General features: G+C 47.3%; 26 non-coding genes and 2 pseudogenes across 26 annotated transcripts; all 28 read right to left on the bottom strand.

The window, feature by feature from the left end:
* Nucleotides 1–13,436: 13,436 nt before the first annotated feature.
* Nucleotides 13,437–13,599, bottom strand: LOC135028093 (U1 spliceosomal RNA). The gene has a single exon (XR_010224447.1). It is a non-coding gene; the product is annotated as a U1 spliceosomal RNA (small nuclear RNA).
* Nucleotides 13,600–13,751: 152 nt separating this feature from the next.
* On the bottom strand, nt 13,752–13,915 carry LOC135028135 (U1 spliceosomal RNA). The gene has a single exon (XR_010224489.1). It is a non-coding gene; the product is annotated as a U1 spliceosomal RNA (small nuclear RNA).
* A 671-nt stretch (nt 13,916–14,586) lies between these two features.
* LOC135028081 (U1 spliceosomal RNA) lies at nt 14,587–14,749 on the bottom strand. The gene has a single exon (XR_010224436.1). It is a non-coding gene; the product is annotated as a U1 spliceosomal RNA (small nuclear RNA).
* Nucleotides 14,750–14,901: 152 nt separating this feature from the next.
* LOC135028131 (U1 spliceosomal RNA) lies at nt 14,902–15,065 on the bottom strand. The gene has a single exon (XR_010224484.1). It is a non-coding gene; the product is annotated as a U1 spliceosomal RNA (small nuclear RNA).
* Nucleotides 15,066–15,759: 694 nt separating this feature from the next.
* Nucleotides 15,760–15,901, bottom strand: LOC135028082 (U1 spliceosomal RNA; annotated as a pseudogene).
* Nucleotides 15,902–16,052: 151 nt separating this feature from the next.
* LOC135028118 (U1 spliceosomal RNA) lies at nt 16,053–16,216 on the bottom strand. Its single transcript, XR_010224471.1, has one exon. It is a non-coding gene; the product is annotated as a U1 spliceosomal RNA (small nuclear RNA).
* A 2,622-nt stretch (nt 16,217–18,838) lies between these two features.
* LOC135028091 (U1 spliceosomal RNA) lies at nt 18,839–19,001 on the bottom strand. Its single transcript, XR_010224445.1, has one exon. It is a non-coding gene; the product is annotated as a U1 spliceosomal RNA (small nuclear RNA).
* A 152-nt stretch (nt 19,002–19,153) lies between these two features.
* LOC135028125 (U1 spliceosomal RNA) lies at nt 19,154–19,317 on the bottom strand. The gene has a single exon (XR_010224477.1). It is a non-coding gene; the product is annotated as a U1 spliceosomal RNA (small nuclear RNA).
* A 674-nt stretch (nt 19,318–19,991) lies between these two features.
* On the bottom strand, nt 19,992–20,154 carry LOC135028064 (U1 spliceosomal RNA). The gene has a single exon (XR_010224420.1). It is a non-coding gene; the product is annotated as a U1 spliceosomal RNA (small nuclear RNA).
* Nucleotides 20,155–20,306: 152 nt separating this feature from the next.
* Nucleotides 20,307–20,470, bottom strand: LOC135028101 (U1 spliceosomal RNA). The gene has a single exon (XR_010224455.1). It is a non-coding gene; the product is annotated as a U1 spliceosomal RNA (small nuclear RNA).
* Nucleotides 20,471–21,426: 956 nt separating this feature from the next.
* On the bottom strand, nt 21,427–21,590 carry LOC135028115 (U1 spliceosomal RNA). The gene has a single exon (XR_010224468.1). It is a non-coding gene; the product is annotated as a U1 spliceosomal RNA (small nuclear RNA).
* Nucleotides 21,591–22,546: 956 nt separating this feature from the next.
* Nucleotides 22,547–22,710, bottom strand: LOC135028114 (U1 spliceosomal RNA). The gene has a single exon (XR_010224467.1). It is a non-coding gene; the product is annotated as a U1 spliceosomal RNA (small nuclear RNA).
* Nucleotides 22,711–23,381: 671 nt separating this feature from the next.
* LOC135028075 (U1 spliceosomal RNA) lies at nt 23,382–23,544 on the bottom strand. Its single transcript, XR_010224431.1, has one exon. It is a non-coding gene; the product is annotated as a U1 spliceosomal RNA (small nuclear RNA).
* A 153-nt stretch (nt 23,545–23,697) lies between these two features.
* On the bottom strand, nt 23,698–23,861 carry LOC135028094 (U1 spliceosomal RNA). The gene has a single exon (XR_010224448.1). It is a non-coding gene; the product is annotated as a U1 spliceosomal RNA (small nuclear RNA).
* A 672-nt stretch (nt 23,862–24,533) lies between these two features.
* LOC135028062 (U1 spliceosomal RNA) lies at nt 24,534–24,696 on the bottom strand. The gene has a single exon (XR_010224418.1). It is a non-coding gene; the product is annotated as a U1 spliceosomal RNA (small nuclear RNA).
* A 152-nt stretch (nt 24,697–24,848) lies between these two features.
* Nucleotides 24,849–25,012, bottom strand: LOC135028113 (U1 spliceosomal RNA). The gene has a single exon (XR_010224466.1). It is a non-coding gene; the product is annotated as a U1 spliceosomal RNA (small nuclear RNA).
* Nucleotides 25,013–25,683: 671 nt separating this feature from the next.
* LOC135028073 (U1 spliceosomal RNA) lies at nt 25,684–25,846 on the bottom strand. The gene has a single exon (XR_010224428.1). It is a non-coding gene; the product is annotated as a U1 spliceosomal RNA (small nuclear RNA).
* A 153-nt stretch (nt 25,847–25,999) lies between these two features.
* Nucleotides 26,000–26,163, bottom strand: LOC135028109 (U1 spliceosomal RNA). The gene has a single exon (XR_010224462.1). It is a non-coding gene; the product is annotated as a U1 spliceosomal RNA (small nuclear RNA).
* A 671-nt stretch (nt 26,164–26,834) lies between these two features.
* On the bottom strand, nt 26,835–26,997 carry LOC135028077 (U1 spliceosomal RNA). Its single transcript, XR_010224433.1, has one exon. It is a non-coding gene; the product is annotated as a U1 spliceosomal RNA (small nuclear RNA).
* Nucleotides 26,998–27,149: 152 nt separating this feature from the next.
* On the bottom strand, nt 27,150–27,313 carry LOC135028096 (U1 spliceosomal RNA). Its single transcript, XR_010224450.1, has one exon. It is a non-coding gene; the product is annotated as a U1 spliceosomal RNA (small nuclear RNA).
* Nucleotides 27,314–27,987: 674 nt separating this feature from the next.
* LOC135028061 (U1 spliceosomal RNA) lies at nt 27,988–28,150 on the bottom strand. Its single transcript, XR_010224417.1, has one exon. It is a non-coding gene; the product is annotated as a U1 spliceosomal RNA (small nuclear RNA).
* Nucleotides 28,151–28,302: 152 nt separating this feature from the next.
* Nucleotides 28,303–28,466, bottom strand: LOC135028122 (U1 spliceosomal RNA). The gene has a single exon (XR_010224474.1). It is a non-coding gene; the product is annotated as a U1 spliceosomal RNA (small nuclear RNA).
* Nucleotides 28,467–29,141: 675 nt separating this feature from the next.
* On the bottom strand, nt 29,142–29,304 carry LOC135028071 (U1 spliceosomal RNA). Its single transcript, XR_010224426.1, has one exon. It is a non-coding gene; the product is annotated as a U1 spliceosomal RNA (small nuclear RNA).
* Nucleotides 29,305–29,456: 152 nt separating this feature from the next.
* On the bottom strand, nt 29,457–29,620 carry LOC135028099 (U1 spliceosomal RNA). Its single transcript, XR_010224453.1, has one exon. It is a non-coding gene; the product is annotated as a U1 spliceosomal RNA (small nuclear RNA).
* Nucleotides 29,621–30,291: 671 nt separating this feature from the next.
* LOC135028059 (U1 spliceosomal RNA) lies at nt 30,292–30,454 on the bottom strand. Its single transcript, XR_010224415.1, has one exon. It is a non-coding gene; the product is annotated as a U1 spliceosomal RNA (small nuclear RNA).
* Nucleotides 30,455–30,606: 152 nt separating this feature from the next.
* On the bottom strand, nt 30,607–30,770 carry LOC135028103 (U1 spliceosomal RNA). The gene has a single exon (XR_010224457.1). It is a non-coding gene; the product is annotated as a U1 spliceosomal RNA (small nuclear RNA).
* Nucleotides 30,771–31,452: 682 nt separating this feature from the next.
* Nucleotides 31,453–31,604, bottom strand: LOC135028057 (U1 spliceosomal RNA; annotated as a pseudogene).
* Nucleotides 31,605–31,756: 152 nt separating this feature from the next.
* LOC135028111 (U1 spliceosomal RNA) lies at nt 31,757–31,920 on the bottom strand. Its single transcript, XR_010224464.1, has one exon. It is a non-coding gene; the product is annotated as a U1 spliceosomal RNA (small nuclear RNA).
* Nucleotides 31,921–63,348: the final 31,428 nt, after the last annotated feature.

The following is a 63,348-nucleotide window of genomic DNA, read 5'->3' as shown; positions in this document are numbered from 1 at the left end:
TGTGGATGCAGCCCTTAATTCGCTTAACAAGGATTCACGGGTGGTCAATCTGTTGAAATCAGAGCACTACATTTTGGCCACCGTGCTCGATCCTAGATTTAAAGCCTACCTTGGATCTCTCTTTCCGGCAGACACAGGTCTGCTAGGGTTGAAAGACCTGCTGGTGACAAAATTGTCAAGTCAAGCGGAACGCGACCTGTCAACATCTCCTCCTTCACATTCTCCCGCAACTGGGGGTGCGAGGAAAAGGCTCAGAATTCCGAGCCCACCCGCTGGCGGTGATGCAGGGCAGTCTGGAGTGACTGCTGATGCTGACATCTGGTCCGGACTGAAGGACCTGACAACGATTACGGACATGTCGTCTACTGTCACTGCATATGATTCTCTCAACATTGATAGAATGGTGGAGGATTATATGAGTGACCGCATCCAAGTAGGCACGTCACACAGTCCGTACTTATACTGGCAGGAAAAAGAGGCAATTTGGAGGCCCTTGCACAAACTGGCTTTATTCTACCTAAGTTGCCCTCCCACAAGTGTGTACTCCGAAAGAGTGTTTAGTGCCGCCGCTCACCTTGTCAGCAATCGGCGTACGAGGTTACATCCAGAAAATGTGGAGAAGATGATGTTCATTAAAATGAATTATAATCAATTCCTCCGCGGAGACATTGACCAGCAGCAATTGCCTCCACAAAGTACACAGGGAGCTGAGATGGTGGATTCCAGTGGGGACGAATTGATAATCTGTGAGGAGGGGGATGTACACGGTGATATATCGGAGGGTGAAGATGAGGTGGACATCTTGCCTCTGTAGAGCCAGTTTGTGCAAGGAGAGATTAATTGCTTCTTTTTTGGGGGGGGTCCAAACCAACCCGTCATATCAGTCACAGTCGTGTGGCAGACCCTGTCACTGAAATGATGGGTTGGTTAAAGTGTGCATGTCCTGTTTTGTTTATACAACATAAGGGTGGGTGGGAGGGCCCAAGGACAATTCCATCTTGCACCTCTTTTTTCTTTTCTTTTTCTTTGCATCATGTGCTGATTGGGGAGGTTTTTTTTGGAAGGGACATCCTGCGTGACACTGCAGTGCCACTCCTAGATGGGCCCGGTGTTTGTGTCGGCCACTAGGGTCGCTAATCTTACTCACACAGTCAGCTACCTCATTGCGCCTCTTTTTTTCTTTGCGTCATGTGCTGTTTGGGGAGGGTTTTTTGGAAGGGACATCCTGCGTGACACTGCAGTGCCACTCCTAGATGGGCCCGGTGTTTGTGTCGGCCACTAGGGTCGCTAATCTTACTCACACAGCTACCTCATTGCGCCTCTTTTTTTCTTTGCGTCATGTGCTGTTTGGGGAGGGTTTTTTGGAAGGGACATCCTGCGTGACACTGCAGTGCCACTCCTAGATGGGCCCGGTGTTTGTGTCGGCCACTAGGGTCGCTAATCTTACTCACACAGCTACCTCATTGCGCCTCTTTTTTTCTTTGCGTCATGTGCTGTTTGGGGAGGGTTTTTTGGAAGGGACATCCTGCGTGACACTGCAGTGCCACTCCTAGATGGGCCCGGTGTTTGTGTTGGCCACTAGGGTCGCTAATCTTACTCACACAGCTACCTCATTGCGCCTCTTTTTTTCTTTGCGTCATGTGCTGTTTGGGGAGGGTTTTTTGGAAGGGCCATCCTGCGTGACACTGCAGTGCCACTCCTAGATGGGCCCGGTGTTTGTATCGGCCACTAGGGTCGCTAATCTTACTCACACAGCTACCTCATTGCGCCTCTTTTTTTCTTTGCGTCATGTGCTGTTTGGGGAGGGTTTTTTGGAAGGGCCATCCTGCGTGACACTGCAGTGCCACTCCTAGATGGGCCCGGTGTTTGTGTCGGCCACTAGGGTCGCTAATCTTACTCACACAGCTACCTCATTGCGCCTCTTTTTTTCTTTGCGTCATGTGCTGTTTGGGGAGGGTTTTTTGGAAGGGACATCCTGCGTGACACTGCAGTGCCACTCCTAGATGGGCCCGGTGTTTGTGTCGGCCACTAGGGTCGCTTATCTTACTCACACAGCGACCTCGGTGCAAATTTTAGGACTAAAAATAATATTGTGAGGTATTCAGAATAGACTGAAAATGAGTGTAAATTATGGTTTTTGAGGTTAATAATACTTTGGGATCAAAATGACCCCCAAATTCTATGATTTAAGCTGTTTTTTAGTGTTTTTTGAAAAAAACACCCGAATCCAAAACACACCCGAATCCGACAAAAAAAATTCGGTGAGGTTTTGCCAAAACGCGTTCGAACCCAAAACACGGCCGCGGAACCGAACCCAAAACCAAAACACAAAACCCGAAAAATTTCAGGCGCTCATCTCTAGTGTATACACTACTATAATAAGAATTTACTCACCGGTAATTCTATTTCTCGTAGTCCGTAGTGGATGCTGGGAACTCCGTAAGGACCATGGGGAATAGCGGGCTCCGAAGGAGGCTGGGCACTCTAGAAAGATCTTAGACTACCTGGTGTGCACTGGCTCCTCCCACTATGACCCTCCTCCAAGCCTCAGTTAGGTACTGTGCCCGGACGAGCGTACACAATAAGGAAGGATTTTGAATCCCGGGTAAGACTCATACCAGCCACACCAATCACACCGTACAACTCGTGATATGAAACACAGTTAACAGTATGAAACAATAGAGCCTCTCAACAGATGGCTCAACAATAACCCGATTTAGTTAACAATAACTATGTACAAGTATTGCAGATAAACCGCACTTGGGATGGGCGCCCAGCATCCACTACGGACTACGAGAAATAGAATTACCGGTGAGTAAATTCTTATTTTCTCTAACGTCCTAGTGGATGCTGGGAACTCCGTAAGGACCATGGGGATTATACCAAAGCTCCCAAACGGGCGGGAGAGTGCGGATGACTCTGCAGCACTGAATGAGAGAACTCCAGGTCCTCCTCAGCCAGGGTATCAAATTTGTAGAATTTTGCAAACGTGTTTGCCCCTGACCAAGTAGCTGCTCGGCAAAGTTGTAAAGCCGAGACCCCTCGGGCAGCCGCCCAAGATGAGCCCACCTTCCTTGTGGAATGGGCATTGACAGATTTTGGCTGTGGCAGGCCTGCCACAGTATGTGCAAGCTGAATTGTACTACAAATCCAACGAGCAATAGTCTGCTTAGAAGCAGGAGCACCCAGCTTGTTAGGTGCATATAGGATAAACAGCGAGTCAGATTTTCTGACTCTAGCCATTCTGGAAACATATATTTTCAGTGCCCTGACAACGTCTAGCAACTTGGAGTCCTCCAAGTCCCTAGTAGCCTAGGCACCACAATAGGCTGGTTCAGGTGAAACGCTGACACCACCTTTGGGAGAAACTGGGGACGAGTCCTCAATTCTGCCCTATCCATATGGAAAATCAAATAAGGGCTATTACAAGACAAAGCCGCCAACTTTGATACTCGCCTGGCAGAAGCCAAGGCCAATAACATAACCACCTTCCACGTGAGATATTTCAGATCCACGGTTTTTAGTGGTTCAAACCAATGTGATTTTAAGAAACTCAACACCACGTTGAGATCCCAAGGTGCCACAGGAGGCACAAACGGGGGCTGACTCTGCAGCACTCCTTTTATAAATGTCTGAACTTCAGGTACTGAAGCTAGTTCTTTTTGAAAGAAAATCGACAGAGCCGAGATCTGTACCTTAATGGAACCCAATTTAAGGCCCATAGTCACTCCTGCTTGCAGGAAATGCAGAAATCGACCTAGTTGAAATTCCTCTGTTGGGGCCCTTTCGGCCTCACACCATGCAACATATTTTCGCCATATGCGGTGATAATGAGTTGCTGTAACCTCTTTCCTGGCTTTAGTAAGCGTAGGAATGACTTCCTCCGGAATGCCCTTTTCCTTCAGGATCCGGCGTTCAACCGCCATGCCGACAAACGCAGCCGCGGTAAGTCTTGGAACAGACAGGGCCCCTGCTGCCGCAGGTCCTGTCTGAGTGGCAGAGGCCATGGGTCCTCCGATATAAATTCTTGAAGTTCTGGGTACCAAGCTCTTCTTGGCCATCCACGAGAGAAGGCTGGTTACTGATAGTCTGGTGTGATGTGATGTCCTGACGTATGGAGTCAATTTTGGATGTGAAGTAAGTGGCAAAGTCAAGAGCAGAGAGTGAGGAAGGGAGACGAGGTGGAGGTGGGCAGAGGAGTGAGTTGAGAGTGGCAAAGAGGCGCCGGGGGTTGGAAGACTGGGAGGAGATGAGGTTCTTGAAGTATGACTGTTTAGCAAGAGAAAGGGCAGCACTGAAGGATAAGAGCATAAGTTTGAAATGGAGGAAGTCTGCCTTAGAGCGTGATTTCCTCCAGTGTCGCTCAGCCGTACGTGAGCATTTTTGCAGATATCTGGTGCATTTGGTGTGCCAGGGTTGAGGTGTTAATTTGTGAGGGTGAATAGTGGTTGGTGGAGCAACAGAGTCAAGAGCAGAAGTAAGGGAAGCATTGTATGTGGAAGTGGCTTGTTCACGGCATGAGAGAGAGAGAATAGGAGAGAGAAGTGAGTCAAACAGGGAGGAAAGGAATGTGGTGTCAATAGCTTCAATGTTACGCTTAGTGATGGTAGCCTTAGGAGGTAGAGATGGGGAAGTCGAGAGAGATAGGTTGAAGGAGAGCAGGTGGTGGTCAGAGAGGGGAAATGGGGAGTTGGAAAAATCAGAAATATCACAGCGGTGAGTGAAGACCAGATCCAGTGAGCTCCCATTCACATGGGAGGGTGAGGAGGTCCACTGGGAGAGACCAAGTGAAGAGGTGAGGTTAAGGAGTTTAGAGGCAGGGGATTGTGTGGGGATGTCAATAGGGATGTTGAAATCGCCTAGGATAATGGTGGGAATGTCAGAAGAGAGGAAGTGAGGAAGCCAGGAAGCAAAGTTGTCGATTAATTTGGAAGCAGTGCCAGGGGGGCGGTAAATGACAGCTACTCTAAGATGGACTGGTTGGAAGAGGCATATGGCGTGGACCTCAAATGTAGAGAATATAAGGGATGGTTCTGGTGGTATGAGTTGGTAGGAGTAACTAGAAGGTAAAAGGACCCCAACACCACCCCCATGGCGACCCCCAGGTCGGGGTGTGTGTGTGAATGTAAGGCCCCCAGCAGAGAGAGCAGCAGCAGAAGTAGTGTCAGAGGGCGTAATCCAAGTTTCAGTAATGGCTAGTAGGTGTAGGGAGTGGGAAATGAAAAGGTCATGAGTAGGGACCAGTTTGTTATAAACAGATCTGGCATTCCAGAGGGCACAGGATAGGGGGTATGAGTTTGTGGGAGAGATGTGAATTAGATTTTCAGGGTTGCTGTAGCGATGAGGTGGGATTAAGTTTGAGGGCAGGGATGATGAGAGAGTAGTGATGGTACGGGTGCCGGAGCTAGGAGGGGAAACTGCAGGAGGTGGGCAGGGAGGGAGGTCAGTGTGATGTGGATGGGGGTGTGGGGAGGTGACAGGGAAGGGAGAGAGGGAGCAGGGCTGAGTTGTGGGGTAGCAGGACCATGGGGCTGAGGTGAATGAAAGTGGGGTAACAGGAAAGGTGGGGGAAGGAAACAGAGGGATGGAGGGGAGACAGAGGAGGGGAGAGAGGAGGAGGTGGAGGAGACTAGGGGGGAAGGCTAAAGATACATTATTAGGTAGACACTGAGTGATGTGGGGAGTATAAGAAAACCTTGACATAGTGTTAAGTAGGTAAATAGGTTGAGGGAAAGTGGAAGTAGGAGAGGAGACTGTAAGGCAATCCGAGCAGAAGAATTGCAGAAATGCAGGTGAGAAAAGCAGTGTAGGCTCAAGGGGTGTAGATTTAGTATGAAATGAGTCAAAAGCGTAGATAAAGTGGGTGCAGAAAAGTATTTGGAGTGTAAGAAATGAAAGGATTGTGAGAGGTTTAAGAAGCAATGGTAATTATGTTAGATGTTTTAAGTGTTTGCAGGTAAAATTGCATTGGTGCAGCTGTGCTTAAAAAACAAAATTACAATAATACAGATACAGGCATTTGTAGGTGAAATGGATGGTTTATGAAATGTCCAAGTAAGGTAGTTCTGTGCTATGTAATCAGATGCAACAATCAGGAGGTGAGTGATCTGAGGAGTAAGTGACTCACATTTGTTATTAGTTCTTCAGTTTTCTTTGTTTTGTTAGATTGGTGTGCTTCTGTTTTCCTTCTTTTTCACTTCGATTGAACGCTGATTGAACACTGCTGTTATGTGTCAATTTTATCACGCTTTGATAAAAATGCACGCTTAGATCAATAAATGCACAGCCAAATGGCTTTGCACAGCCTACACCATTGGACTTAAGTAGAAGACTATTACAAGTGAAACCAATAATTGAAATCTGTAACCACACCCCACCCCCTCAAATGCCAGGCAATAAATTACCTTAAAAACAACAACCAGGCATTCCACAAAGATTAAACTGGGTCTATATCATTCAAAACTTTAAAAAAGTACTTCAAAATCACATACTATGCAATAATGTTTCAATTTGCATTACCCAGCAGAATTAGCTTCGCATATATAGATATAGTGCAGCAGAATATATTGGTGGTTGTAGTCAATTGTAATTACTCAGCAGAATTAGCTTTGCATATATAGATATAGTGCAGCAGAATATATTGGTGGTTGTAGTCAATTGTAATTACCCAGCAGAATTAGCTTTGCAAATATATAGTGCAGCAGAATATATTGGTGGTTGTAGTCAGTTGTAATTACCCAGCAGAATTAGCTTTGCATATATATAGTGCAGCAGAATATATTGGTGGTTGTAGTCAATTGTAATTACCCAGCAGCAGCTCTACTGCACTCAACATCACCAGTGCTCACAATATATATAATGCTATATACTATGCCATAGTGGTGCTTACTATATAACACCTCCTACTGCGTTCCCCCTGGCAATGAGCATGACACCCAGAGAGTGAAACCCCTGGCAATGAGCATGACACCCAGCACGTGAAACTCTTGGCATTGAGCAGTTTTTGTAAAAGTAATTAGAAGCTTTACTGTAGGGCATAGTGTATCACAGATATTGTGGTGAGTGACATAATATGTTCCAAAGGGCATTAATGTGTGGGGCTTAACATGGTGGAAATTACTGTACTTTTTTCCCTGTGGTGGCCGAGGTCAGTTGGTGCAGGGTCAAGAACTGGGGTGTAAGGTAGTCTTTGCCTGCAAGGCTACGCCCATTTTATGGAGACCATACCCATTTTTGCGAGGTCACGCCCCCCCCATCCCGTCCGGAGCGCTCACGCAAATATAGTTTTTTTATATATATATATATATATATATATATGGGGGAGGGGCACAATTTTTAATGCCAATGGTGGCGGGGGGCACGCATTTGAAGCCAAATTGTTTAGAAACACCCCTGCAAGAAAATATCTGTAAATCCAATGTTACCATAAGTGTGGCATATACCTGCGCTTGCTCGCGGGGTGAGAACATCTCCCTAATTGAATTCAGCGATATGAATAGAGGTTGTGCAGCAGCCACAGAAAGGGTTAATCTCTGCAGCTTGTCACTAAATTACATTGTTGCAATTTTAGCTGGGAGCTGCAATAATTACTCTAATATATAACACAGCCAACACTTCTATATTCACACAATATACTGCATGGTGAATATAGAAGTGGTGCTTACTAAACAGCACCTCCTACTGCATTCCACATCACCGCTGGTCACACTCATATCAGGCCCATAATGCTGTATACTATGCCATAGTGGTGCTTACTATATAACACCAGGTGCTGTGCAGTGGTCAAAACACACTAACTGGTCCCATGCTGTTGTTGAACTAAAGGCCTATACACACGATGAGATTCGGTCTATGCTAATAGGTTTAAAAAGGTTACATAAAAGCTACTTTATGTATTTATTCATTAAAGTTTTTAAGTTGTATTTTACAACCATACAATGATATGATATATAATGTATCGTATAATCATTACATAATGTTGATGGCATTGAATTGTCTCTGCCTTGACTAGTGGCAGCAGCTTCAGCACTAGGTGGAAGTGGATCTTGATCTTTCCCTATTTTACCCTCCACCTTTTTGTTCTCCATTTTTTAATGTGTGGAATTATATGCCAGTAATATATCTGGAATTAGACGGTGGTAATGTCTGGAATTAGATACCACTAGATAGATACCAGATATCACTGCATACCCTCCAACATTTTACACACAAAAATTGGTACAAATTAGAAAAAGGGGCGTGGTCATGGGTAAAGGGGGCGTGGTCACGCCCCTTTTCCTATACTTTCAATGGAAGTTTGGAGAGCCAAAAATAGGTACAGACCATGAAAAAAAGGTACTGTACCTATTAAAAAGGTACAGTTGGAGGGTATGTCACTGTGACTGGAATGATGACATATGCACAGTGACAGGACACTACCACAGCACCCTACAGCAGCCATATGCGGCACAAGACACTGGAGTATTAGTAATGTACTGTAGTATACTGAGCACCACAAGACAATGAGCAGTGATACGGAGCACTGATGAGATTACTAGAACTGACACTGAGCAGCCAGATGCAGCACTGGACTATTAGTAATGTTCTGTAGTATACTGAGCACCACAATGCAGCACAAAACAATGAGCAGTGATACTGAGCACTGATGAGGATACTAGAACTGACACTGAGCAGCAAGATGCAGCACTGGACTATTAGTAATGTACTCTAGTATACTGAGCACCACAATGCAGCACAAGACAATGAGCAGTGATACTGAGCACTGATGAGGATACTACTGAGAACTGACACTGAGCAGGAGAGACACACTACAATTTCATCTTGCGCCTCTTTTTTTATTTATCTTTGCATCATGTGCTGTTTGGGGCTATTTTTTTAAGTGCCATCCTGTCTGACACTGCAGTGCCACTCCTAGATGGGCCAGGTGTTTGTGCTGCCCACTTGGGTCGCTTAGCTTAGTCATCCAGGGACCTTGGTGCAAATTTTAGGACTAAAAATAATATTGAGAGGTGTGAGGTGTTCAGAATAGACTGGAAAGGAGTAGAAATTATGGTTATTGAGCTTAATACTATAGGATCAAAATTACCCCGAAATTCTATGATTTTAGCTGTTTGAGGTTTTAAAAAAAAATCACCCGAATCCAAAACCCAAAAGGGTGGTTTTGCCAAAACGCGTCCGTATCCAAAACACAACTGTGGATCCGAAACCAAAACCAAAACATGAAACACGAAAAATGCCCGCTGCACATCTCTAGTTAGGGGAGAAGCATGTAGCCTTGTAGACTATGCACAGCTATATCTAGAAAAATATACGATCTAATCTTTAACCAACCAATGCAAGAAAGTATTTAATGTGAAAATACGAAACACTAGACTAATTGGAGGTGCGCCCTAAAGCAAATTACAATGTTAGGATTAGGGGGTTCGGAAAGACCTCTAGTGTATACACTACTATAATAAGAATTTACTCACCGGTAATTCTATTTCTCGTAGTCCGTAGTGGATGCTGGGAACTCCGTAAGGACCATGGGGAATAGCGGGCTCCGAAGGAGGCTGGGCACTCTAGAAAGATCTTAGACTACCTGGTGTGCACTGGCTCCTCCCACTATGACCCTCCTCCAAGCCTCAGTTAGGTACTGTGCCCGGACGAGCGTACACAATAAGGAAGGATTTTGAATCCCGGGTAAGACTCATACCAGCCACACCAATCACACCGTACAACTCGTGATATGAAACACAGTTAACAGTATGAAACAATAGAGCCTCTCAACAGATGGCTCAACAATAACCCGATTTAGTTAACAATAACTATGTACAAGTATTGCAGATAAACCGCACTTGGGATGGGCGCCCAGCATCCACTACGGACTACGAGAAATAGAATTACCGGTGAGTAAATTCTTATTTTCTCTAACGTCCTAGTGGATGCTGGGAACTCCGTAAGGACCATGGGGATTATACCAAAGCTCCCAAACGGGCGGGAGAGTGCGGATGACTCTGCAGCACTGAATGAGAGAACTCCAGGTCCTCCTCAGCCAGGGTATCAAATTTGTAGAATTTTGCAAACGTGTTTGCCCCTGACCAAGTAGCTGCTTGGCAAAGTTGTAAAGCCGAGACCCCTCGGGCAGCCGCCCAAGATGAGCCCACCTTCCTTGTGGAATGGGCATTGACAGATTTTGGCTGTGGCAGGCCTGCCACAGTATGTGCAAGCTGAATTGTACTACAAATCCAACGAGCAATAGTCTGCTTAGAAGCAGGAGCACCCAGCTTGTTAGGTGCATATAGGATAAACAGCGAGTCAGATTTTCTGACTCTAGCCATTCTGGAAACATATATTTTCAGTGCCCTGACAACGTCTAGCAACTTGGAGTCCTCCAAGTCCCTAGTAGCCTAGGCACCACAATAGGCTGGTTCAGGTGAAACGCTGACACCACCTTTGGGAGAAACTGGGGACGAGTCCTCAATTCTGCCCTATCCATATGGAAAATCAAATAAGGGCTTTTACAAGACAAAGCCGCCAACTTTGATACTCGCCTGGCAGAAGCCAAGGCCAATAACATAACCACCTTCCACGTGAGATATTTCAGATCCACGGTTTTTAGTGGTTTAAACCAATGTGATTTTAAGAAACTCAACACCACGTTGAGATCCCAAGGTGCCACAGGAGGCACAAACGGGGGCTGACTCTGCAGCACTCCTTTTATAAATGTCTGAACTTCAGGTACTGAAGCTAGTTCTTTTTGAAAGAAAATCGACAGAGCCGAGATCTGTACCTTAATGGAACCCAATTTAAGGCCCATAGTCACTCCTGCTTGCAGGAAATGCAGAAATCGACCTAGTTGAAATTCCTCTGTTGGGGCCCTTTCGGCCTCACACCATGCAACATATTTTCGCCATATGCGGTGATAATGAGTTGCTGTAACCTCTTTCCTGGCTTTAGTAAGCGTAGGAATGACTTCCTCCGGAATGCCCTTTTCCTTCAGGATCCGGCGTTCAACCGCCATGCCGACAAACGCAGCCGCGGTAAGTCTTGGAACAGACAGGGCCCCTGCTGCCGCAGGTCCTGTCTGAGTGGCAGAGGCCATGGGTCCTCCGATATAAATTCTTGAAGTTCTGGGTACCAAGCTCTTCTTGGCCATCCACGAGTATCGTTCTTACTCCTCGCCTTCTTATTATTCTCAGTACCTTTGGTATGAGAGGCAGAGGGGAGAACACATAAACCGACTGGTACACCCACGGTGTTACCAGAGCGTCCATAGCTATCGCCTGAGGGTCCCTTGACCCGGTGCAATATCTTTTATAGCTTTTTGTTGAGGCGGGACGCCATCATGTCCACCTGTGGCCTTTCCCAATGGTGTACAATCCTATTGGAAGACTTCTGGAGGAAGTCCCCATTCTCCCGGGTGGAGGTCGTGTCTGTTGAGAAGATCTGCTTCCCAGTTGTCCACTCCGGGAATGAACACTGCTGACAGTGCTAACACATGATTTTCCGCCTATCGGAGAATCCTTGTGGCTTCTGCCATCGCCATCCTGCTTCTTGTGCCGCCCTGTTGGTTTACATGGGCGACTGCCGTGATGTTGTCTGATTGGATCAGTACCGGCTGGTTTTGAAGCAGAGGACTTGCCGGCCTCAGGGCATTGTAAATGGCCCTCAGGTCCAGAATATTTATGTGTAGGGAAATAACCTGACTTGACCAAAGTCCCTGGAAATTTCTTCCCTGTGTGACTGCCTCCCAGCCTCAAAGGCTGGAATCCATGGTCACTAGGACCTAGTTCTGTATGCCGAACCTGCGGCCCTCTTGAAGATGGGCACTCTGCAGCCACCACAGTAGAGATACCCTGGTCCTTGGAGACAGGGTTATCAGCCTATGCATCGGAAGATGCGATCCGGACCACTTGTCCAACAGGTCCCTCTGAAAAGTTCTTGTATGGAACCTGCCTAATGGGATTGCTTCGTAGGAAGCTACCATTTTTCCCAGGACTCGCGTGCAATGATGCACCGCTACCTATTTTGGCTTCAGGAGGTCTCTGACTAGAGATGACAACTCCTTGGCTTTCTCCTCCGGGAGAAACACTATTTCTGGTTTATGTCCAGAACCATCCCCAGGAACAGTAGACGTGTCATAGGAACCAGCTGTGACTTTGGACTGTTTAGAATCCAACCATGCTGTTGTAGCACTTTCCAAAATAGTGCTACCCCGACTACCAACTGCTCCTTGGACCTCGCCCTTATAACGAGATTGTCCAAGTACGGGATAATTACAACTCCCTTTTTTTTGAAGGAGTATCAACATTTCGGCCATTACCTTAATAAAACACCCTCGGTGCAATGTACAGTCCAAACGGCAGTGTCTGGACTTGGTAATGGTAATCCTGTACCACAAATCTGAGGTACTCCTGGCAAGGATGGTAAATGGGGACATGCAGGTAAGCATCCTTGATGTCCCAGGATACCATGTAATCCCCCTCGTCCAGGCTTGGAATAACCGCCCTGAGCGATTCCATCTTGAACTTGAATTTTTTTGTTCAAGGATTTTAAATATAAAATGGGTCACACCGAACCATGCGGTTTCGGTACCCCAACCCGTGTGGAATAGTAACCCCGTCCTTATTGAAGTAGGGGCACCTTGAGTATTACCTGCTGGGAATACCGCTTATTAATTGCCTCTAGCACAGCCTCCCTGCCTGAGGGAGTTGTCAGCAAGGCATATTTTAGGAAACACAAAGGAGAAAGAAATGCTCTGCGCACCAAAAATCACTTTGAATTGATTGATTGATTAATTAAGTGCAGTCTAGCAAGGAGAATGATTGACTCAATGAAACTTGACCTTTTTTATAGTGAAAAATATTTTATAAAACAGTTAATGACACAAAACAAAGTAAATAAGACAAACAATACATATATATATATATATATAGCAGTATAAAAACCGGAGGTATTTCACCTCTTGCAAGTGTAAATAGAAACACTGTATCTAACTTTTATAAACGTGCTGTTTAAACAGCATACACTGTATCTAAAATGCAGATCTTTTAGGAAACGGCTGGGGGGAGACATCTCGAATTCCAGCTTGTACCCCTGGGCGTGCAGGGCATGGCAGCCTTTTGCGGCAATTGGATGACCCCTAGTTCGCATTAAACACCTCCACCCTCCTTCGGTGTGGGGCTCATGTTGGCTATGCCCCAGCCCCTGAAGAATTCAAGCTGATTTCTTGCAGCAGCTAGGCACTGTAACAGCTCCAGAGCTGCTCTGTAAGGCAAGTAAAAGGGCTTGGGCCCTGCAGCACTACCTGTAGTTCGCATTGTGCGCTGGAAGGCACAAATTAAGCAGACGAGAGAAGTCAGGATAGTGCGCAAGGGCATAGAAGGGAGCGGCTCAAGAAAAAAGAAGTGTAAACAGACAGCAAACTAGGCTGGAGAGAGACATGAGACAAAGAGATCTGAATTATACGAGAGCCGACCAGGGGAAACACAAATTATGCAGTCAAGTTTCCCACATTTGGGGGAATCGCAGGAGCAGCACACCCAGAGTGCAATTGGTGAGCCTTGCCCTGGGAGAAGCACATTCATGATCATAGTATCTTACCTAGCAGGTAAGAAGGAGTTGGGCTAGAGCTGGGGAGGGTCGCTGCTCGGGCACCCCCCTGTCAAGTGAAGGAGATCCAACTGAGGCAGCACAAGGGAACTCTCGAAAGAAGAACAAGGCTAGAGGAAGATCTGAGACAAAGAAATCTGACTTTTACCAGAGCTGACCAGAGGAAAGCACAAACACAGTCCCCCACTACCACAAATAATGCTGTCAAGTTTACAACATTTGGGGAAATAACAGGGGTCAGCATACCCAGAATGCAATGAATGAACCTCACCCTGGGAGAACAATCTTCATGACCATGGTATCTCCTATGCAAAATAAGTATGATTTGGGATAGGGCTGGGGAGGGCCGCTGCTCAGGCACATCTCTGTCAAGTAAAGGAGATTCAACTGAGGCAGCACAAGGGAACTCTCATCTGGGGACAACAACTGCAGGAGGTACACATATTTTCAGATGAACATGGGAGGGCAGAAGGCTGCCTAATACTGAAGCACCCCCAAACAACAAACCAAATGCAACAACTAGTGCAAGCATTCCTGGGGGAAGGCCTGCAGCAGATGGATTTGCATATGGTGATGTCATCCAAGCAGTGGGTCAAAGTTGGCTTCAACCCTCGTCTGCATATGAAAAGAGAAAATTGGCATGCAGGGCATGGCGGCCTTTTGCGGTGCTTGGATGACCCCTAGTTCGCATTAAACACCTCCACCCTCCTTCGGTGTGGGGCTCATGATGGCTATGCCCCAGCCCCTGAAGCATTCAAGCTGATTTCTTGCAGCAGCTGGGCACTGTAACAGCTCCAGAGCTGCTCTGTAAGGCAAGTAAAAGGGTGTGGGCCCTGCAGCACTACCTGTAGTTTGCATTGTGCGTTGGAAGGCACAAAGTAAGCAGACGGGAGAAGTCAGGATAGTGCGCAAGGGCATAGAAGGGAGCAACTCAAGAAAAGAGAAGTGGAAACAGACTGCAAATTAGGCTGGAGAGTGACCTGAGACAAAGAGATCTGAATTATACGAGAGCCGACCAGGTGAAACACAAATTATGCAGTCAAGTGTCCAACATTTGGGGAAACCGCAGGAGTAGCACACCCAGAGTGCAATGGGTGAGCCTTGCCCTGGGAGAAGCACCTTCATGATCATAGTATCTCACCTGGCAGGTAAGTAGGAGCTGGGCTAGAGCTGGGGAGGGTCGCTGCTCGGGCACCCCCCTGTCAAGTGAAGGAAATCAAACTGAGGCAGCACAAGGGTACTCTTGAAAGAAGAACAAGGCTAGAGGAAGATCTGAGACAAAGAAATCTGACTTTTACCAGAGCTGACCAGAGGAAAGCACAAACACAGTCCCTCACTACCACAAATAATGCAGTCCAGTTTCCCACATTTGGGGAAATCACAGGGGTCAGCATACCCAGAATGCAATGAATGAACCTCACCCTGGGAAAACAATCTTCATGACCATGGTATCTCCTATGCAAAATAAGTATGATTTGGGATAGAGCTCGGGAGGGCCGCTGCTCAGGCACATCTCTGTCAAGTAAAGGAGATTCAACTGAGGCAGCACAAGGGAACTCTCATCTGGGGACAACAACTGCAGGGAGAACACATATTTTCAGATGAACATGGGAGGGCAGAGGCTGCCTAATACTGAAGCACCCCCAAACAACAAACTAAATGCAACAACTAGTGCAAGCATTCCTGGGGGAAGGCCTGCAGCAGATGGATTTGCATATGGTGATGTCATCCAAGCAGTGGGTCAAAGTTGGCTTCAACCCTCATCTGCATATGAATAGAGAAGAGGGGCGTGCAGGGCATGGCGGCCTTTTGCGGCGCTTGGATGACCCCTAGTTCGCATTAAACACCTCCACCCTCCTTCGGTGTGGGGCTCATGTTGGCTATGCCCCAGCCCCTGAAGCATTCAAGCTGATTTCTTGCAGCAGCTGGGTACTGTAACAGCTCCAGAGCTGCTCTGTAAGGCAAGTAAAAGGGTGTGGGCCCTGCAGCACTACCTGTAGTTTGCATTGTGCATTGTAAGGCACTAAGTAAGCAGACGGGAGGAGAAGTCAGGATAGTGCACTAGGGTATAGAAGGGAGGGGCTCAAGAAAAAAGAAGTGGAAACAGACAGCAAACTAGGCTGGAGAGAGACCTGAGACAAAGAGATCTGAATTATATGAGAGCTGACCAGGGGAAACACAAATTATGCAGTCAAGTTTCCCACATTTGGGAAAATCGCAGGAGCAGCACACCCAGAGTGCAATGGGTGATCCTTGTCCTGGGAGAAGCAACTTCATGATCATAGTATCTCACCTGGCAGGTAAGTGGAGTTGGGCTAGAGCTGGGGAGGGTCGCTGCTCGGGCACCCCCCTGTCAAGTGAAGTAGATCCAACTGAGGCAGCACAAGGAAACTCTCGATAGAAGAACAAGGCTAGAGGAAGATCTAAGACAAATAAATCTGACTTTTACCAGAGCTGACCAGAGGAAAGAACAAACACAGTCCCCCACTACCACAAATAATGCAGTCGAGTTTCCCACATTTGTGGAAATCACAGGGGTCAGCAAACCCAGAATGCAATGAATGAACCTCACCCTGGGAGAACAATCTTCATGACCATGGTATCTCCTATGCAAAATAAGTATGATTTGGGATAGGGCTGGGGAGGGCCGCTGCTCAGGCACATCTCTGTCAAGAATTTATAAAGTCTATACATATATATAACCAAATGTCAATATATATATAGAACCCAGTGCTCCTATCAAAACTTATCTATTTCACCAATTTGTTGCTTATTTAATCTTTATACATCTATTCATTTTCACCATATATTATAAAATGGTGCTCCCATAGGTAGTACTGTTCTACTAATAATAAACCAAATTTTAAAGATAATCACACTTGTTATCAAGGGAGCGCAAAAAATAAAATATACAAGCTCTTTATTTTTAAAAAATATATATAGACAGAAGAAACCCACATTCAATAAAATACAATGGAGTCAACATATATAGGCACCACTATCCATATCTAAATGTAATCAGGATCTATTTCATATTGCCCTTGATGACAACGGAATGTTTATTAAAGTGTCCAAAAAATCCTCCTGGATACAGCTGTTGTAATTTAATCGTTACTTTCCAATTGTAATTGATACATTAAATTCCTTCTTGTGGATGAACAGCAACAGTTGTAACCAACGCCTCTTATTTACTGCAGTTAAAGTTCATATGTAACTCACGTGAGTAATGAAAGAAAACAGGGGGAGAGCGCTGTGATGGTTGGTGAAACACAGCGGTATGCTACGACCCCCGTTAACCGTGGCTGGATCTTATTGGCACTCGCGGTCGGGATATTTCTTCCTGCCGTGGGTAGAGACCTCCTTTTGCTCGGTCTCAAATTGCTTTTTCCCCTTCACCGCTGTCTTTACATCAGACGTCCGCCGTGATGTAGCTCGTTCATGAACGGGCTTATATCTCAGCAATCAGAGTGTCCGGTAATCACCTTCCTTACGCGTTTCTCCGCTGTTATCCAAGAGCGGTTTCGTCAGAGGATACATCAGCAGCCTAGCAGGCTCTTTTTAAAATGCACCGGACCAATAGTATTACTAATTAGTTGATTGGATACATACATGTACTAATTGGATGCATACATGTAATGACTCACATATGGAACAACTTTCTAATTGCATTTGCACATATAAAGGCATTTCATAATATAAAAATAAGCAACATGGTGATTAAAAATAATAATAAAATAAGCAACAAGGTGGTTTAAAAAATAACAGAAAATATATAATCTATATACAGATTAACCTATAATCTTTCAATCAATACCTCATATCTATAATCACATATACATAATTCAGAGACTCAGCACTAAGGATCCCCATTTACTTATATAAAACCTTTTAGGGTAACATAAATCCAGGCCACTACTAAAGCAGTTCTTGTGGCGCAGGGGAAACATCACCTGCATTCTATGCAGCTAGTCCCATGTTCGAATCCAACCCGCTCAGCTTAACATCAATATTATTTATTTACTTTTAATGGGATCATTCTATCAATTCATTTTTACCTTTAATTTTTGTTAATATTATTTCTATATTTCATTATTTTAACCCCTGGAATAATTACATTGCTGTTTAAACAACAAAAAGAATTGAAGAAAAAATAAATATTAAACAGACAATTTAAGGATTCGAAGATTTAAATATTTAAAGATTTTAAAATTTAAAACAGGGAGGGGGGGGAGGGAGGGGGGCCTTTTGGGAGAAGGAGGGGAAAATAATAAAAATAGAAAAAAAAAATATATATAGAACCAAGAGAAAGTGTAAAAAGAGGATGGAGGAAGAAATCTGATGTTCATCATTACTAGTGGATTTTACTAAAGAACTTTAAAGGAACACACACAACAGGATTATACAGTTTCATCCTAAGAGGAAAGCTGTTTCCAAAATAGCTACTTCTAATAATTTTGTTTATTTATTAAACATACAATAAATGGATATTCAATAAATAATATATTAGGTAAATCAATAGATAAAATCTTCAGAGACTGCCAATGTTGTTCAGTTCGATGCTCTCATTCAGACCATCAGGTGTAAGGGTACCCAAAGAAAAAATCCAAAATGCCTCCCTTGTCAAGTAAAGGAGATTCAACTGAGGCAGCACAAGGGAACTCTCATCTGGGGACAACAACTGCAGGGAGAACACATATTTTCAGATGAACATGGGAGGGCAGAAGGCTGCCTAATACTGAAGCACCCCCAAACAACAAACCAAATGCAACAACTAGTACAAGCATTCCTGGGAGAAGGCCTGCAGCAGATGGATTTGCATATGGTGATGTCATCCAAGCAGTGGGTCAAAGTTGGCTTCAACCCTCGTCTGCATATGAAAAGAGAAAAGGGGCGTGCAGGGCATGGCGGCCTTTTGCGGCGCTTGGATGACCCCTAGTTCGCATTAAACACCTCCACCCTACTTCGGTGTGGGGCTCATGTTGGCTATGCCCCAGCCCCTGAAGCATTCAAGCTGATTACTTGCAGCAGCTGGGCACTGTAATAGCTCCAGAGCTGCTCTGTAAGGCAACTAAAAGGGTGTGGGCCCTGCAGCACTACCTGTAGTTCGCATTGTGCGTTGGAAGGCACAAAGTAAGCAGACGGGAGAAGTCAAGATAGTGCGCAAGGGCATAGAAGGGAGTTGCTCAAGAAAAGAGAAGTGTAAACAGACAGCAAACTAGGCTGGAGAGAGACATGAGACAAAGAGATCTGAATTATACGAGAGCCAACCAGGGGAAACACAAATTATGCAGTCAAGTTTCCCACATTTGGGGAAATCGCAGGAGCAGCACACCCAGAGTGCAATTGGTGAGCCTTGCCCTGGGAGAAGCACCTTCATGATCATAGTATCTTACCTAGCAGGTAAGAAGGAGTTGGGCTAGAGCTGGGGAGGGTCGCTGCTCGGGCACCCCCCTGTCAAGTGAAGGAGATCCAACTGAGGCAGCACAAGGGAACTCTCGAAAGAAGAACAAGGCTAGAGGAAGATCTGAGACAAAGAAATCTGACTTTTACCAGAGCTGACCAGAGGAAAGCACAAACACAGTCCCCCACTACCACAAATAATGCTGTCAAGTTTACCACATTTGGGGAAATAACAGGGGTCAGCATACCCAGAATGCAATGAATGAACCTCACCCTGGGAGAACAATCTTCATGACCATGGTATCTCCTATGCAAAATAAGTATGATTTGGGATAGGGCTGGGGAGGACCGCTGCTCAGGCACTTCTCTGTCAAGTAAAGGAGATTCAACTGAGGCAGCACAAGGGAACTCTCATCTGGGGACAACAACTGCAGGAGGTACACATATTTTCAGATGAACATGGGAGGGCAGAAGGCTGCCTAATACTGAAGCAACCCCAAACAACAAACCAAATGCAACAACTAGTGCAAGCATTCCTGGGGGAAGGCCTGCAGCAGATGGATTTGCATATGGTGATGTCATCCAAGCAGTGGGTCAAAGTTGGCTTCAACCCTCGTCTGCATATGAAAAGAGAAAATTGGCATGCAGGGCATGGCGGCCTTTTGCGGTGCTTGGATGACCCCTAGTTCGCATTAAACACCTCCACCCTCCTTCGGTGTGGGGCTCATGATGGCTATGCCCCAGCCCCTGAAGCATTCAAGCTGATTTCTTGCAGCAGCTGGGCACTGTAACAGCTCCAGAGCTGCTCTGTAAGGCAAGTAATAGGGTGTGGGCCCTGCAGCACTACCTGTAGTTTGCATTGTGCGTTGGAAGGCACAAAGTAAGCAGACGGGAGGAGAAGTCAGGATAGTGCACAAGGGTATAGAAGGGAGGGGCTCAAGAAAAAAGAAGTGGAAACAGACAGCAAACTAGGCTGGAGAGAGACCTGAGACAAAGAGATCTGAATTATATGAGAGCCGACCAGAGGAAACACAAATTATGCAGTCAAGTTTCCCACATTTGGGGAAATCGCAGGGGCAGCACACCCAGAGTGCAATGGGTGAGCCTTGCCCTGGGAGAAGCAACTTCATGATCATAGTATCTCACCTGGCAGGTAAGTAGGAGTTGGGCTAGAGCTGGGGAGGGTCGCTGCTCGGGCACCCCCCTGTCAAGTGAAGGAGATCCAACTGAGGCAGCACAAGGGAACTCTCGAAAGAAGAACAAGGCTAGAGGAAGATCTGAGACAAAGAAATCTGACTTTTACCAGAGCTGACCAGAGGAAAGCACAAACACAGTCCCCCACTACCACAAATAATGCAGTCGAGTTTCCCACATTTGGGGAAATCACAGGGGTCAGCATACCCAGAATGCAATGAATGAACCTAACCCTGGGAGAACAATCTTCATGACCATGGTATCTCCTATGCAAAATAAGTATGATTTGGGATAGGGCTGGGGAGGGCCGCTGCTCAGGCACATCTCTGTCAAGTAAAGGAGATTCAACTGAGGCAGCACAAGGGAACTCTCATCTGGGGACAACAACTGCAGGGAGAACACATATTTTCAGATGAACATGGGAGGGCAGAAGGCTGCCTAATACTGAAGCACCCCCAAACAACAAACCAAATGCAACAACTAGTGCAAGCATTTCTGGGGGAAGGCCTGCCGCAGATGGATTTGCATATGGTGATGTCATCCAATCAGTGGGTCAAAGTTGACTTCAACCCTTGTCTGCATATCAAAAGAGAAAAGGGGCGTGCAGGGCATGGCGGCCTTTTGCGGCGCTTGGCTGACCCCTAGTTTGCATTAAACACCTCCACCCTCCTTCGGTGTGGGGCTCATGTTGGCTATGCCCCAGCCCCTGAAGCATTTAAGCTGATTTCTTGCAGCAGCTGGGCACTGTAACAGCTCCAGAGCTGCTCTGTAAGGCAAGTAAAAGGGTATGGGACCTGCAGCACTACCTGTAGTTTGCATTGTGCGTTGGAAGGCACAAAGTAAGCAGACGGGAGAAGTCAGGATAGTGCACAAGGGCATAGAAGGGAGCGGCTCAAGAAAAGAGAAGTGGATCAGACAGTTAACTAGGCTGGAGAGAGACCTGAGACAAAGAGATCTGAATTATACGAGAGCCGACCAGGTGAAACACAAATTATGCAGTCAAGTGTCCCACATTTGGGGAAATCGCAGGGACAGCACACCCAGAGTGCAATGGGTGAGCCTTGCCCTGGGAGAAGCAACTAAGTAGGAGTTGGGCTAGAGCTGGGGAGGGTCGCTGCTCGAGCAGCCCCCTGTCAAGTGAAGGAGATCCAACTGAGGCAGCACAAGGGAACTCTCGAAAGAAGAACAAGGCTAGAGGAAGATCTGAGACAAAGAAATCTGACTTTTACCAGAGCTGACCAGAGGAAAGCACAAACACAGTCCCCCACTACCACAAATAATGCAGTCGAGTTTCCCACATTTTGGGAAATCACAGGGGTCAGCATACCCAGAATGCAATGAATGCACCTAACCCTGGGAGAACAATCTTCATGACCATGGTATCTCCTATGCAAAATAAGTATGATTTGGGATAGGGCTGGGGAGGGCCGCTGCTCAGGCACATCTCTGTCAAGTAAAGGAGATTCAACTGAGGCAGCACAAGGGAACTCTCATCTGGGGACAACAACTGCAGGGAGAACACATATTTTCAGATGAACATGGGAGGGCAGAAGGCTGCCTAATACTGAAGCACCCCCAAACAACAAACCAAATGCAACAACTAGTGCAAGCATTCCTGGGGGAAGGCCTGCCGCAGATGGATTTGCATATGGTGATGTCATCCAAGCAGTGGGCCAAAGTTGGCTGGAACCCTCATCTGCATATGAAAAGAGAAAAGGGTTATGCAGGGCATGGCGGCCTTTTGCGGCGCTTGGATGACCCCTAGTTCGCATTAAACACCTCCACCCTCCTTCGGTGTGGGGCTCATGTTGGCTATGCCCCAGCCCCTGAAGCATTTAAGCTGATTTCTTGCAGCAGCTGGGCACTGTAACAGCTCCAGAGCTGCTCTGTAAGGCAAGTAAAAGGGTATGGGCCCTGCAGCACTACCTGTAGTTTGCATTGTGCGTTGGAAGGCACAAAGTAAGCAGACGGGAGAAGTCAGGATAGTGCACAAGGGCATAGAAGGGAGCGGCTCAAGAAAAGAGAAGTGGATCAGACAGCAAACTAGGCTGGAGAGAGACCTGAGACAAAGAGATCTGAATTATACGAGAGCCGACCAGGTGAAACACAAATTATGCAGTCAAGTGTCCCACATTTGGGGAAATCGCAGGGACAGCACACCCAGAGTGCAATGGGTGAGCCTTGCCCTGGGAGAAGCAACTAAGTAGGAGTTGGGCTAGAGCTGGGGAGGGTCGCTGCTCGAGCAGCCCCCTGTCAAGTGAAGGAGATCCAACTGAGGCAGCACAAGGGAACTCTCGAAAGAAGAACAAGGCTAGAGGAAGATCTGAGACAAAGAAATCTGACTTTTACCAGAGCTGACCAGAGGAAAGCACAAACACAGTCCCCCACTACCACAAATAATGCAGTCGAGTTTCCCACAATTGGGGAAATCACAGGGGTCAGCATACCCAGAATGCAATGAATGCACCTAACCCTGGGAGAACAATCTTCATGACCATGGTATCTCCTATGCAAAATAAGTATGATTTGGGATAGGGCTGGGGAGGGCCGCTGCTCAGGCACATCTCTGTCAAGTAAAGGAGATTCAACTGAGGCAGCACAAGGGAACTCTCATCTGGGGACAACAACTGCAGGGAGAACACATATTTTCAGATGAACATGGGAGGGCAGAAGGCTGCCTAATACTGAAGCACCCCCAAACAACAAACCAAATGCAACAACTAGTGCAAGCATTCCTGGGGGAAGGCCTGCCGCAGATGGATTTGCATATGGTGATGTCATCCAAGCAGTGGGCCAAAGTTGGCTGGAACCCTCATCTGCATATGAAAAGAGAAAAGGGTTATGCAGGGCATGGCGGCCTTTTGCGGCGCTTGGATGACCCCTAGTTCGCATTAAACACCTCCACCCTCCTTCGGTGTGGGGCTCATGTTGGCTATGCCCCAGCCCCTGAAGCATTCAAGCTGATTTCTTGCAGCAGCTGGGCACTGTAACAGCTCCAGAGCTGCTCTGTAAGGCAAGTAAAAAGGTGTGGGCCCTGCAGCACTACCTGTAGTTCGCATTGTGCGTTGGAAGGCACAAAGTAAGCAGACGGGAGAAGTTAGGATAGTGCGCAAGGGCATAGAAGGGAGCGGCTCAAGAAAAGAGAAGTGGAAACAGACAGCAAACTAGGCTGGAGAGAGACCTGAGACAAAGAGATCTGAATTATACGAGAGCCGACCAGGGGAAACACAAATTATGCAGTCAAGTGTCCCACATTTGGGGAAATCGCAGGAGCAGCACACACAGAGTGCAATGGGTGAGCCTTGCCCTGGGAGAAGCACCTTCATAATCATAGTATCTCACCTGGCAGGTAAGTAGGAGTTGGGCTAGAGCTGGGGAGGGTCGCTGCTCGGGTACCCCCCTGTCAAATGAAGGAGATCCAACTGAGGCAGCACAAGGGAACTCTCGAAAAAAAGAACAAGGCTAGAGGAAGATCTGAGACAAAGAAATCTGACTTTTACCAGAGCTGACCAGAGGAAAGCACAAACACAGTCCCCCACTACCACAAATAATGCAGTCGAGTTTCCCACATTTGGGGAAATCACAGGGGTCAGCACACCCAGAATGCAATGAATGAACCTCACCCTGGGAGAACAATCTTCATGACCATGGTATCTCCTATGCAAAATAAGTATGATTTGGGATATGGCTGGGGAGGGCCGCTGCTCAGGCACATCTCTGTCAAGTAAAGGAGATTCAACTGAGGCAGCACAAGGGAACTCTCATCTGGGGACAACAACTGCAGGGAGAACACATTTTCAGATGAACATGGGAGGGCAGAAGGCTGCCTAATACTGAAGCACCCCCAAACAAAAAACCAAATGCAACAACTAGTACAAGCATTCCTGGGGGAAGGTCTGCAGAAGACGGATTTGCATACGGTGATGTCATCCAAGCAGTGGGCCAAAGTTGGCTGGAACCCTCATCTGCATATGAAAAGAGAAAAGGGGTATGCAGGGCATGGCGGCCTTTTGCGGCGCTTGGATGACCCTTAGTTCGCATTAAACACCCCCACCCTCCTTCGGTGTGGGGCTCATGTTGGCCATGCCCCAGCCCCTGAAGCATTCAAGCAGATTTCTTGCAGCAGCTTGGCACTGTAACAGCTCCAGAGCTGCTCTGTAAGGCAAGTAAAAGGGTGTGGGCCCTGCAGCACTACCTGTAGTTTGCATTGTGCATTGTAAGGTACAAAGTAAGCGGATGGGAGGAGAAGTCAGGATAGTGCACAAGGGTATAGAAGGGAGGGGCTCAAGAAAAAAGAAGTGGAAACAGACAGCAAACTAGGCTGGAGAGAGACCTGAGACAAAGAGATCTGAATTATATGAGAACCGACCAGGGGAAACACAAATTATGCAGTCAAGTTTCCCACATTTGGGGAAATCGCAGGGGCAGCACACCCAGAGTGCAATGGGTGAGCCTTGCCCTGGGAGAAGCAACTTCATGATCATAGTATCTCACCTGGCAGGTAAGTAGGAGTTGGGCTAGAGCTGGGGAGGGTCGCTGCTCGGGCACCCCCCTGTCAAGTGAAGGAGATCCAACTGAGGCAGCACAAGGGAACTCTCGAAAGAAGAACAAGGCTAGAGGAAGATCTGAGACAAAGAAATCTGACTTTTACCAGAGCTGACCAGAGGAAAGCACAAACACAGTCCCCCACTACCACAAATAATGCAGTCGAGTTTCCCACATTTGGGGAAATCACAGGGGTCAGCATACCCAGAATGCAATGAATGAACCTAACCCTGGGAGATCAATCTTCATGACCATGGTATCTCCTATGCAAAATAAGTATGATTTGGGATCGGGCTGGGGAGGGCCGCTGCTCAGGCACATCTCTGTCAAGTAAAGGAGATTCAACTGAGGCAGCACAAGGGAACTCTCATCTGGGGACAACAACTGCAGGGAGAACACATATTTTCAGATGAACATGGGAGGGCAGAAGGCTGCCTAATACTGAAGCACCCCCAAACAACAAACCAAATGCAACAACTAGTGCAAGCATTTCTGGGGGAAGGCCTGCCGCAGATGGATTTGCATATGGTGATGTCATCCAAGCAGTGGGTCAAAGTTGACTTCAACCCTTGTCTGCATATCAAAAGAGAAAAGGGGCGTGCAGGGCATGGCGGCCTTTTGCGGCGCTTGGCTGACCCCTAGTTTGCATTAAACACCTCCACCCTCCTTCGGTGTGGGGCTCATGTTGGCTATGCCCCAGCCCCTGAAGCATTTAAGCTGATTTCTTGCAGCAGCTGGGCACTGTAACAGCTCCAGAGCTGCTCTGTAAGGCAAGTAAAAGGGTATGGGCCCTGCAGCACTACCTGTAGTTTGCATTGTGCGTTGGAAGGCACAAAGTAAGCAGACGGGAGAAGTCAGGATAGTGCACAAGGGCATAGAAGGGAGCGGCTCAAGAAAAAAGAAGTGGAAACAGACAGCAAACTAGGCTGGAGAGAGACCTGAGACAAAGAGATCTGAATTATACGAGAGCCGACCAGGTGAAACACAAATTATGCAGTCAAGTGTCCCACATTTGGGGAAATCGCAGGGGCAGCACACCCAGAGTGCAATGGGTGAGCCTTGCCCTGGGAGAAGCAACATCATGATCATAGTATCTCACCTGGCAGGTAAGTAGGAGTTGGGCTAGAGCTGGGGAGGAGTCGCTGCTCGAGCAGCCCCCTGTCAAGTGAAGGAGATCCAACTGAGGCAGCACAAGGGAACTCTCGAAAGAAGAACAAGGCTAGAGGAAGATCTGAGACAAAGAAATCTGACTTTTACCAGAGCTGACCAGAGGAAAGCACAAACACAGTCCCCCACTACCACAAATAATGCAGTCGAGTTTCCCACATTTGGGGAAATCACAGGGGTCAGCATACCCAGAATGCAATGAATGCACCTAACCCTGGGAGAACAATCTTCATGACCATGGTATCTCCTATGCAAAATAAGTATGATTTGGGATAGGGCTGGGGAGGGCCGCTGCTCAGGCACATCTCTGTCAAGTAAAGGAGATTCAACTGAGGCAGCACAAGGGAACTCTCATCTGGGGACAACAACTGCAGGGAGAACACATATTTTCAGATGAACATGGGAGGGCAGAAGGCTGCCTAATACTGAAGCACCCCCAAACAACAAACCAAATGCAACAACTAGTGCAAGCATTCCAGGGGGAAGGCCTGCCGCAGATGGATTTGCATATGGTGATGTCATCCAAGCAGTGGGCCAAAGTTGGCTGGAACCCTCATCTGCATATGAAAAGAGGAAAGGGTTTTGCAGGGCATGGCGGCCTTTTGCGGCGCTTGGATGACCCCTAGTTCGCATTAAACACCTCCACCCTCCTTCGGTGTGGGGCTCATGTTGGCTATGCCCCAGCCCCTGAAGCATTCAAGCTGATTTCTTGCAGCAGCTGGGCACTGTAACAGCTCCAGAGCTGCTCTGTAAGGCAAGTAAAAAGGTGTGGGCCCTGCAGCACTACCTGTAGTTCGCATTGTGCGTTGGAAGGCACAAAGTAAGCAGACGGGAGAAGTTAGGATAGTGCGCAAGGGCATAGAAGGGAGCTGCTCAAGAAAAGAGAAGTGGAAACAGACAGCAAACTAGGCTGGAGAGAGACCTGAGACAAAGAGATCTGAATTATACGAGAGCCGACCAGGGGAAACACAAATTATGCCGTCAAGTGTCCCACATTTGGGGAAATCGCAGGAGCAGCACACCCAGAGTGCAATGGGTGAGCCTTTCCCTGGGAGAAGCACCTTCATAATCATAGTATCTCACCTGGCAGGTAAGTAGGAGTTGGGCTAGAGCTGGGGAGGGTCGCTGCTCGGGTACCCCCCTGTCAAATGAAGGAGATCCAACTGAGGCAGCACAAGGGAACTCTCGAAAAAAGAACAAGGCTAGAGGAAGATCTGAGACAAAGAAATCTGACTTTTACCAGAGCTGACCAGAGGAAAGCACAAACACAGTCCCCCACTACCACAAATAATGCAGTCGAGTTTCCCACATTTGGGGAAATCACAGGGGTCAGCATACCCAGAATGCAATGAATGAACCTCACCCTGGGAGAACAATCTTCATGACCATGGTATCTCCTATGCAAAATAAGTATGATTTGGGATAGGGCTGGGGAGGGCCGCTGCTCAGGCACATCTCTGTCAAGTAAAGGAGATTCAACTGAGGCAGCACAAGGGAACTCTCATCTGGGGACAACAACTGCAGGGAGAACACATATTTTCAGATGAATATGGGAGGGCAGAAGGCTGCCTAATACTGAAGCACCCCCAAACAACAAACCAAATGCAACAACTAGTACAAGCATTCCTGGGGGAAGGTCTGCAGAAGACGGATTTGCATACGGTGATGTCATCCAAGCAGTGGGCCAAAGTTGGCTGGAACCCTCATCTGCATATGAAAAGAGAAAAGGGGTATGCAGGGCATGGCGGCCTTTTGCGGCGCTTGGATGACCCTTAGTTCGCATTAAACACCCCCACCCTCCTTCGGTGTGGGGCTCATGTTGGCCATGCCCCAGCCCCTGAAGCATTCAAGCTGATTTCTTGCAGCAGCTTGGCACTGTAACAGCTCCAGAGCTGCTCTGTAAGGCAAGTAAAAGGGTGTGGGCCCTGCAGCACTACCTGTAGTTTGCATTGTGCATTGTAAGGTACAAAGTAAGCGGATGGGAGGAGAAGTCAGGATAGTGCACAAGGGTATAGAAGGGAGGGGCTCAAGAAAAAAGAAGTGGAAACAGACAGCAAACTAGGCTGGAGAGAGACCTGAGACAAAGAGATCTGAATTATATGAGAACCGACCAGGGGAAACACAAATTATGCAGTCAAGTTTCCCACATTTGGGGAAATCGCAGGGGCAGCACACCCAGAGTGCAATGGGTGAGCCTTGCCCTGGGAGAAGCAACTTCATGATCATAGTATCTCACCTGGCAGGTAAGTAGGAGTTGGGCTAGAGCTGGGGAGGGTCGCTGCTCGGGCACCCCCCTGTCAAGAGAAGGAGATCCAACTGAGGCAGCACAAGGGAACTCTCGAAAGAAGAACAAGGCTAGAGGAAGATCTGAAACAAAGAAATCTGACTTTTACCAGAGCTGACCAGAGGAAAGCACAAACACAGGCCCCCACTACCACAAATAATGCAGTCAAGTTTCCCACATTTGGGGAAATCACAGGGGTCAGCATACCCAGAATGCAATGAATGAACCTAACCCTGGGAGAACAATCTTCATGACCATGGTATCTCCTATGCAAAATAAGTATGATTTGGGATAGGGCTGGGGAGGGCCGCTGCTCAGGCACATCTCTGTCAAGTAAAGGAGATTCAACTGAGGCAGCACAAGGGAACTCTCACCTGGGGACAACAACTGCAGGGAAAACACATATTTTCAGATGAACATGGGAGGGCAGAAGGCTGCCTAATACTGAAGCACCCCCAAACAACAAACCAAATGCAACAACTAGTGCAAGCATTCCTGGGGGAAGGCCTGCCGCAGATGGATTTGCATATGGTGATGTCATCCAAGCAGTTGGTCAAAGTTGGCTTCAACCCTCGTCTGCATATGAAAAGAGAAAAGGGGCGTGCATGGCATGGCGGCCTTTTGCGGAGCTTGGCTGACCCCTAGTTTGCATTGAACACCTCCACCCTCCTTCGGTGTGGGGCTCATGTTGGCAATGCCCCAGCCCCTGAAGCATTCAAGCTGATTTCTTGCTGCAGCTCGGCACTGTAACAGCTCCAGAGCTGCTCTGTAAGGCAAGTAAAAGGGTGTGGGTCCTGCAGCACTACCTGTAGTTTGCATTGTGCATTGGAAGGCACAAAGTAAGCAGACGGGAGGAGAAGTCAGGATAGTGTACAAGGGTATAAAAGGGATGGGCTCAAGAAAAAAAGAAGTGGAAACAGACAGCAAACTAGGCTGGAGAGAGACCTGAGACAAAGAGATCTGAATTATACGAGAGCCGACCAGGTGAAACACAAATTATGCAGTCAAGTGTCCCACATTTGGGGAAATCGCAGGGGCAGCACACCCAGAGTGCAATGGGTGAGCCTTGCCCTGGGAGAAGCAACTTCATGATCATAGTATCTCACCTGGCAGGTAAGTAGGAGTTGGGCTAGAGCTGGGGAGGGTCGCTGCTCGAGCAGCCTCCTGTCAAGTGAAGGAGATCCAACTGAGGCAGCACAAGGGAACTCTCGAAAGAAGAACAGGGCTAGAGGAAGATCTGAGACAAAGAAATCTGACTTTTACCAGAGCTGACCAGAGGAAAGCACAAACACAGTCCCCCACTACCACAAATAATGCAGTTGAGTTTCCCACATTTGGGGAAATCACAGGGGTCAGCATACCCAGAATGCAATGAATGAACCTAACCCTGGGAGAACAATCTTCATGACCATGGTATCTCCTATGCAAAATAAGTATGATTTGGGATAGGGCTGGGGAGGGCCGCTGCTCAGGCACATCTCTGTCAAGTAAAGGAGATTCAACTGAGGCAGCACAAGGGAACTCTCATCTGGGGACAACAACTGCAGGGAGAACACATATTTTCAGATGAACATGGGAAGGCAGAAGGCTGCCTAATACTGAAGCACCCCCAAACAACAAACCAAATGCAACAACTAGTGCAAGCATTCCTGGGGGATGGCCTGCCGCAGATGGATTTGCATATGGTGATGTCATCCAAGCAGTGGGTCAAAGTTGGCTTCAACCCTCGTCTGCATATGAAAAGAGAAAAGGGTTATGCAGGGCATGGCGGCCTTTTGCGGCGCTTGGCTGACCCCTAGTTTGCATTAAACACCTCCACCCTCCTTTGGTGTGGGGCTCATGTTGGCTATGCCCCAGCCCCTGAAGCATTCAAGCTGATTTCTTGCAGCAGCTGGGCACTGTAACAGCTCCAGAGCTGCTCTGTAAGGCAAGTAAAAGGGTGTGGGCCCTGCAGCACTACCTGTAGTTTGCATTGTGCGTTGGAAGGCACAAAGTAAGCAGACGGGAGAAGTCAGGATAGTGCGCAAGGGCATAGAAGGGAACGGCTCAAGAAAAGAGAAGTGGAAACGGACAGCAAACTAGGCTGGAGAGAGACCTGAGACAAAGAGATCTGAATTATACGAGAGCCGACCAGGGGAAACACAAATTATGCAGTCAAGTTTCCCACATTTGGGGAAATCGCAGGAGCAGCACACCCAGAGTGCAATGGGTGAGCCTTGCCCTGGGAGAAGCACCTTCATGATCATAGTATCTCACCTGGCAGGTAAGTAGGAGTTGGGCTAGAGCTGGGGAGGGTCGCTGCTCGGGCACCCCCCTGTCAAGTGAAGGAGATCCAACTGAGGCAGCACAAGGGAACTCTCGAAAGAAAAACAAGGCTAGAGGAAGATCTGAGACAAAGAAATCTGACTTTTACCAGAGCTGACCAGAGGAAAGCACAAACACAGTCCCCCACTACCACAAATAATGCAGTCGAGTTTCCCACATTTGGGGAAATCACAGAGGTCAGCATACCCAGAATGCAATGAATGAACCTCACCCTGGGAGAACAATCTTCATGACCATGGTATCTCCTATGCAAAATAAGTATGATTTGGGATAGGGCTGGGGAGGGCCGCTGCTCAGGCACATCTCTGTCAAGTAAAGGAGATTCAACTGAGGCAGCACAAGGGAACTCTCATCTGGGGACAACAACTGCAGGGAGAACACATATTTTCAGATGAACATGGGAGGGCAGAAGGCTGCCTAATACTGAAGCACCCCCAAACAACAAACCAAATGCAACAACTAGTGCAAGCATTCCTGGGGGAAGGCCTGCAGCAGATGGGTTTGCATATGGTGATGTCATCCAAGCAGTGGGTCAAAGTTGGCTTCAACCCTCGTCTGCATATGAAAAGAGAAAAGGGGCGTGCAGGGCATGGCGGCCTTTTGCGGCGCTTGGCTGACCCCTAGTTTGCATTAAACACCTCCACCCTCCTTCGGTGTGGGGCTCATATTGGCTATGCCCCAGCCCCTGAAGCATTCAAGCTGATTTCTTGCAGTAGCTGGGCACTGTAACAGCTCCAGAGCTGCTCTGTACGGCAAGTAAAAGGGTGTGGGCCCTGCAGCACTACCTGTAGTTTGCATTGTGCATTGGAAGGCACAAAGTAAGCAGACGGGAGAAGTCAGGATCGTGCGCAAGGGCATAGAAGGGAACGGCTCAAGAAAAGAGAAGTGGAAACAGACAGCAAACTAGGCTGGAGAGAGACCTGAGACAAAGAGATCTGAATTATACGAGATCCGACCACGGGAAACACAAATTATGCAGTCAAGTTTCCCACATTTGGGGAAATCGCAGGAGCAGCACACCCAGAGTGCAATGGGTGAGCCTTGCCCTGGGAGAAGCACCTTCATGATCATAGTATCTCACCTGGCAGGTAAGTAGGAGTTGGGCTAGAGCTGGGGAGGGTCGCTGCTCGGGCACCCCCCTGTCAAGTGAAGGAGATCCAACTGAGGCAGCACAAGGGAACTCTCGAAAGAAAAACAAGGCTAGAGGAAGATCTGAGACAAAGAAATCTGACTTTTACCAGAGCTGACCAGAGGAAAGCACAAACACAGTCCCCCACTACCACAAATAATGCAGTCGAGTTTCCCCCATTTGGGGAAATCACAGGAGTCAGCATACCCAGAATGCAATGAATGAACCTCACCCTGGGAGAACAATCTTCATGACCATGGTATCTCCTATGCAAAATAAGTATGATTTGGGATAGGGCTGGGGAGGGCCGCTGCTCAGGCACATCTCTGTCAAGTAAAGGAGATTCAACTGAGGCAGCACAAGGGAACTCTCATCTGGGGACAACAACTGCAGGGAGAACACATCTTTTTTAGATGAACATGGGAGGGCAGAAGGCTGCCTAATACTGAAGCACCCCCAAACTAAAATTCTAGTTTCTTTAATGTCCTAGAGTATGCTGGGGACTCCGTAAGGACCATGGGGATAGACGGGCTCTGCAGGAGACATGGGCACTTTAAGAAAGACTTTAGTTCTGGGTGTGCACTGGCTCCTCCCTCTATGCCCCTCCTCCATACCTCAGTTTGATACTGTGCCCATTTGAAACTGGGTGCTTTTCAGGAGCTCTCCTGAGCTTTCTGACAGAAAGTATTTTGTTAGGTTTTTAATTTTCAGGGAGCACTGCTGGCAACAAACTCCCTGCATCGAGGGACTGAGGGGAGAGAAGCAGCCCTACTCTCTGAGTTGCAAGGTCCTGCTTCTTAGGCTACTGGACACAATTAGCTCCAGAGGGATTGGTACGCAGGATCTCACCCTCGCCGTCCGTCCCAGAGCCGCGCCGCCGTCCCCCTTGCAGATTCAGAAGATAGAAGCCGGGTGAGTATGAGAAGAAAAGAAGACTTCAGAGGCGGCAGAAGAGTTCATGATCTTCACTGAGGTAACGCACAGCACTGCAGCTGTGCACCATTGCTCCCATACACCTCACATACTCCGGTCACTGTAAGGGTGCAGGGCGCAGGGGGGGCGCCCTGGGCAGCAATATAAACCTCTTTTTGGCAAAAATATAACATATATACAGCTGGGCACTGTATATGTATGAGCCCCTGCCAATTTTACAGTTTAAGCGGGACAGAAGCCCGCCGCCGAGGGGGCGGGGCTTCTCCCTCAGCACTCACCAGCGCCATTTTTTCTCCACAGCACCGCAGAGAGGAAGCTGCCCGGACTCTCCCCTGCTTATACCATGGTAGACAAGAGGGTTGAAAAGAGAGGGGGGGCACATAATTCGGCGCAAATGACATACAGCAGCGCTACTGGACAAACATTAAGTTACTGTGTTATTCCTGGGTTATATAGCGCTGGGGTGTGTGCTGGCATGCTCTCTCTCTCTGTCTCTCCAATGGGCCTTGTGGGGAAACTGTCTTCAGAAAAGCATTCCCTGTGTGTGTGTGGTGTGTCGGTACACGTATGTCGACATGTCTGAGGAAGATGGCTATATTAGAGAGGAGCGGGAGCAAATGAATGTGGTGTCTCCGCCGACACCTGATTGGATGGATATGTGGAATGTTTTAAATGCTAGTGTAAACTCATTGCACAAAAGATTAGACAAGGCTGAAGCTTTGGGACAGTCAGGGTCTCAACCCATGCCTGATCATATGTCGCAGGGACTGTCAGGGTCTCATAAGTGCCCACTATCCCAGATTGTTGACACAGATACCGACACGGATTCTGACTCCAGTGTCGATTACGTTGATGCAAAGTTACAGCCAAAATTGGCAAAATCCATTCGATATAGGATTATGGCAATAAAAGATGTTTTGCACATCACAGAGGAACACCCTGTCCCTGACAAGAGGGTACATATGTACAAGGGAAAGAAGCCTGAGGTAACCTTTCCCCCCTCACACGAGCTGAACGAGTTATGTGAAAAAGCTTGGGAATCTCCAGATAAAAGACTGCAGATTTCCAGAAGGATTCTTATGGCGTATCCTTTCCCATCAACGGATAGGTTACGATGGGAATCCTCCCCTAGGATGGACAAAGCATTAACACGCACAGCTACAGCTGGAAAATCAAATTTTTTACCTTATGTTCCCTCACAGCATAAGAAAGCTCTGCATTATCAAATGCAGTCCTTTCGGTCACAAAGAAACAAGAAAGTGTGAGGTGCGTCCTTTCTTGCCAGAGGTAGGGGCAGAGGAAAAAAGATGCACAACACAGCTAGCTCCCAGGAACAGAAGTCCTCCCCGGCCTCTACAAAATCTACTGCATGACGCTGGGGCTCCACTGGCGGAGTCCGGCCCATGAGATGTCATGCAGCCGCTCTGACCACGCCTCCTGTTTCTCCGTTGCCGACCCAATATTGAAACCCTGCCCCCGCACCGCTCCATCTCTGACTTGGGAATGGAGTGTTGTTGACCCCCCTCCCCCCCCCCTGCACCGATTGACTGGCAGAGGCGATCGCATTATCTGCAGGCGGATGCGTATGCTCTTAGCAATTTTTGCAGTTGGATTGCTTATTGCGATTGCAATCCAACCCGAATCAGGCCCTATTACCTATCACAATGCACTGCGGGTAGTACAATATGGGGTTAATATAGGAGAAAAACCCCCAGAGCTGTGCTCCTTAACTGTCCCTGGTGGCTAGTGGAGCAGCTGCCCAGTAATCAGTGTCCACGCCAGTGCGCACACGGCCCGCCCCCTACAGCCACGCTGGATCACAGTATAAAGCGGGCACAGAAGACCCTTACCACCCTTTCATCAGCGGCCTCGTGATCCCGGAGGGCGGTGTGTGTGTGACTGACCTTAGGAAGAAACCGGAGCCTCCGCTGCAGTGACCCAGCAACCGGGGCACTGGAGTATACTGTGCCGCTGGGAGTGATGGAGCTGCAGTAAATATGTCTATTAGACCTAGCCTGCTGCAGCCCTTGTAGATTCTTATTAAAAAAGTTCTTCTTTTCTTGTCAAAATTAATAGCTAAGAATAGGATGCCTGAGGCAGCCCCCTGTTAAGTGGCCTGCTACTGAAGGCACCAACTACAAACTGAGCTCCCTGTTCATGGAAGCGAGGTTATAGAGGAGGGGGCGCTGAGTATCTTGTGAACAGTCAAAAGCTTTGAGCTTGTTGGTGCCTCAGATCAAGATCCTACTCTACACCCCAATATGAATCCTTGTGGAGTCCAGTGTACCCCACAGAAGAAAAAAATGTGTCACAACCATTGGCAGCAACATAAGAATAGCTGCTGATGGGCACAATTGAGAAAGGAAGGGGGAAAACATTTGAATCCAGCACATATATGTAATTCGAATATGTAATTTGTACCTTCCTACTTTAAAATGTAATGGATGAACCTCACCCTGTGAGAACTATCTTCATGATCAAGAGATCTCATATGCAAGATAAGTATGTGTTGGGATAGGGCTGTGGAGGGCGGCTGCTCGGGCACACCCCCGTCAAGTTAAGGAGATTCAACTGAGGAAGCACAAGGGAACTCTCATCTGGGGACAACAACTGCAGGGAGAACACATTTTCAGATGAATGTGGGAGGGCAGAAGGCTGCCTAATACTGAAGCACCCCCAAACAACAAACCAAATGCAACAACTAGTGCAAGCATTCCTGGGGGAAGGCCTGCAGCAGATGGATCCAATAACAGCTCCAGAGTTGCTCTACAAGACAAGTAAAAGGGTGTGAGCCCTGCAGCACCACCTGTACTTTGCATACACACATATAGGACAGCATCTCTTATATGCCCCAGGGTCAATAAAATAGTATCCTTATCTAGGGTATCCATCCCCTCAGATAAGGTATCCGTCCATGCTGCTACAGCACTACACACCCAGGCCGACGCAATTGCCGGTCTGAGTAAGGTACCCGAATGTGTATAAATGGACTTCAGGGTTATCTCCTGTTTGCGGTCAGCAGACTCTTTGAGGGTAGCCGTATCCTGGGACGGGAGGGCTACCTTCTTGGATAAGCGTGTTAATGCTTTGTCCACCCTAGGGGAGGATTCCCATCTTAACCTATCCATTGATGGGAAAGGATACGCCATAAGAATCCTTCTGGAAATCTGCAGTCTTTTATCTGGAGATTCCCAAGCTTTTTCACATAACTCGTTCAGCTCGTGTGAGGGGGGAAAGGTTACCTCAGGCTTCTTTCCCTTGTACTTATGTACCCTCTTGTCAGGGACAGGGGGTTCCTCTGTGATGTGCAAAACATCTTTTATTGCCATAATCCTATATCGAATGGATTTTGCCAATTTTGGCTGTAACTTTGCATCATCGTAATCGACACTGGAGTCAGAATCCGTGTCAGTATCTGTGTCAACAATCTGGGATAGTGGGCGCTTATGAGACCCTGACAGTCCCTGCGACATAGGATCAGGCATGGGTTGAGACCCTGACTGTCCCGAAGCTTCAGCCTTGTCTAATCTTTTGTGCACTGAGTTTACACTAGCATTTAAAACATTCCACATATCCATCCAATCAGCTGTCGCAGAGACACCACATTAATTTGCTCCCGCTCCTCTCTAATATAGCCTTCTTCCTCAGACATGTCGACACACGTGTACCGACACACCACACACACAGGGAATGCTTTTTCTGAAAACAGTTTCCCCACAAGGCCCTTTGGAGAGACAGAGAGAGAGAGTATGCCAGCACACACCCCAGCGCTATATAACCCAGGAATAACACAGTAACTTAATGTTTGCCCAGTAGTGCTGCTGTATGTAATTTGCGCCGAATTATGTGCCCCCCCCCCTCTTTTCAACCCTCTTGTCTACCGTGGTTTCAGCAGGCGAGAGTCTGGGGAGCTGCCTCAGCGGTGCTGTGGAGAAAAAATGGCGCTGGTGAGTGCTGAGGGAGAAGCCCCGCCCCCTCGGCGGCGGGCTTCTGTCCCGCTTAAACTGTAAAATTGGCGGGGGCTCATACATATATACAGTGCTCAGCTGTATATATGTTATATTTTTGGCAAAAAGAGGTTTATATTGCTGCCCAGGGCGCCCTGCACCCTTACAGTGACCAGAGTATGTGAGGTGTATGGGAGCAATGGCGCACAGCTGCAGTGCTGTGCGTTACTTCAGTGAAGATCATGAAGTCTTCTGCCACCGCTGAAGTCTCTTTTCTTCTCATACTCACCCGGCTTCTATCTTCCGGCTCTGCGAGGGGGACGGCGGCGCGGCTGTGGGACGGACGGTGAGGGTGAGATCCTGCGTACCAATCCCGCTGGAGCTAATGGTGTCCAGTAGCCTAAGAAGCAGGACCTTGCAACTCAGAGAGTAGGGCTGCTTCTCTCCCCTCAGTCCCTCGATGCAGGGAGTTTGTTGCCAGCAGTGCTCCCTGAAAATTAAAAACCTAACAAAATACTTTCTGTCAGAAAGCTCAGGAGAGCTCCTGAAAAGCACACAGTTTCCACTGGGCACAGTATCAAACTGAGGTATGGAGTAGGGGCATAGAGGGAGGAGCCTCTGCACACCCAGAACTAAAGTCTTTCTTAAAGTGCCCATGTCTCCTGCGGAGCCCGTCTATCCCCATGGTCCTTACAGAGTCCCCAGCATCCTCTAGGACGTTAGAGAAAATAGGATTTTAATACCTACCGGTAAATCCTTTTCTCTTAGTCCGTAGAGGATGCTTGGCACCCGTCCCAGTGCGTACTGTGTCTGCAGTTATTAAATGGCCCTTAACTCCAGAACATTTATGTGGAGACAACTTTCCCGACTTGACCATCTTCCTTGGATGTTTTCCCCCTGTGTGACTGCTCCCCAGCCTCGGAGGGTTGCATCCGTGGTCCCTAGGATCCAGTCCTGGATCCCGAACCATCGCCCCTCTAGGAGGTGAGAACTGTGCAGCCGCCAATGGAGTGATATTCTGGTCTTGGAAGACAGGATTATCCTCCGGTGCATGTGTAGGTGGGATCCGGACAACTTGTCCAACAGGTCCCACTGGAACACTCTAGCATGGAACCTGCCAAACTGAATGGCCTCGTAGGCCGCAACCATCTTCCCCAGCAACCGAATGCATAGATGGATTAACACTCTTGCTGGTTTCAGAATTTGTTTGACCAGACTCTGGATCTCCATAGCCTTTCCACTGGAAGAAAACCTCTTCTGTGTCCAGTATCACTCCCAAAAACAACAACCGCGTCATTGGGACCAACTGCGATTTTGGCAAGTTTAGGAGCCAACCATGTTGTTGAAGAATGGTCAGGGAGAGTGCAATGTTTTGCAACAACTGGTCCCTGGGTCTCGCCTTTATCAAGAGATCATCCAAGTATGGGATAATTGTGACTCCTTGCTTGCGAAGGAGAACCATCATTTCCGCCATCACCCTGGTGAAAATCCTCGGAGCCGTGGACAGACCAAACGGCAACGTCTGAAATTGGTTTTGACAATACTGAATTGCAAACCTCAGGTAGCTTGATGCAGTGGCTAAACGGAACATGTAAGTAGGCATCCTTATGTCTACCAAAACCATGAAATCTCCTTCCTCCGGACTGGAGATCCCTACCCTGAGAGATTCCATCTTGAAATTGAATTTCTTTAGGTAGAAATTGAGGGATTTCAGATTTCAGATTGGTCTGACTGAGCCTTCCGGCTTCGGGACCACGAAGAGGCTTGAATAAAAGCCTTCTCCCTGCTGACTAAGGCCGATTTGAACAATCGGTGAGGGGGAACGTCTTGAAACCCCAGTTTGTACCCTTGGGACACTATTTGTAAAACCCACGAGTCCAGGTCCAAATTAATCCAGAACTGACTGAAGTGTTTTAGACGTGCCCCCACTGGTGTGGGCTCCTGCAAGAGAGCCCCAGCGTCATGCAGTGGATTTGGCAGAAGCAGAGGACGATCTCTGCTCCTGCGATCTTGAAGAGGCTACAGACCTCTTCCCTCTTCTCCTTCCTCTACCTGCAAAGAAAGGGGAATCTTAACTTCTTGCATATCTATTGGGCCAAAATGACTGCGTTAGATAATGATGCGTCTTCATCCGTTGAGAGGGAACATAGGGCAAGAAGGTTGACTTACCTGCGGGAGCTGCCGAGATCAAATTAACTAGGCCGTCGCCAAACAAGGCTTCACCTTCATAGGGAAGAAACTCCCTTTCTTCTTGGAGTCAGCATCAGCATTCCCTTGGTGAATCCACAATGCCCTCCTATCCGAGACTGCCATGAAATTGGCCCGTGAACTCAAGAGTCCAATATCCCTTGCAGTCTCACACTGGTTGAGAAATCCCCTGCAGAATCTTGGAGATCCGTCAAATTTTGCTGGCGTTGGAAGATGAAGACGTGGAGCAGAAATGGGTAAGGTGGGTGGGGTTATAGCTGGAGTCACTGTGGTTGACGCACCAGACGCGCCTGATCCACGGAGAGTTGTCTGAATCCCATCCAGCCGAGTAGAGAGATCCTGGAGACAGCGGATGATGTGGCCCTGTGCAGCCTCCTGATGTTCTAGTCGGGCTGCCAGTTCTTGCATCAGCCTGGCAATGGGTGAGCCTTGCCCTGGGAGAAGCAACTTCATGATCATAGAATCTCACCTGGCAGGTGAGATGAACATGGGAGGGTAGAAGGCTGCCTAATACTGAAGCACCCCCAAACAACAAACCAAATGCAACAACTAGTAAAAGCATTCCTGGGAGAAGGTCTGCAGAAGACGGATTTGCATACGGTGATGTCATCCAAGCAGTGGGCCAAAGTTGGCTGGAACCCTCATCTGCATATGAAAAGAGAAAAGGGTTATGCAGGGCATGGCGGCCTTTTGCGGCGCTTGGATGACCCCTAGTTCGCATTAAACACCTCCACCCTCCTTCGGTGTGGGGCTCATGTTGGCTATGCCCCAGCCCCTGAAGCATTCAAGCTGATTTCTTGCAGCAGCTGGGCACTGTAACAGCTCCAGAGCTGCTCTGTAAGGCAAGTAAAAAGGTGTGGGCCCTGCAGCACTACCTGTAGTTCGCATTGTGCGTTGGAAGGCACAAAGTAAGCAGACGGGAGAAGTTAGGATAGTGCGCAAGGGCATAGAAGGGAGCGGCTCAAGAAAAGAGAAGTGGAAACAGACAGCAAACTATTATCCAAGTACGGGATAATTGTGACTCCTTGCTTGCGAAGGAGAACCATCATTTCCGCCATCACCCTGGTGAAAATCCTCGGAGCCGTGGACAGACCAAATGGCAACGTCTGAAATTAGTAATGACAATCCTGAATTGCAAACCTCAGGTAGCTTGATGCAGTGGCTAAATGGGAACATGTAAGTAGGCATCCTTTAAGTTTACCAAAACCATGAAATCTCCTTCCTCCGGACTGGAGATCACTACCGTGAGAGATTCCATCTTGAAATTGAATTTCTTTAGGTAGAAATTGAGGGATTTCAGATTTCAGATTGGTCTGACTGAGCCGTCCGGCTTCGGGACCACGAAGTGGCTTGAATAAAAACCTTCTCCCTGCTGTCTAAGGCTGATTTGAACAATCGGTGAGGGGGAACGTCTTGAAACCCCAGTTTGTACCCTTGGGACACTATTTATAAAACCCACGAGTCCAGGTCCGAATGAATCCAGAACTGACTGAAGAGTTTTAGACGTGCCCCCACTGGTGCGGGCTCCTGCAAGAAAGCCCTAGCGTCATGCAGTTGATTTGGCAGAAGCAGAGGACAATCTCTGCTCCTGCAATCTTGAAGAGGCTACAGACCTCTTCCCTCTTCTTCTTCCTCTACCTGCAAAGAAAGGGGAATCTTAACTTCTTGCATATCTATTGGGCCGAAATGACTGCATCAGATAATGATGCGTCTTTATCCGTTGAGAGGGAACATAGTGCAAGAAGGTTGACTTACCTGCGGGAGCTGCCGAGATCAAATTAACTAGGCCGTCGCCAAACAAGGCTTCACCTTCATAGGGAAGAGACTCCCTTTCTTCTTGGAGTCAGTATCAGCATTTCCTTGGTGAATCCAGATATACAGGGAATGGGGGGAAGGGGATGTGTTCTGCACCAGCTATTAAATTCTAAATATTTGTATGAAGAGGCCCCAATAAATGTCCATCAGTTATATTAAATATTAATTGTAGGACGTTCGGGGGTGCTACCAGAGACAAGTAATGTTATGCAGGAAAGGAGAAGAGAAAAGAATGTCTCTTTTGCTGGCGCACAAATGATGATTTAAAAATTTACTTTTAATAAATTCGTTAAAATTGTCTAAACACGAGATAAAGTACAATAAGTTTGTATAATGTAATTACCATATATAATAAATGGAAATACATTTATTAATATCAAGGTTCGCTACCTGTGTTGTGTCTTTATTATTGATCCAAATTGACTTTATCAATTAGTCTGATACTGAATTACTGGACACTATGTAATATTAGTTGAATGTATATTAGTAATTCACTTGACAAATGTCAGAACCTGGCAATAGTTCTACATATCATACACTTACAGCACTCTTTCCACAATATTTTCCCTTTATTCCAGATCAAATGGTATAATCCCCCACAGTAATTATTCCTGTTGTAGTATAGTACAGTATGGTTGCTGGGGACGTCTTTAATGAAAAGAGAGGGAACATCTAATGTGTCTTCTTATGGGTAAAATACTTGCAAGCTAAGTGCTATGAATAGCATCAGCATGTAGATAAATGCTGAGTGTTAGGTGAGTAATGCAGATAAATAGGGATATCTAATAATTCTATAGAATAGTGGGTGAATTATTAGATATCCCTATTTATCTGCACCTCTAAGCACACTATTTGACTGTCCACACCCTGCTGTGCCTATTACCCATCTCCTCCACCACCCTCAACACTGACCCACACATCATTCACCCACAAAGATACAATAAAGGTAGTTTGGATAAATTAGCTAAATGAAATGGATTTAACCAATTTATCTAAATGACCATTTTTGGATGTTTTCCAGTGTTTGGGAGCAAATGGTCAATTGTCATTTGCTGCCACATATTAGCATAATTTTGTTTCAACTAGAAAAAAAAATTGGACAGATAATCTAAGTGTGGATCCAGTTTAATGCTGATTTCAGAGCCAACTATAGACTTGATTGAGGTACTGTGTCCCCGGTACCAAATACCAATTAAAATAATATTGTGAGGTGTTCAAAAAAGACTGAAAATGAGTGGAAATTATGGTTATTGAGGTTAATAATACTATGGGATCAAAATGACCCCCAAATTCTATGATTTAAGCTGTTTTTTAGGGTTTTTTGAAAAAAACACCCGAATCCAAAACACACCCGAATCCGACAAAAAAATTTCGGTGAGGTTTTGCCAAAACGCGTCCGAACCCAAAACACGGCCGCGGAACCGAACCCAAAACCCGAAAAATTTCCGGTGCACATCACTACTTAATTAGAACTTCGGTCAATGTGAATTAATTATTGGACTCAACCATGGTTATCCTTAAAACCCAGGGGTCTATTTAAGATCGATCTTAATCGATGTTGGGCTTCCAGGTTGAAAAAAACACACATTTACTAACATTTTAAAATTTATATAAAAAATCATCTGTTCGTAAATGCAGTGCACATGGTTTTGCCCAACTGCTAACAAAATTCCTGCTGCGATCAACTTGGAATTACCCCCATCGATTGATGTTTTCACACTGCTCGTTCCAACCCCAAAAACTATGAAGAGGATGGGGGCATATACGCAGGGTCCATCCTGTGCATGTGCCTACATTTTCTCCGGGTGCTCCGCAGAAAATGCGAATGCCTCTGCCTGTCAATCAATAGAGGGCGTACCTTCGCAGATATATCGCGATCATGAGCCATGTCTCCCATTTTTGTCATTATAGGTGCTCTGTGAGCTGCTGACCATACCCCAGCCCCTCTGTCTCCCGTGAATAGACATTGGGGCTTATTCAGACCAGATCGCTTCAATTTATTTTCACCCAGCGGGCAATCAGGTCTGCACTGCACATGCGTATGCGCCACAATGCGTAGGTGCGACGGTCCGGAGATCACAAGAAGATTGACAAGAAGAGGGTGTTTGTGTGGGTGGCAACTGAATGTTTCTAGGGAGTGTCCGGAAAAACACTGGAGGGACCCGGCGTTTTGTGGGAGGATTTGTGACGTCACCTCAATGGCTGAGTAAGTGCTGAGCTGTGCAGCTCTTGTGCACATGTGATCACACACCTGCACAGCAAATTTTCCCTTCCGCTGTAGGCGGCAACCACCTGATCACAGGGATGCAAAAAACACACCCTAGCGATCAGGTCTGAATTACCCACAATGTGCATATTTGCAGAGCAACAAGCTACAGGGAGCCTTCCACCCCCCCCTTCCCCATGACTATGGGACACTGGGGGGGGGGGGGGTTATTTGGGTTAGCTGGACATTCCCAAAAAAAGTGACTGTCCTGCAAAAATTGGGTTAGTTTGGAGGTATGTGCAAATACATTTATTGTTTTGCATGCAGGGTAAATACTGGCTTCTTTGACATTTAGCCACAAATGCTGCACAGTTGAATTACAGTATTACACTGCAATTAACAGTTATGCTAGGACATTCCTTCTCCCAAAATCTACCTCTCTCTGCATGTTACATCTGTCCCACAGTGGCGTGCGGTGAGGTCAGTGGCTAGTGAGGCACTACAGCCATAATGTCCGCCGAATCCTGCCGATGACCCTTAGCCAATGCCCGCTACAGCCTCTGAGCCGATACCCACTGCCACCGCCAATGGCTTACAAACTCTCCCACAATCAACTGACCCAGCCCTCCACCACTAATTTCTATATCAGTCCGATGCCGCCAATGCCCGCTGCCTGCCTGCTCATTGTTCTTGTGATATATTATAAATTTTTAAAGAAAAAAAAATGAGTGTTTGGGACTGGGAAGGGTGAGGGAGGAGGACATGAATGCAATTTTGTTGTCCAGGGCTTCCATTAACTTAAAGGAGAAGGGTCTGAATGGGTTAAAAAAAATGTGTGCGGTCCCCCCTCCTTAGTATAACCAGCCTCTTTGAGCCGGTCCTGGTTATTTAAATACTTGGGGAAAAATTGGACAGAGGTTCCCCGTATTTAGACAACCAGCACCGGGCTCTTAGACGGGTCCTGGTTCCAAAAAATACGTGGGACAAAAGATGTAGGGGTCCCCCATATTTTTAAAACCAGCACCGGGCTCCACTAGCCAGAGAGATAATGCCACAGCCAGGGGACACTTTTATGTAGGTCCCTGCGGCCCTGGCATTACCCCTCCAACTAGTCACCCCTGGCCGGGGTTCCCTGGAGGAGTGGGGATCCCTTAAATCAAGAGGTTCCTCCCCTCGAGGCACCCAAGGGCCAGGGGTGAAGCCCGAGGCTGTCCCCAGCACCCCTGTGTGGTGGGTGCCGGGCTGATAGCCATATGTGTAAAAAAAGAATATTGTTTTTTTGTTGTGGAACTACAAGGCCCAGCAAGCCTCCCCCACTTGCTGGTACTTGGAGAACCTCAAGTACCAGCAGGCGGGGAAATAACGGGCTCGCTGGTACCTGTAGTTCTACAACAACAAAAAATACCCAAATAAAAACACAAACACACACACCGTGACAGTAAAATTATTGAGACAGGCTGTAGCATGTGGATGCATGTAACCCTATAAAAGTGATGGATTGGGTGACTATTACAATACCCACTGTTGCTGTCTGAAAAATGATGGATATATAGATTGCTCTGCCGAGATATGTTTTTTTTCTAAAATGCACCACAGGTATGGATGGATAGTATACTTGACGACACAGAGGTAGGTAGAGCAGTGGCCTACTGTACCGTACTGCTATATAATATATTATTTATTATTATTATCCTTTATTTATATGGCGCCACAAGGGTTCCGCAGCACCAAATTACAGAGTACATAAACAAATAATCAAACAGGAAAACAGCAACTTACAGTTGATGACAATATAGGACAAGTACAGGGTAAATAAACATAGCTACATCAGCAGATGACACTGGAATAAGTATCAGGTGGCAGAAGACTGCTGGATTTGGTGCAGCTGAAGATTATTAAAGTAAGAAAAGAGTAAGCACATGAGGGAAGAGGGCCCTGCTCATGAGAGCTTACATTCTAAAGGGGAGGGGTAGACAGACAGGGGTGAGACAGATGGGGTACATAGAGAGCGTGGAACAGAGGTTTAGGATGAGATTTGGCTGGGTTTGGTGAAGAAGTGGGTCTTGAGAGCCCATTTGAAGTTTTGTAGAGAGGTGGAGAGTCTGAGGGGGAGAGGTAGGGAATTCCAGAGAAGTGGTGCAGCACGTGAAAAATCTTGGAGGTAGGAGTGGGAGGAAGTAATCCGTAGGCAGGAGAGTCGGCGTGCATTAGCAGAGCGAAGAGGACGGGTGGGAGTGTAAAGCGAGATAAGATCAGAGATGTAGATGGGAGAGGAGTGGGTGAGGGTTTTGTAAGCAAGTGTGAGAAGCTTGAAATGGATTCTGAAAGGGAAGGGGAGCCAGTGAAGGACTAGTAAGAGAGGAGAGGTGGACGTAGTGCATTTGGTGAGGAAAATTAGCCGGGCAGCAGCATTGAGGATAGATTGGAGTGGAGAGAGGTATTTGTCAGGAATGCCAGTCAGGAGGAGATTACAGTAGTCCAGTCTGGAGATGACCAGTGAGTGGATAAGAGTCTTAGTAGCATCCTGGGTCAGAAAGGGTCTGATCCTGGAAATATTTTTTAGATGAAAACGGCAGGTTTGTGAGAGGTGCTGAATGTGTGGTTTGAAGGAGAGGGAGGAGTCAAGGATTACTCCAAGACAGCGCACTTGGGGGGTAGAGGAGATAGTAGTGCCATCAATAGATAATGAGATTGTAGGAGGTGAGGTTATGCGGGAGGGAGGGAAGATGATCAGCTCGGTCTTAGACATGTTAAGTTTAAGAAAGAGCTGGGACATCCAGGAAGAGATAGCAGAGACAGTTGGAGATACGAGTGAGGAGAGTAGGGGAGAGGTCTGGAGAGGAAAGATAGATTTGAGTGTCATCAGCATAGAGATGATATTGGAAACCAAAAGAACTAATGAGCTTACCTAGTGAGGACGTATAGAGAGAGAAGAGGACCAAGGACAGAACCTTGGGGTACCCCTACAGTTAGTGGAAGTGAGGGGGAGGTGGAGTCATGAGAGGAGACAGAGAATGAACGGTCAGAAAGGTAGGACGACAACCAAGAGAGGGCAGTGTTACGCAGACCAATGGAGTGAAGGATTTGCAGTAGGAGAGGATGGTCCACAGTGTCAAAAGCAGCAGAGAGATCAAGTAGAATAAGTAGAGAGTAGTGTCCCTTAGATTTAGCAGCATGGAGGTCATTGCATACTTTTGTAAGGGCAGTTTCAGTGGAGTGGAGAGGACGGAAGCCAGACTGGAATGGGTCAAGCAGTGAGTGTGAGGAAAGAAAGGAAGTAAGGCGGTTGTAGACAATACGCTCAAGGAGTTTGGAGGCAAAAGGGAGAAGAGAGATGGGTCGGTAGTTAAAGAGAGAGTTTGGATCAAGGGTAGGTTTTTTAAGAATAGGAGAGATGAGAGCGTGCTTGAAGGCAGAGGGGACAGTGCCTGATGAGAGGGAGAGATTGAGAAGGTGGGAAAGATGTGAACAAGCAGAAGAAGAGATGTGGCAGAGGAGGCGGGGGGGTTAGGGTCAAGTGGGGAGGTGGTGAGGGAACAGGAACGAATGAGGGCCATGACTTCCTCTCCAGATGCATGGGAGAAAGATGACAGAGTTGGTGCGAGGGATGGGGAGGGTTGGTAAGGGATGGGAGAAGGCTGGTTTCTGATAGTCTGGTGTGATGTGATGTCCTGACGTATGGAGTCAATTTTGGATGTGAAGTAAGTGGCAAAGTCAAGAGCAGAGAGTGAGGAAGGGAGATGAGGTGGAGGTGGGCAGAGGAGTGAGTTGAGAGTGGCAAAGAGGCGCCGGGGGTTGGAAGACTGGGAGGAGATGAGGTTCTTGAAGTATGACTGTTTAGCAAGAGAAAGGGCAGCACTGAAGGATGAGAGCATAAGTTTGAAATGGAGGAAGTCTGCCTTAGAGCGTGATTTCCTCCAGTGTCGCTCAGCAGTACGTGAGCATTTTTGCAGATATCTGGTGCATTTGGTGTGCCAGGGTTGAGGTGTTAATTTGCGAGGGTGAACAGTGGTTGGTGGAGCAACAGAGTCAAGAGCAGAAGTAAGGGAAGCATTGTATGTGGAAGTGGCTTGTTCAGGGCATGAGAGAGAGAGAGAATAGGAGAGAGAAGTGAGTCAAACAGGGAGGAAAGGAATGTGGTGTCAATAGCTTCAATGTTACGCTTAGTGATGGTAGCCTTAGGAGGTTGAGATGGGGAAGTCGAGAGAGATAGGTTGAAGGAGAGCAGGTGGTGGTCAGAGAGGGGAAATGGGGAGTTGGAAAAATCAGAAATATCACAGCGGTGAGTGAAGACCAGATCCAGTGAGCTCCCATTCACATGGGAGGGTGAGGAGGTCCACTGGGAGAGACCAAGTGAAGAGGTGAGGTTAAGGAGTTTAGAGGCAGGGGATTGTGTGGGGATGTCAATAGGGATGTTGAAATCGCCTAGGATAATGGTGGGAATGTCAGAAGAGAGGAAGTGAGGAAGCCAGGAAGCAAAGTTGTCGATGAATTTGGAAGCAGTGCCAGGGGGGCGGTAAATGACAGCTACTCTAAGATGGACTGGTTGGAAGAGACATATGGAGTGGACCTCAAATGTAGATAATATAAGGGATGGTTCTGGTGGTATGAGTTGGTAGGAGTAACTAGAAGGTAAAAGGACCCCAACACCACCCCCATGGCGACCCCCAGGTCGGGGGGTGTGTGTGAATGTAAGGCCCCCAGCAGAGAGAGCAGCAGCAGAAGTAGTGTCAGAGGGCGTAATCCAAGTTTCAGTAATGGCTAGTAGGTGTAGGGAGTTGGAAATGAAAAGGTCATGAGTGGGGACCAGTTTGTTACAAACGGATCTGGCATTCCAGAGGGCACAGGATAGGGGGTATGAGTTTGTGGGAGAGATGTGAATTAGATTTTCAGGGTTGCTGTAGCGATGAGGTGGGATTAACTTTGAGGGCAGGGATGAGAGAGTAGTGATGGTACGGGTGCCTGAGATAGGAGGGGAAACTGCAGGAGGTGGGCAGGGAGGGAGGTCAGTGTGATGTGGATGGGGTGTGGGGAGGTGACAGGGAAGGGAGAGAGGGAGCAGGGCTGAGTTGTGGGGTAGCAGGACCATGGGGCAGAGGTGAATGAAAGTGGGGTAACAGGAAAGGTGGGGGAAGGAAACAGAGGGATGGAGGGGAGACAGAGGAGGAGGTGGAGGAGACTAGGGGGGAAGGATAAAGATACATTATTAGGTAGACACTGAGTGATGTGGGGAGTATAAGAAAGCATTCACATAGTGTTAAGTAGGTAAATAGGTTGAGGGAAAGTGGAAGTAGGAGAGGAGACTGTAAGGGAATCCGAGCAGAAGAATTGTAGAAATGCAGGTGAGAAAAGCAGTGTAGGCTCAAGGGGTGTAGATTTAGTATGAAATGAGTCAAAAGCGTAGATAAAGTGGGTGCAGAAATGTATTTGGAGTGTAAGAAATGAAAGGATTGTGAGAGGTTTAAGAAGCAATGGTAATTATGTTAGATGTTTTAAGTGTTTGCAGGTAAAATTGCATTGGTGCAGCTGTGCTTAAAAAACAAAATTACAATAATACAGATACAGGCATTTGTAGGTGAAATGGATGGTTTATGAAATGTCCAAGTAAGGTAGTTCTGTGCTATGTAATCAGATGCAACAATCAGGAGGTGAGTGATCTGAGGAGTAAGTGACTCACATTTGTTATTAGTTCTTCAGTTTTCTTTGTTTTGTTAGATTGGTGTGCTTCTGTTTTCCTTCTTTTTTCACTTCGACTGAACGCTAATTGAACACTGCTGTTATGTGTCAATTTTATCACGCTTTTATAAAAATGCACGCTTAGATCAATAAATGCACAGCCAAATGGCTTTGCACAGCCTACACCATTGGACTTTAGTAGAAGACTATTACAAGTGAAACCAATAATTGAAATCTGTAACCACACCCCACCCCCTCAAATGCCAGGCAATAAATTACCTTAAAAACAACAACCAGGCATTCCACAAAGATTAAACTGGGTCTATATCATTCAAAACTTTAAAAAAGTACTTCAAAATAACATACTATGCAATAATGTTTCAATTTGCATTACCCAGCAGAATTAGCTTTGCATATATAGATATAGTGCAGCAGAATAGATTGGTGGTTGTAGTCAATTGTAATTACCCAGCAGAATTAGCTTTGCATATATAGATATAGTGCAGCAGAATAGATTGGTGGTTGTAGTCAATTGTAATTACCTGTAGGTGACAAGAAGAGAAGAAACGTCAATTCACAATCGATATCAGCTGAAGATAAATTAACGCTGATTGAACGCTGCGTTGTGTCAATTTTATCACGCTTTGATAAAAATGCATGCTTAGATCAATAAATGCACAGCCAAACAGCTTTGCACATCCTACACCATTGGACTTAAGTAGAAGTCTGGTGGTCAGCAAAATTTTGCACTGTCCTCCTACTATATATAGTGCGCACAACTACTAAAATACACCACAGGTATGGATGGATAGTATACTTGACGACAGAGGTAGGTAGAGCAGTGGCCTACTGTACCGTATTGCTATATATTATATACTGGTGGTCAGCAAAATTCTGCCCTGTCCTCCTACTATATATACTGCGCACAACTACTAAAATACACCACAGGTATGGATGGATAGTATACTTGACGACACAGAGGTAGGTAGAGCAGTGGCCTACTGTACCGTACTGCTATATATTATATACTGGTGGTCAGCAAAATTCTGCCCTGTCCTCATACTATATAATACAATGCAGCACAGATATGGAGCATTTTTCAGGCAGAGAACGTAGATATTTTCAGCACACTGAGCACAGATATTTGCAAGCACACTGAGCACAGATATTTGCAGCACACTGAACACAGAAACTGAGAAAACGCTGCACGTCCTCTCCCTATCATCTCCAATGCACAAGTGAAAATGGTGGCGACTCGTGGCTCCTTATATAGAATAGAATAGCTGCTGACGGGCACGATTGAGGGAGGAAAGGGACATTTGAATCCAGCCCATAGATGCAATGTGAATATGTAATTTGTACCTTCCTATCTTAAAATGTATATACAGTGTATATGTCACAACTGAGGGCCTGAGCTGACTGGAGGCAGCCTCAGTTGTAGGGGCTGAGGTGTAGTGGAACCTGGGAGGTTGTATCAGACCCCTGGACATGTAAGTTAAATGTAGAAGAATTGCCCGAAGGCGTGCCCACGACAACCAGGATAAAAGTCAATGATGTTTATTTTGACAAACTCCATGCATCACAGCAGTAATAAAAGAGAAACATAAAATCAGCAGAGAAATAATACAGTTCCTGGGTACTACAGGAGGACAAGGACCACAGGGCTCTGGTAGTATGAGACAGTTCTTATTATCTTCTAGTTGGAAAGTCCTTACCAGGCCCGACTGTAGCAATGGAGATAGCCCAGGATCATACTAGCTGGTGTTCCAGGAAAAGCTGGGCTGCTGTGGATAAAATGGCTGCTGTGGGTACTGGCTGAAACCAAACTGATGTAAGCACGGAGTGGATTGCTGGATGGAACCAGCCAAATAATAAATGAAGCTTGAGAGCGATGAAATATGATTGATATATGGCGTTTGAGAGCGGTGAAATAATAGTGCCGGTGGTGAGTGGTAATCTGCGGAAATGATACCGGCACTTTAAGAAGAGCTGATCTCTGCTGGAAGCTAGGCTGGAAGCAGGTAAATCTGTAACTGGAAACAGATGAGTCCCAGAGGACTGGAGAGTCAGGCTGCACCGCAGGTGGTAGACTAGAGCGGGTCTCTTTAGTGGAGGTTTGGAGATGGTAACTGGAACCTGGAAAACAACCACGGGAGAGAGACAAACTGGAACTAGGTTTGACAACCAAATCACTGACGCCTTCCTTGCTCAGGCACAGAATACTTATACCTGCAGCAAGGAAGGGATTGGCTAGGCAATTATGCAGATTACAATGGAAACAGCGGATTGGTGGAAATGAACAGGTGACAGAATCCAACATGGCTGCGCCCATGCAGACACTTGGAGGGAAGATTGGTTTGATAATCCATGTGGGAACTTTAACAGCAATGGCGGCGCCGGCCACAGTAAACAGGAGACGCCAGACTGATGAGTGCACATTTGAACCACGCGGGCAACAGCGGAGGCCGCGGCTGACATAAGCGCCACTCTGACATCCTGCATGCAGAAACTCAGGGATGGCGGCGGAGGCCGCGGGAGATGCCATTCAAGATGTAACATGGCGCCGCTGTGACAGCGTCTCAGAGTGACAGGAGAGGAGGCAGGAATGGGGACATCAGAATAACAGATGGGATCCGGTCCTGGAGCGCTGAGCCAGCCTTAGGAGGCATCTGAAAGGTAAGTTATGGCGTCCAGATACCCGGATCGTGACAGTATACACTAGAGGTCTTTCCGAACCCCCTAATCCTAACATTGTAATTTGCTTTAGGGCGCACCTCCAATTAGTCTAGTGTTTCTTGCTGCCTTTCCAATGAAGCAAGTTTAATTTAGTAATAGGTGAAAAACCATCCCTACAAAGGTGTTAATCAGAGACTTGGCTTTGTGGACACTTTTCAGAGAACAACTTTGTTAGCATAAAAGTAAAGCCAGAAAATGAAGAGCTGTTTAATCACTCAATTGGATTTTTTTGCCAGCATATTTCTTTTTCTCTGCAACCCACTGCTAAATTGTGCTTCCTAGCTGTTTTTATAAAATCACTGAATCAAATCTAACTCTGATTACATCAGAGAAGGCCAGGTACCCTACACCATAACAGGGGGTTTGAAATTTTGACTTGTCTACTTAAAGATCACCAAAATCTGATCACAAGGTCAATTACGTCCCTGGGTGGGATTGAACCACCAACCTTTTGGTTAATAGCCGAACACACTAACCGATTGCGCCACAGAGACACTTTGCAAAAAGTACATACTGACAAAGGCTAATAAGCATTTATCTAGAACGTTTCCTAGAAAAACTTTAAAAAGTCAATAATCTGGAGAGTTTTTGTAAGATGTTTCTTCCATCAACCAACGAAGAAACACATTGGTACTTTTCCATGATGAGTGAGTGCTTCAGGTTCTCTTGCACTTACATGTGCAGCAGAGTACTGCAATGGAAGCATGCTGGGCCCATAACCCAGAGGTAGGCAGATTGAAACTATCCTCTGCTATATGCATTTTTTTTTTGTTAATTAAAGTAATCCAAAACTGGGATTGATATTTTGGTTCTTTTATTTTTACTTAAAGTAATATAACTTTTACCATTTTAATTTGTTTTAATAGTATATTGACAGTATTGTTTTCTTTCAAAAATCCACTTAATTTTCTTTACCCTATTAGTAAAATGGTAATTGACAAAAAACAAACTACATTGTCACCAGAAGAGCAATACAAAATGTACAAGTGATATATTAAAATCATCTTTCCAGCTTGAATTTCAATGATGCATTGGGGCAACGATTTTGTTAGCAACATCTTCACCCTTAAATAAAGATTTTCTTAATTCCTTACCTGTGTGCTAATTAGATATCACCTTGTTTTCACATTAAACAGACTTCCACATGAGAAAGCAGCAAGGATGCAGTGGCGTTAATGTTTCCTGGTGTCAACCCGTATTATTTCAGTAGACATTGAAATGAGGATGCATCTTGCTGCCTTTCCAATGAAGCAAATTTAATTTAGTAATAGGTGAAAAACCATCCTTACAAAGGTGTTAATCAGAGACTTGGCTTTGTGGACACTTTTCAGAGAACAAATTTGTTAGCATAAAAATAAAGCCAGAAAATTAAGAGCTGTTTAATCACTCAATTGGATTTTTTTGCCAGCATATTTCTTTTTCTCTGCAACCCACTGCTAAATTGTGCTTCCTAGCTGTTTTTATAAAATCACTGAATCAAATCTAACTCTGATTACATCAGAGAAGGCCAGGTACCCTACACCATAAGAGGGGGTTTAAAATTTTGACTTGTCTACTTAAAGATTACCAAAATCTGATAACAAGGTCAATTACGTCCCTGGGTGGGATTGAACCACCAACCTTTTGGTTTATAGCCGTACACACTAACTGATTTCGCCACAGAGACACTTTGCAAAAGTCCATACTGACAAAGGCTAATAAGCATTCATCTAAAACGTTTCCTAGAAAAACTTTAAAAAGTCAATAATCTGGAGAGTTTTTGTAAGATGTTTCTTCCATCAACCAACGAAGAAACACATTGGTACTTTCCCATGATGAGTGAGTGCTTCAGGATCTATTGCACTTACATGTGCAGCAGAGTACAGCAATGGAAGCATGCTGGGCACATAACCCAGAGGTAGGCAGATTGAAACTATCCTCTGCTATATGCATTTTTTTTTGTTAATTTAAGTAATCAAAACTGGGATTGATATTTTTGCTCTTTTATTTTTACTTAAAGTACAATAACTTTTACCATTTTAATTTGTTTTAATAGTATATTGACAGTATAGTTTTCTTTAAAAAATCCACTTAATTTTCTTTACCCTATTATTAAAAGGGTAATTGACAAAAACAAACTACATTGTCACCAGAAGAGCAATACAAAATGTACAAGTGATATATTAAAATCATCTTTCCAGCTTGAATTTCAATGATGCATTGGGGCAACGATTTTGTGAGAAACATCTTCACCCTTAAATAAAGATTTTCTTAATTCCTTACCTGTGTGCTAATTAGATATCACCTTGCAGGCCTGTTCAAGTACAATCGGACAACGCCACCACGGTAGTGTACACAAATCATCAAGGCGGCACTCGAAATTGCATAGCAAAGCTGGAAGTATCAAAAATCCTCAGTTGGGTAGAACGTCATCTGCCAGCAATATCGGCAGTGTTCATTCCCGGAGTCCTCAACTGGGAAGCGGATTTCCTCAGTCGTCAGGACGTTCACGCTGGAGAGTGGAGAGGCCGCAGCAGAAATGTCTGCACTGGTGTCAGTAGGTGACTGAGGCAGGGATGACTGGGAGATAGTGGGTGACTGAAGCATGTATGAGTGGGAGATAGTGGGTGACTGAGGCCGGGGTGACTGGGAGATAGTCAGTGACTAAGGCAGGGGTGATAGGGATATAGTGGATGACTGTGGCAGGGGTGACAGGGACAGTAGGAGACTGAGGCAGGGGTGACAGGGATAGTGGGTGACTGAGGCAGGGGTGATATGGAGATAGTGGTTGACTGAGGCAGGGGTGACTGGTATAGTGGGTGACTGAGGCAGGGGTCGCAGGTATAGTGGTTAACTGAGGCAGCGGTGACTGGGAGATAGTGGGCAGCAGATCACTGCCTTGCTGACAGCAGCACATCCCTGCTTCACTGACAGCAGCACATCCCTGCCTCATTGACAGCAGCACATACCTGCCTCATTGACAGCAGCACATACCTGCCTCATTGACAGCAGCACATACCTGCCTCACTTATAGAAGCACATCCCTGCCTTACTGACAGCAGCAGATCACTGCCTCACTGACAGCAGCAGATCACTGCTTCACTGACAGCAGCAGATCCCTGCCTCACTGGCAGCAGCAGATCCCTGCCTCACTGGCAGCAGCAGATCCCTGCCTCACTGGCAGCAGCAGATCCCTGCCTCACTGGCAGCAGCAGATCCCTGCCTCACTGGCAGCAGCAGATCCCTGCCTCACTGGCAGCTGTATATAGGGCCTAATTCAGACCTGATCTCTGCTGTGCATATTCACACAACAGGAGATCAGGTCTGAAGTGTGTGTGTGTGCTGGTGCCGCAGTGCACCGGCACATGCCAGAGATGCGATCAGCATCTCTGCCCAGTGAGCGCCTCTGCCAACACATACTTATCTTGCATATGAGATCTCTTGATCATAAAGATAGTTCTCACAGGGTGAGGTTCATCCATTACATTTTAAAGTAGGAAGGTACAAATTACATATTCAAATTACATATATGTGCTGGATTCAAATGTTTTCCCCCCTTCCTTTCTCAATTGTGCCCATCAGCAGCTATTCTAATGTTGCTGCCAATGGGTGTGACACATTCATTTCTTCTGTGGGGTACACTGGACTCCACAAGGATTCACATTGGGGTGTAGAGTAGGATCTTGATCTGAGGCACCAACAGGCTCAAAGCTTTTGACTGTTCCCAAGATGCTCAGCGCCCCCTGCTCTATAACCTCGCTTCCATGAACAGGGAGCTCAGTTTGTAGTTGGTGCCTTCAGTAGCAGGCCACTTAACAGGGGGCTGCCTCAGGCAGCCTATTCTTAGCTATTAATTTTGACAAGAAAAGAAGAACTTTTTTTATAAGAATCAACAAGGGCTGCAGCAGGCTAGGTCTAATAGACATCTTTACTGCAGCTCCATCACTCCCAGCGGCGCAGTATACTCCCGTGCCCTGGTTGCTGGGTCACTGCAGCGGAGGCTCCGGTTTCTTCCTAAGGTCAGTCACACACACACCGCCCTCCGGGATCACGAGGCCGCTGATGAAAGGGAGGTAAGGGGCTTCTGTGCCCACACTATACCGAGATCCAGCGTGGCTGTAGGGGGCGGGCCGTGTGCGCACTGGCGTGGACACTGATTACTGGGCAGCTGCTCCACTAGCCACCAGGGACAGTTAAGGAGCACAGCTCTGGGGGTTTTTCTCCTATATTAACCCCATTTTGTACTACCTGCAGTGCATTGTGATAGGTAATAGAGCCTGATTCAGGTTGGATTGTAATCGCAATAAGCAATCCAACTGCAAAAATTGCTAAGAGCATACGCATGCGCCTGCATTTTCTGTGGCACCCCGCAGATAATGCGATCACCTCTGACTGTCAATCGGTGCAGGGGGGGGTCAGCAACAATCCATTTCAAAGTCGGAGATGGAGCGGTGCAGGGGCAGGGCTACAAAATGGGGTCGGCAACGGAGAAACAGGAGGCGTGGTCAGAGCGGCTGCATGACATCACATGCAGCCGCTGCGATCACAAAAATGGTGGCGGCTTCCTGCGCACACGTACAGTCTGCACTAACAGGAGGCTAACCCATTTTTTATGATCACGCTGAACTGCACTGAGACTGCAATTTCAGCGTGGTCAAGAAGGGAGGCGGCATGCTGGGTGGCCATGCCCTGTGATGGGTGGCCCCAGCATGCGAACCAAAGGATTGCAAATTCTGTTACTTAGCAGAATTTGCAATCCTTACTGAATTAGGCCCATTGATTACAAAATTGTAAACAATATTTGAAGTTTTTCTTCAGGGACTAACACAAAAGATGCTTGGGGCTACTAACACATGGGTAAGCCACGTAAAGCTTCCCATGGGTCAGTGGCATCACAACAGGGTTGCGGCACACACCCGAGTGTCACCCGCCAAGGGCGGTGACACCAAAGTGCCGGCTCTTCTTCAGTGACAGAATATGGGTGTTTCATTGTGACATTACGTGCAACACCCAGTTTCTGTCACTGTGCAGGAGCCAGCACCACTCACACACTAGTCCCCGGGTGCAGCCCCCAACCCCCGGGATACCCGGAGCAACAAAATGGTGATTCAGGCCACGCCCCTACCTATGAGACCATGCCTCCTTTTTACCATTGCGCTGCTTATCTGCGCGCACTGCATTACAATCTCCTTCGCCACCTCTCTGGGTGTCACCAGTGATAGTGACACCTCTGCCATGCTTGTAGCAGCTGGTCCTAAGATCTACGCCTCCAGCCCTGAGTGTTTGCCCATGTGACTTGTTGATCATCATAGCGAAGCAGATGCTTACAGAAAACTGCAGGGGCTTAGATTGAAAAGAAAAACATTGATGAACCCATCATTTCAGCGACAGGGTCTGCCACACGACTGACTGAAATGACTGGTTGGTTTGTGCCCCCACCAAAAAAGAATCAATCAATCAATCTCTCCTTGCACAAACTGGCTCTACAGAGGCAAGATGTCCACCTCATCATCCTCCGATTCCTCACCCCTTTCACTGTGTACATCCCCCTCCTCACAGATTATTAATTCGTCCCCACTGGAATCCACCATCTCAGATCCCTGTGTACTTTCTGGAGGCAATTGCTGGTCAATGTCTCCACGGAGGAATTGATTATAATTCATTTTGATGATCATTATCTTCTCCACATTTTCTGGAAGTAACCTCGTACGCCGATTGCTGACAAGGTGAGCGGCTGCACTAAACACTCTTTTGGAGTACACACTGGAGGGAGGGCAACTTAGGTAGAATAAAGCCAGTTTGTGCAAGGGCCTCCAAATTGCCTCTTTTTCCTGCCAGTATACATACTGACGTGCCTACCTGGATGCAGTCACTCATATAATTCTCCACCATTCTTTCAAAGGTGACAGAATCATATGCAGTGACAGTAGATGACATGTCAGTAATCGTTGCCAGGTCCTTCAGTCCGGACCAGATGTCAGCACTCACTCCAGACTGCCCTGCATCACCGCCAGCGGGTGGGCTCGGAATTCTTAGCCTTTTCCTCGAACCCCCACTTGCGGGAGAATGTGAAGGAGGAGCTGTTGACGGGTCACGTTCCGCTTGACTTGACAATTTTCTCACCAGCAGGTCTTTGAACCTCTGCAGACTTGTGTCTGCCGGAAAGAGAGATACAATGTAGGTTTTAAATCTAGGATCGAGCACGGTGGCCAAAATGTAGTGCTCTGATTTCAACAGATTGAATCCTGGTTAAGTGAATTAAGGGCTCCATCCACAAGTCCCACATGCCTAGTGGAATCGCTCTGTTTTAGCTCCTCCTTCAATGTCTCCAGCTTCTTCTGCAAAAGCCTGATGAGGGGAATGACCTGACTCAGGCTGGCAGTGTCTGAACTGACTTCACGTGTGGCAAGTTCAAAGGGTTGCAGAACCTTGCACAACGTTGAAATCATTCTCCACTGAGCTTGAGTCAGGTGCATTCCCCCTCCTTTGCCTATTTAGTGGGCAGATGTATAGGCTTGAATGGCCTTTTGCTGCTCCTCCATCCTCTGAAGCATATAGAGGGTTGAATTCCACCTCGTTACCACCTCTTGCTTCAGATGATGGCAGGACAGGTTCAGGAATGTTTGGTGGTGCTCCAGTCTTCGACATGCGGTGGCTGAAGGCAGAAAGTGGCCCGCAATTCTTCGGGCCACCGACAGCATCTCTTGCACGCCCCTGTCGTTTTTTAAATAATTCTGCACCACCAAATTAAATGTATGTGCAAAACATGGGACGTGCTGGAATTTACCCAGATGTAATGCACGCACAATATTGGTGGCGTTGTCCGATGTCACAAATCCCCAGGAGAGTCCAATTGGGGTAAGCCATTCTGCGATGATGTTCCTCAGTTTCCGTAAGAGGTTGTCAGCTGTGTGCCTCTTATGGAAAGCGGTGATACAAAGCGTAGCCTGCCTAGGAACGAGTTGGCAATTGCGAGATGCTGCTACTGGTGCCGCCGCTGCTGTTCTTGCTGCGGGGGGCAATACATCTACCCAGTGGGCTGTCACAGTCATATAGTCCTGAGTCTGCCCTGCTCCACTTAACCACAGACAAGTGGACATTGGGTACAACTGCATTTTTTAGGACACTGGTGACTCTTTTTCTGAGGTCTGTGTACATTTTCGGTATCGCCTGCCTAGAGAAATGGAACCTAGAGGGTATTTGGTACCGGGGACACAGTACCTCAATCAAGTCTCTAGTTGCCTGTAAATTAACGATGGATACCGGAACCACGTTTCTCACCACCCAGGCTGACAAGACCCGAGTTATCCGCTTTGCAGCAGGATGACTGCTGTGATATTTCATCTTCCTCGCAAAGGACTGTTGGACAGTCAATTGCTTACTGGAAGTAGTACAAGTGGTCTTCCGACTTCCCCTCTGGGATGACGATCGACTCCCAGCAGCAACAACAGCAGCGCCAGCAGCAGTAGGCGTTACACTCAAGGATGCATCGGAGGAATCCCAGGCAGGAGAGGACTCGTCAGACTTGCCAGTGACATGGCCTGCAGGACTATTGGCTCTCCTGTCTAAGGAGGAAATTGACACTGAGGGAGTTGGTGGTGTGGTTTGCAGGAGCTTAGTTACAAGAGGAAGGGATTTAGTGGTCAGTGGACTGCTTCCGCTGTCATCCAAAGTTTTTGAACTTGTCACTGACTTATGATGAATGCGCTGCAGGTGTCGTATAAGGGAGGATGTTCCGAGGTGGTTAACGTCCTTATCCCTACTTATTACAGCTTGACAAAGGCAACACACGGCTTGACACCTGTTGTCCGCATTTGTGTACAGGATGCATACCTTCATGTCCCCATTTATCCACCTCATCAGGCGTACCTCAGATTTGCGGTACAGGACTGTCATTGCCAATTTCAGACGTTGCTGTTTGGTCTCTCCATGGCCCTGAGAATTTTCACCAAGGTAATGGCGGAAATGATGGTGCTCCTGTGCAAGCAAGGTGTCACAATTATCCCGTACTTGGGCGATCTCATAAAAGCGAGATCAAGAGAGCAGTTGCTGAACAGCGTATCACTTTCACTGAAAGTGTTACAGCAACACGGCTGGATTCTCAATATCCCGAAGTCGCAGTTGATTCCTCCTACTCGTCTGTCTTTCTTGGGCATGATTCTGGACACGGACCAGAAGAGGGTTTATCTCCCGATAGGAAAGGCCCAGGAACTCATGACTCTTGTCAGGAACCTATTGAAACCAAAACTTGTGTCAGTGCATCACTGCACTCGAGTCCTGGGAAAGATGGTGGCATCATACGAGGCCATTCCATTCGGCAGGTTCCATGCGAGGACTTTCCAATGGGACCTACTGGACAAGTGGTCCGGGTCACATTTACAGATGCATTGGTTGATCACCCTGTCCCCCAGGGTCAGGGTATCACTCCTGTGGTGGCTGCAGAGTGCTCACCTTCTCGAGGGACGCAGATTCAGCATTCAGGGCTGGATCCTGGTGACCACAGATGCAAGCCTCCAAGGTTGGGGAGCAGTCACACAGGGAAGAAATTTCCAAGGTCTTTGGTCAAGTCAAGAGACTTGTCTTCACATCAACATATACAATGCCCTACGTCAAGCGGAGACCTTACTTTGCGACCAACCGGTTCTGATCCAGTCAGACGTCACCGCAGTGGCTCATGTAAACCGCCAAGGCGGCACAAGGAGCAGAGTGGCGATGGCACAAGCCACCAGAATTCTTTGCTGGGTGGAGAATCACGCAAGCGCACTGTCAGCAGTGTTCATTCCGGGAGTGGACAACTAGGAAGCAGACTTCCTCAGCAGACACGACCTACATCCGGGAGAGTGGGGACTTCATCAGGAAGTCTTTGCACAGATTACAAGTCGGTGGGAACTGCCACAGATAGACATGATGCCGTCCCGGCTCAACAAAAAGCTACAGAGGTATTGCGCAAGGTCAAGAGACCCTCAGGCAGTAGCTGTAGACGCCCTAGTGACACCGTGGGTGTTCCGGTCGGTCTATGTATTTCCTCCTCCTCCTCTCATACCCAAGGTGTTGAGGATAATAAGACAAAGAAAAGTGAGAACAATCCTCATTGTTCCAGATTGGCCACGGAGGACCTGGTATCCGGATCTGCAGGAAATGCTCACAGAAGATCTGTGGCCTCTCCCTCTAAGACAGGACCTGTTGCATCAGGGGCCCTGTCTGTTCCAAGACTTACCGCGGCTGCGTTTGACGGCATGGCGGTTGAATGCCGGATCCTAGCATTCCGGTTGAGGTCATCCCTACGCTAATAAAGGCTAGGAAGGATGTAACGTTAAAACATTACACCGTATATGGCAAAATTATGTTTCTTGGTGTGAGGCCAGGAATGCTCCTACGGAAGAATGCCATCTGGGCCGTTTCCTTCACTTCCTACAAACTGGAGTGAATTTGGGCCTACAATTAGGCTCTATTAAGGTCCAGATTTCGGCCTTATCCATTTTCTTTCAAAAAGAATTGGCTTCTCCTCCAGAAGTTCAGACTTTTGTAAAAGGAGTGCTGCATCTTCAGCCTCCTTTTGTGCCTCCGGTGGCACCTTGGGACCTTAACGTGGTGTTAAGTTTTCTAAAATCACACTGGTTTGAACCACTTAAAACAGTGGAGTTAAATTATCTCACGTGGAAGGTGGTCATGTTATTAACCTTGGCTTCGGCTAGGCGAGTGTCGGAATTAGCGGCTTTGTCACATAAAAGCCCATATTTGGTATTCCATGTGGATAGAGCGGAATTGCGGACCCGTCCTCAATTCCTACCAAAAGTGGTCTCATCTTTTCATATGAACCAACCTATTGTGGTGCCTGTGGCTACGCGTGACTTGGAGGATTCCGAGTTACTTGATGTGGTCAGGGCTTTGAAAATTTACGTGGCCAGGACGGCTAGAGTCAGGAAAACTGAAGCGCTGTTTGTCCTGTATGCAACCAACAAGATTGGTGCCCCTGCTTCAAAGCAGGCTATTGCTCGCCGGATTTGTAACACGATTCAGCAAGCGCATTCTATGGCTGGATTGCAGTTACTGAAATCGGTCAAGGCCCATTCCACGAGGAAAGTGGGCTCTTCTTGGGCGGCTGCCCGAGGGGTCTCGGAACTACAGCTGTGTCAAGCTGCTACTTGGTCGGGTTCAAACACCTATGCAAAATACTATAAGTTTGATACCCTGGCTGAGGAGGAACTCATGTTTGCTCAATCGGTGCTGCAGAGTCATCCGCACTCTCCCGCCCGTTTTGGAGCATTGGTATAATCCCCATGGTCCTTACGGAGTCCCCAGCATCCTCTAGGACGTTAGAGAAAATAAGATTTTAAACCTACCGGTAAATCTTTTTCTCGTAGTCCGTAGAGGATGCTGGGCGCCCGTCCCAAGTGCGGACTACTTCTGCAATACTTGTATATAGTTATTGCTTCAATAAGGGTTATGTTATAGTTGCATCGGTCCTGCACTGATGCTATGTTGTTTTTTCATACTGATAACTGGGTAGTTTATCACAAGTTATACGGTGTGATTGGTGTGGCTGGTATGAATCTTGCCCTGGATTAACAAAATCCTTTCCTCATACTGTCCGTCTCCTCTGGGCACAGTTTCTCTAACTGTGGCATAGAGGGAGGAGCCAGTGCACACCCAGAACTAAAGTCTTTCTTAAAGTGCCCATGTCTCCTGTGGAGCCCGTCTATCCCCATGGTCCTTACGGAGTCCCCAGCATCCTCTACGGACTACGATAAAAAGATTTACCGGTAGGTTTAAAATCTTATTTTCTACTGTATTCTTTTCTATCCTAGTTTATTACGACCCACTCTCATCCAAGGAGTTTGATATTCTACTACCTGCATGCAATTTAAATTGCTTAAATTGTTTATATGGTTGATTTGTCCTTCACAATCCATAATCTGCAACTTGGATGGTTTTGTGTCATTGAAAATCTTATAATAAAAATGTATATATATATTAAAAAAAAAAAAAAAAAGTTATAAGACATATGCATTCAATATTTGAAGAAACAAAATAAAATAAAGCTATCTATTGGGTTTCACTAACAAGCACATTGGAAGACTTGACTACTGTTAAAAGACATGCATTACATGGTATAGAGCCACAAACCACAATGTAGTAAAATAAAAACAAACTTACATGTGTATCAAACCTATGTGAGGCTTACATTGATAGTGCAAGATCAACACTATCAACTGTGCAAACTAGACTGCACATAAATGCCATAAAATTTATCTGAGATTTTAGTAAATAAGGCCCGTTGCTGTCCGGGTCACGCAGCCGTCACGGCCCGCCCCCATACGGTCCGGTCATGTCTGCGTTGTCCGGACTGTGCCCCCAAAATGGCGGCACAACGCCGCTGGCCCGACTCCTCCTGCCCAGTGACCGCCTATGCCTGTCAATCAGGCAGAGGCGCTCACTGGGCAGAGATGCTGATCGCATCTCTGGCATGTGCCGGTGCACTGCGGCACCAGCACACACGCACTTCAGACCTGATCTCCTGTTGTGTGAATATACACAGCAGGGATCAGGTCTGAATTAGGCCCTATATACAGCTGTCAGTAAGGCAGGGATGTGCTGCTGCCAGTGAGGCAGGGAAGTGCTGCTGGTAGTGAAGCAGTGATGTGCTGCTGTCAGCGAAGCAGTGCTGTGCTGCTGTCAGCGAGGCAGAAATGTGCTGCTGTCAGCGAGGCAGGGATGTGCTGCTGTCAGCGAGGCAGGGATGTGCTGCTGTCAGCGAGGCAGGGATGTGCTGCTGTCAGCGAGGCAGGGATGTGCTGCTGTCAGCGAGGCAGGGATGTGCTGCTGTCATTGAAGCAGGAATGTGCTGCTGCAGTGAGGCAGAGATATGCTGCCCACTATCTCCCTGTCACCCCTGCCTGAGTCACACACTTTCCCTGTCACCCCTGCCTCAGTTACCCACTATCTCCCAGTCACCGCTGCCTCAGTCAACCACTATACCTGCGATCCCTGCCTCAGTCACCCACTATACCAGTCACCCCTGCTTTAGTCACCCACTGTCACCCTATCACCCCTGCTTCAGTCACCCACTATCCCTGTCAACCCTGCCTCAGTCACCCACTATCTCCCAGTCACCCCTGCCTCAGTCAGCCACTATCCCTGTCACCCCTGCCTCAGTCTCTTACTGTCCCTGTCACCCCTGCCACAATCATCCACTATCTCCCTATCACCC

This window comes from Pseudophryne corroboree, unplaced genomic scaffold (genome assembly GCF_028390025.1).
Source record: "Pseudophryne corroboree isolate aPseCor3 unplaced genomic scaffold, aPseCor3.hap2 scaffold_473, whole genome shotgun sequence".
Lineage (NCBI taxonomy): Eukaryota > Metazoa > Chordata > Amphibia > Anura > Myobatrachidae > Pseudophryne > Pseudophryne corroboree.
This window is presented reverse-complemented; position numbering and strand designations above follow the sequence as displayed.